General features: G+C 42.3%; 2 protein-coding genes, 2 long non-coding RNA genes and 1 pseudogene across 6 annotated transcripts; 4 read left to right on the forward strand and 1 right to left on the reverse strand.

Moving 5' to 3' along the window:
- The first annotated feature begins 10,269 nt into the window (after window positions 1–10,269).
- LOC311127786 (uncharacterized protein) lies at window positions 10,270–26,449 on the forward strand. The gene is made up of 5 exons (XM_084159666.1): window positions 10,270–10,573; window positions 13,340–13,502; window positions 18,726–18,950; window positions 22,443–22,631; window positions 23,437–26,449. The coding sequence occupies exons 1-3, from the start codon at window positions 10,382–10,384 to the stop codon at window positions 18,947–18,949; spliced, it is 579 nt and encodes a 192-aa protein (XP_084015792.1). The 5' UTR covers window positions 10,270–10,381; the 3' UTR covers window position 18,950; window positions 22,443–22,631; window positions 23,437–26,449.
- Window positions 26,450–33,934: 7,485 nt separating this feature from the next.
- On the forward strand, window positions 33,935–40,247 carry LOC311127098 (annotated as a pseudogene). Its single transcript, XR_014615297.1, has 4 exons — window positions 33,935–34,198; window positions 35,046–35,208; window positions 35,997–36,185; window positions 36,704–40,247. The product of XR_014615297.1 is annotated as an uncharacterized misc_RNA (transcript).
- A 3,353-nt stretch (window positions 40,248–43,600) lies between these two features.
- On the forward strand, window positions 43,601–48,939 carry LOC311127858 (intracellular hyaluronan-binding protein 4-like). 2 transcript variants are annotated; one of them, XM_084159751.1, is made up of 8 exons: window positions 43,601–44,068; window positions 44,581–44,701; window positions 46,191–46,331; window positions 46,460–46,531; window positions 47,249–47,326; window positions 47,569–47,749; window positions 47,872–48,069; window positions 48,622–48,939. In XM_084159751.1, exons 1-8 carry the CDS (start codon window positions 43,801–43,803, stop codon window positions 48,685–48,687), a joined length of 1,125 nt encoding a protein of 374 aa, XP_084015877.1. In that variant the 5' UTR covers window positions 43,601–43,800; the 3' UTR covers window positions 48,688–48,939. The 2 variants fall into 2 exon arrangements, with proteins under 2 accessions (XP_084015877.1, XP_084015876.1); XM_084159750.1 differs by having other exon boundaries at window positions 43,613–44,068; window positions 47,551–47,749.
- A 16,165-nt stretch (window positions 48,940–65,104) lies between these two features.
- Window positions 65,105–65,873, forward strand: LOC311127821. The gene is made up of 3 exons (XR_014613148.1): window positions 65,105–65,147; window positions 65,258–65,560; window positions 65,789–65,873. It is a non-coding gene; the product is annotated as an uncharacterized lncRNA (long non-coding RNA).
- On the reverse strand, window positions 65,662–66,712 carry LOC311127820. The gene is made up of 3 exons (XR_014613147.1): window positions 66,485–66,712; window positions 66,044–66,373; window positions 65,662–65,912 (listed from the first exon to the last, which is right to left on the reverse strand). It is a non-coding gene; the product is annotated as an uncharacterized lncRNA (long non-coding RNA).
- Between the last annotated feature and the right edge of the window lie 5,377 nt (window positions 66,713–72,089).

Consider the following 72,089-nt stretch of genomic DNA (forward strand, 5'->3'; position numbering starts at 1 on the left):
TCACCGGAATATTAGCTGCTGCCGATCTATGTTTCATGTTTCTATGTTCATCTGGTTGTTGTCTAGTGTTGCACACCTGTTTCCCATTATGGTATTATGTCCTTCCCTATTTAACCTGTTCGCTCCCACTGTGTGTTGTGCGTGTTTGTTACTTGTTTCGAGTGTCATTTGTGAGCGGGTTTGCTCCTCCCTGTGTTGGAGGTTTTGCTTGTTTCTTTACTATACAGTAAAGTAGATTTTCATTTCATTTTGTGTCCTGCGCTTGACTCTGGCCTACCGCATTCCACAGACATTCATGACAGGAAGAAAATAGAAAAATAATAGAAAAGTCAAACACGTAATAATACATACACAAAGAGTAACGATAACTTGGCTATATACAAGGGGTACCAGTACCAAGTCGATGTGCAGGGGTACGAGGTAATTGAGGTAGATATGTACATACAACTAGGAATAAAGTGACAGATAGTAAACAGTAGCAGCAGCGTATATGATGAGTAAAAAAAAGTTAGTGCAAAAAGGGACAATGCAGATAGTCTGGGTAGCTATTTGATTAACTATTTAACAAACTATTTAGCAGTCTTATGGCTTGGGGGTAGAAGCTGTTCAGGGTCCTGTTGGTTCCAGACTTGGTGCATCGGTACCGCTTGCTGTGCAGTAGCAGAGAGAACAGTTTATGACTTGGGTGGCTGGAGTCTTTTACCATTTTCAGGGCCTTCCTCTGACACAGCCTGGTATATAGGTCCTGGATGGCAGGGAGCTCAGCCCCAGTAATGTACTGGGCCGTCCACACTAGTAGCCTCTGTAGAACCTTGCGGTCGGATGCCAAGCAGTTGCCATACCAAGCGGTGATGCAGCCAGTCAAGATGCTCTCAATGGTGCAGCTGTAGAACTTTTTGAGGATCTGAGGGTTCATGCCAAATATTTTCAGCCTCCTGAGGGGGAGGAGGCGTTGTCGTGCCCTCTTCACGACTGTGTTGGTGTGTTTGAATCATGATAGCTCCTTAGTGATATGGACACTGAGGAACTTGAAGCTCTCAATCCGCTCCACTACAGCCCCGTCGATGTGAATGGGGGCGTGCTCGGCCATCCATTTCCTGTAGTCCACCATCAGCTCCTTTGTCTTGCTGACGTTGAGGGATGTGTGTGTATGTGTGACATTGTGTTCTGAGTTTTTTCTTTGACTAATCAACACTTTTATAACCTGCAGTTGATTGTCCTCACACCTGCTGTGAGATTACAGGGTCTTTGACATAAAACCACAGGCTAATCATTAACATCAGCTATTGGTAGCATATAATATTTTTATATTTCAGACCAAAACTTCCTCAGAGCTCTTGAGAGTTCCTGATATAAGCGTAGCAGTTAATGAGGGAAATACCTCAAGTTAAACCGAGCATGGAAGAGTGAAGGGAGGGAAGGGAAAAGGAATGTGAGAGAGGAAGGAGATAGAGAAGAAGAGGAAGGACAGAAGCGAAAGAGGAGGGTCTCAGATTTTTCTGATGCTAAAGCAGTGTGGGGTTCTCCTTTGTTGTGGCTGTGAGGGTCTCTGGCATGCTGATTTGTGACTGAAGATGAAAATCACATTGCCAGGGATTACCACAATGCCATGGCCTTGGCGTCTGTGACAGTAGCTGGAGGAGACTCATCTGACACAAGAAATGTCCAAGCTGTGTGCGTGTGTTTAGCTACTCTTTCTGGCCAGGTGCTGAGCTTAGTTGACTAGTGAACACGGAGTGTTTTCAATTTGTTCACAGTGGTTAAGTTCTTCACCTGAACAGAGACTGGGTAAAATATAACAGAATCTATTGTGAAATGTTTGTGACGTATCACATAGAATGTCAGATTGCTGGAGAAATAACATTTCTTCTTTGTAGGATTGAGCTAAATATGAGAACTGATGCTGAGTAAAAACAGGTCCGTTTTGAATGGGAGGAATGTTAATAATTGTCATTATAAAAACAAATACGTTATCATGGAGCAAATAATTAAACTAAGCAATCAACACTTGCTGCTAAGAGATGACAGATGTTGGAGAGTAATGATACAACATTTCTAAGTTGAATCTATGTCATGCAGTTTAACAGAGTATTGCATTGATGCTTTGTCCTTAACTTACCCTGTGCTGTGCATGGCCGGCTGTTTGACTTTGATTCCTCTTTCTAGTGTGATGTCCAGAAGTCCAGAACCTGGTCTCCTGTACCTTCTGAGCTGATAACAGTTCTACTAAAAAACTGGCTCAGTTCAGCAGGAACAGGTGTCTGGCCCACTGATCATAGGGTCCCTCGAAGGTCTAAGTTTAGCCTGCTACGCGATACTTACTTGCCTTATTTTATGTGTCTGAGTGTTTTGTATGTCTTCTGTAGGTTAGCCTACTTATAGCTTTAAGAGATGTTCTGGATATTCACAACCTTAAAGGAACTCTGTGGTGTATTCATTACATCTTCCCACAGAAACCGTTTAAGGCCAGGCACCACACCTTCAAAGGGTAAATTGTTTCCCTTAATCCTATCACAATCAACTTTTACCAGTTGAATGCAGACACAAATAAAATAAAAAGTGTATTGAAAAAAAAGTTAATATTTTATTAAAACATGCAAATTAGGCGATATCTAATTAAATATGCACATATTTGCATATCGCGCAAATCCATTTTTCTGGACACTGGATGAAGTCAGAATAAAAATGGTGGTTTCATTTTGTTAAGACACTCCAGGACCAGAGCAGATTGTGGATATATACTTTTCTTATCTTTCTATCTGTATAATACTTAATTAAGACGTACATAAAATGCATTTCTGGTGCATTTTTCCAAATAAAAATGTATCTAGATAAAAAAAATTACAACATATCAACAATTCCCTCTGGGCAAATCTGGAGAATATACTGTATCTAAGGATAACCACACCACATTTGGTGAATGCAGATGCTTCTGAAGCTGAGGAAAATGAGATGGCGTGTGGGAAGAGTCTGACTTTTGGGAAATGGCAGTTAAAGACAAGTACACTGAATTTAGACTACCAAACGCCAAACGCCTATTTAGACCCAATCACCATCTCTTCAAAGCAAGTTACTAATTACTGTCCAGTTTGTAACACTCTCTATGAAATGGGCTTTTAAATGATTTGTAATTGAATGAGTTTAGAAATTATTGATGTATGTCCATTTTAAAGTGGTAAAAATGTATTCAAATGTTGATGATGGTAGTATGATAAACTAAATAAATTTTTCATCAAGTTTGACATTTTGTTTTGTTTACTTTTTGAAAATACTAAAATTAATGGACCAAAATACCAACAAATCTCAGAAGTGGTAGGTAGATGCAAACATTTCATTTCGGCCTGTGGTGGCAGGCCTTAAGAACAAAACAGAAGCAAACCGAGCAAACGGCACGAAACTGGGAGGGACCTACCTGAATATGGCCAATAGAAACTAATTTTGTTGCAGAACATTTTTTGCTTGGAGTTTAATAAATACATCTAAAATTCTAGATGCCAGTCTGGGGTGGGTTTTTTTCATTGGTTCCATTTGATGGAAATGTCATTTTGAAAGTGTTTGTTGTTGAGGATCTATGACAACATTAATGCTACTAAATTGAGGAGGTAGGCCTAGCCCAAAGGCCGGCAGATAATGTATGCAGCCGGCTATACACTCGTCTTTGCAGGTTGAAAAGATGTCGATTTCCTTCTTAAATCTATTTAATGGCGAGAAGGCAGATTTTTTTTTTTAATAGGCATACTTTCTTTATTAACCACAATTTTCCACCACCATGCTAGGGTAGCTAATGCTAGTCCTGGATGTTGCGTATAGCGTTCAGCCAATCAGGTTGAAGCAGTCTGTTTTTTCACCCCAGGGGGGTGTAATCATTACAGAAACCATTTACCGTGTAGCTCAGTTGGTAGAGCATGGCGCTTGCAACGCCAGGTTTGTGGGTTCGATTCCCACGGGGGGCCAGTATGAAAAAAAGTATGCACTCACTAACTGTAAGTCGCTCTGGATAAGACCGTCTGCTAAATGACTAAAATGTAAATGTAAGAACCAAACGGAAGCAAACAGAGCAAAACAAGAGTTTCTATTGGACAAATTCAGGTAGGTCCCTCCCCGTTTCGTTCTACAGTGGGGAAAAATAATATTTAGTCAGCCACCAATTGTGCAAGTTCTCCCACTTAAAAAGATGAGAGAGGCCTGTAATTTTCATCATAGGTACACGTCAACTATGACAGACAATATGAGAAAAGAAAATCCAGAAAATCACATTGTAGGATTTTTTATGAATTTATTTGCAAATTATGGTGGAAAATAAGTATTTGGTCAATAACAAAAGTTTCTCAATGGTCAAACGTTTTCTGTAAGTCTTCACAAGGTTTTCACACACTGTTGCTGGTATTTTGGCCCATTCCTCCATGCAGATCTCCTCTAGAGCAGTGATGTTTTGGGGCTGTCGCTGGGCAACACGGACTTTCAACTCCCTCCAAAGATTTTCTATGGGGTTGAGATCTGGAGACTGGCTAGGCCACTCCAGGACCTTGAAATGCTTCTTACGAAGCCACTCCTTCGTTGCCCGGGCGGTGTGTTTGGGATCATTGTCATGCTGAAAGACCCAGCCACGTTTCATCTTCAATGCCCTTGCTGATGGAAGGAGGTTTTCACTCAAAATCTCACGATACATGGCCCCATTCATTCTTTCCTTTACACGGATCAGTCGTCCTGGTCCCTTTGCAGAAAAACAGCCCCAAAGCATGATGTTTCCACCCCCATGCTTCACAGTAGGTATGGTGTTCTTTGGATGCAACTCAGCATTCTTTGTCCTCCAAACACGACAAGTTGAGTTTTTACCAAAAAGTTATATTTTGGTTTCATCTGACAATATTACATTCTCCCAATCCTCTTCTGGATCATCCAAATGCACTCTAGCAAACTTCAGACGGGCCCGGACATGTACTGGCTTAAGCAGGGGGACACGTCTCGCACTGCAGGATTTGAGTCCCTGGCGGCGTAGTGTGTTACTGATGGTAGGCTTTGTTACTTTGGTCCCAGCTCTCTGCAGGTCATTCACTAGGTCCCCCCGTGTGGTTCTGGGATTTTTGCTCACCGTTCTTGTGATCATTTTAACCCCACGGGGTGAGATCTTGCGTGGAGCCCCAGAACGAGGGAGATTATCAGTGGTCTTGTATGTCTTCCATTTCCTAATAATTGCTCCCACAGTTGATTTCTTCAAACCAAGCTGCTTACCTAGTGCAGATTCAGTCTTCCCAGCCTGGTGCAGGTCTACAATGTTGTTTCTGGTGTCCTTTGACAGCTCTTTGGTCTTGGCCATAGTGGAGTTTGGAGTGTGACTGTTTGAGGTTGTGGACAGGTGTCTTTTATACTGATAACAAGTTCAAACAGGTGCCATTAATACAGGTAACGAGTGGAGGACAGAGGAGCCTCTTAAAGAAGAAGTTACAGGTCTGTGAGAGCCAGAAATCTTGCTTGTTTGTAGGTGACCAAATACTTATTTTCCACCATAATTTGCAAATAAATTCATTAAAAATCCTACAATGTGATTTTCTGGAGAAAAAAATTCTCAATTTGTCTGTCATAGTTGACGTGTACCTATGATGAAAATTACAGGCCTCTCTCATCTTTCTTAGTGGGAGAACTTGCACAATCGGTGGCTGACTAAATACTTTTTTCCCCCACTGTATTTGCTTCCATTTAGAAAAATGTTTTGCAGCAGAATTGGCGTAATGAATACGCTCTCTGGTCTGATAATTTCAAAATAAAAGACTACTAACCTGATTGGCTAAACGCAATACGCAACATCCAGGACTAGCATTAGCTACTCTAGCATGGTGGTGAAAAATTGTGTTTCATAAAGAAAATATGCATATTTAGTCCCGTGTAGCTCAGTTGGTAGAGCATGGCATTTGCAACGCCAGGGTTGTGGGTCCGATTCCCACGGGGGACCAGTATGAAAATGTATGCACTCACTACAAAACTGTAAATCGCTCTGGATAAGAGCGTCTGCTAAATGACTAAAATGTAATACATATCTGTCTGTTTTTTCCACCTTCTCGCTATTAAAATCGAGTAAAGGAGGAAATCGATGCCTTTGCAGTAGTACTGAGCGATTAGTCCTTTTTAGCTCGGTTTGGTTTCGGTTAGATTATAAAAAAATAATCACGGTTTACTATTTCGGTTTCTAGTGTTTTTGTAAACATTAAATGCATTATTAAATAATTACATTACATTTGTTTTATGGTAATTCAAAAGCCCAAAATAGTGAACATTGAATTGCCAAAACATTGAAAATATTATATTGTAACTGTCAGGTCCACATTGGGTAGAAAGTAAAGTAAAAATTCCTTCGCTTGCCTGCTATTCGGTGGAGAGGGTGGTGGTCCAAGTCTGGGTTTAAGGATTTAAAACATCTGTCTGAAATGGTAACATTCCCTCGCAACACCATGGGCCAGAAAAGGTTGAATACATTGGCCATGCTGTCAATCCAGCATGACTTCGTTCAAAACAACTGGAAACTTGGAACTGGGAAATCTCAGACTTGGCCATGCTGACAACTGGGAACGCTAGCTCCGACTGGGAAAATACGTTTGGGAATCCAACTCAGAATTCCAAACCGGGAACTCTGGCCTCTTTCTAGAGCTTACATTTACATTTACATTTTAGTCATTTAGCAGACGCTCTTAGCCAGAGCGACTTACAGGAGCAATTAGGGTTAAGTGCCTTGCTCAAGGGCACATTAACGTCATTTAGCAGACGCTCTTAGCCAGAGCGACTCACAAATTGGTGCGTTCACCCTATAGCCAGTGGGATAACCACTTTACAATTTGGGGGGGGGGGGGGGGGGGGGGGTTAGAAGGAAAGAGCTCCGACCTGAAGATCACTGAGGTCGAATAATTTTTTTTTGAGTTCCCAGTTGTCTTGAAAGCACCTTTGATGACAAAATTTGCCCACAAGAAGGACCACCGCGCCACCTTCCTGTTCAAGTGAGCACAGCACAACAACGGTGAGTCCAAAAATGTCTTGTATGCTGCTGCTAAATTAGCTGTGATGTGCTTTTCTTCACGAGGACGGGATACTATATACTGTTGTTGGGTCTGTAACCATGTTTGCCAGTGACAGTCTCTTCCCATTCAAATATTTGTTTTCAACTAAAAGTTCAGTAATAGACCCATGTAATTCTAGTTGATATTGCAAGGGTTGTTTTTTGTTTTGCTGTCACCGTTATAGTGAAATTAATGTATTGTTTAGTGTTGTGTAGTGGCTTTGCTGGCATGCATTTTTTTAAAAAGAGTTTGCCCCACCAAGATTTACATGCTAAAATAGCCACTGTGTGCATTCCTCTCTCATGCGGTCTATCTATGCGGTCTGTGTGTATCTAACGTAATGTAGCAGGCGTAAAAATGTATCCATCTCTGCCTGAGCCGGGAAAAAACAGGTGCAATGGATTATGGTCATTGTAGTTAATTACCACTTTCTGCACTGAACTAGGCTTAATATTTGCTTAATGAAAACTACAACTCCCTTCAGTCCAGCATCCCACATAGTTATTGAGTTGATTTCTCTTGTGAATTATTAGATTTCTCTGTAGAGAAACGGCGGGTTGTGCTCACAAAAAACCTAACTAAATGAAATTCAAGTAATTGACATAGTTCAATTAGTTGTTTAACACCCGGAAATGTCGGTTCATCGCGTAGCACTACTTTGCAGCCTGAATGGAGAATATTTTATATACGAACCGGTCCATGGGGATAACGAGTGTATAGCCGGCTGCATACGTTCCTTTTGGATAGTAAGATGAAACGACGCAATGTCGCCATCTGCCGGCCTTTGGGTTAGCCTAGGCCGGGACTAGGCCAGAGATACCTGGTATTGGGCAATGAATGGAGGACCGTATAACACTCCACCCAGCAGACTGTCGACCAATCGTGTATAGATTGTCATGCTGCGTCACGCGGTAGCTAAACTAATCGTCATGCAATCCCTTCTCAAAGTCAGGGTATGGGGTCCACACAAAACATGACATAATACAGAACATGAATAGACAAGAACAGCTCAAGGACAGAACTACATCAATTTTTAAATGTCACACGTAGCCTACATATCAATACATATACACAAAGTATCTAGGTCAAATAGGGGAGAGAAGTTGTGCCTTGAGGTGTTGCTTTATCTGTTGTTGTTTTTTAAACCAGGTTTGCTGTTCATTTGAGCAATATGAGATGGAAGGGAGTTCCATGCAATAATGGCTCTATATAATACTGTATGCTTTCTTGATTTTGTTTTGGATTTGGGGACTGTGAAAAGAGCATGTCTGGTGGGGTAAGTGTGTGTGTGTGTGTGTGTTGACTATGCAAACAATTTGGAATTTTCAACACATTCATGTTTCTTATAAAAAGAAGTGATGTAGCCAGTCTCTCCTCAACTCTTAGCCAAAAGAGACTGGCATGCATAGTATTTATATTAGCCCTCTGATTACAATGAAGAGCAAGACTCACTCTGTTCTGGGCCAGCTGCAGTTTAAGTAGGTATTTCCTGTTCCATCAGTGAAATTGCAGGAATACAGTCGCAGACATGCTGGGGGGTTAGGGTGCATGGAGGATTATTATTATTTTTTTTTTACAGCTTTACGGAAGATGGCGAAAGCGGATAATGAAGTGGAATCTGAATACAATGGCGGTAGAATCAATAAGAATTGGAGTATTGTTCAAAAGAATGGAAAACGGAGCAAAGTAGGGTACAGTGATGAGAATGACCCTTCATATCTAGTAGGAGTACAGTTTGTTAATAAGGAGCAGCTGAGCAGATGACCAATATTGAAGAAACTGGTGGAGAGAGTGATGGGTAAAGTGAAGGCTGTGAGGATCACGAGAGGCGGGCTTGTTTAGATTTTCTGTGATTCTGCGGAACAGAAGGAACATGCGTTGTGTCTTAACCGATTTGATAAGTTTGAAGTGTTCTGTGTGTCGCTTCGGAACAGGGCACCCCTTAAGGGGGTTATATCTGGCGTTTTTTTTGTTGTCATTTAGCAGACGCTCTTATCCAGAGCGACTTACAGTTAGTGAGTGCATACATTTTTCATACTGGCGTTTCGTGGGAAGTTGATCTGGAAGAGATCAAACATATTCCTGGAGTGATTGAAGCACGTCAGATGAATTGAGTGGTGAATGTGGGAAAAAGTGAAGAGTTTATCTGTTCTTTTGTTTTTTGAAATGGAGTCTCTCCCTAATGAAGTGCGGTTAGGGTATATTAACTACAGAGTTAGAGCATTTATCCCAAGAACAATGCAGTGTGAACATAGTCCCGTGTAGCTCAGTTGGTAGAGCATGGCGTTTGCAACGCCAGGGTTGTGGGTTCGATTCCCACGGTGGGCCAGTATAAAAACAAAATGTATGCAGTCACTAACTGTAAGTCGCTCTGGATAAGAGCGTCTACTAAATGACATTAAAAAAAAAAACATTGTAAAGCTGTTGGCCATGTAGAAAGTGTTTGCAGAAGGGAGAAGCCGAGATGTATAAGATGTGGAAAATATCATATTATGTGAAGACAATGTGACATGTTGTAATCTTCTGAATGCCCCACAAGCGTAAAAGAGAATGAGGTGGCCAAAGTCAGGGTTGAACAGAGCATTTCATATGCAGAAGCTGTGAAAAGGGTTGAGGGTTTGAATGTTGCGCCAGAAGAGTCAATGGTAGTGGATAGGCCTTCACTGCAGTCTGCAGGGGTTGTCTTACACCAAGAGGATCCTGACATTTTAAAGGTTAAAAAGGTGGCCTTTGTGGCCTTTATCGCAATGGTGATAAATGGCACTGCCATGGTGGAGAAAAGATCTAGGAAGATTGAAATCATTGTGATTGTAGCGGAGCGGTTCCTGGGGCTGAAATATTTCACAGCAAAGGAGTTACATGCCGTATCACCTTCTCAGGTCCTAGAGCCTGAGAAGGGAGATATGGAGAACTAAAAGGAGGAAGTGGGAGTTTTGTTTGTTTTGGCAATGTACTATTTTTATTAGGGTGGATTGTTAGAATCACTAAGTATGGATATATTTATTTTTTTGTTTCAAATCGTCCAGTTGGTGGCGGCAAATATAACTTTTGGATGTATTCTGCCATAAAACCCACAGAAGAAGAAGAAGTTTGGTTGGGTTGGGGAACTATTGCCTTGGAACAATTCATTTGGAACTATTGCCTTGGGACATCAGGCCAAAACATGAGGGGAAGCAAGTGTAACACCGAGGGACGTCATTTCCGAGATATTTTCAAAAACGATTTCCTCACATTGGTAGCTAGCTACTTGCCAGCAGTTAAGTTATAATTCTATTCAGTACTTTTTGATAAGCATGTTTCATAAATCTTGAATGAATAATTGTTAATTTGCAGGAATGTTGAGTAACGAGACTTTTCAGAGACAATTATCTACCATTGTCGAGGTATTAGTTGCAGCGGCAGTTGCGGAGGTGGGAAGACTCCTCGATGAGTGCTCTGCTGCTGTTATGCCTCTAAAGTTGGTCCAGCAGAATGAGGGAAGTAGTTTGCTGAAGAGTAGGCTTCAACGTGTGAACAAAACCAGTACAGTGAGTACAACATTTGGTCGGTTACTGTTGGGAAAACGAGTTTGCAGGCGACTGGCGACAAACTTGGCTAGCAAGCAAACTTTTACCAGGGGTGTACAGGATTCATTACGTTGTACAACGGAAACCGTTTTCAACCAAATGGAAGCAAACTGAACGACACTGGGAGTGCCCTAATTTATCCAATAGAAACTCTCGTTTTGTTGCAAAACGTTTCTGGAAAACGAACAAACACTTTGAGAAAATGAACTGCAATTTTTTAAGTTTACTTCAAACGGAAAACGTTTTACAACGAAAACGAGAGTTTATTTGAAAAATTATGGTAGGTCCCTCCCCGTTTCGTTCTATTTGCTTCCGTTTGTTTGTTAAACGGTTTCCGTTACAATACGTAATGCATATACCCCATCTAACGTTAGTTAGCTACCTACTAGCTCACAAACTATGCAGCATTCTGCCTTCTCCCTACAGTTTTCAGCCATTAGTTTCGCCCATGACTGCCTCATGTGAACTACAATCCCGACGCTGTGTTAAGGTTTAGAAACGTCAATAATCATTGCTTCCTGTACTGTTTTCGAAACATATGGCCCCTGGCCTTATCTTTCATCAGGTAGAAAGAATCCTTCAGTTTTTCACAGATCCATACAGCAATGGGTGCCTCTATCCGACGAAACAACACTTCCACTACACTTCCGAGTTACACTTATACACAGGTGGTCGGAACATGCTAGATAGGTAATTAGCACAGGTAGTCGCCTCTTGTCTTAAGTCTCTTTTCTGTAAACAAGCTCTGTAACAGATGGATACGGCCGTGTGCGAACACTAACCCTATCAAGGTGTGTATACATTTTAACCTTTGGTTTTTTGAAAATTATTTCCAGGTGATATGAAAGATAAGGTCCTTATGCTTCCAAAACCGTACCGCAAGCGATGCAAACTGAGCGTCTAGGATCTTAACAAAACTCCCCCTTACAGAAGACTGCTTCGTCCAATGACTTATGTGTAATGGAACTGAGTCATTGTCAAGGGCTAGCTACTTACAGTTGAAGTCGGAAGTTTACATACACTTAGGTTGGAGTCATTAAAACTCGTTTTTCAACCACTCCACAAATTTCTTGTTAACAAACTATAGTTTTGGCAAGTCGGTTAGGACATTTACTTTGTGCATGACACAAGTAATTTTAACAATTGTTTACAGACAGATTATTTAACTTATAATTCACTGTATCACAATTCCAGTGGGTCAGAAGTTGACTGTGCCTTTAAACAGCTTGGAAAATTCCAGAAAATGATGTCATGGCTTTAGAAGCTTCTGATAGGCTAATTGACATAATTTGAGTCAATTGGATGTGTACCTGTGGATGTATTTCAAGGCCTACCTTCAAACTCAGTGCCTCTTTGCTTGACATCATGGGAAAATCAAAATGAAATCAGGCAAGACCTCAGAAAAGTAGAAAAAAAGTAGACCTCCACAGGTCTGGTTCATCCTTGGGAGCAATTTCCAAATGCGTGAAGGTACCACGTTCATCTGTACAAACAATAGTACGCAAGTATAAACACCATCGGACCACACAGCCGTCATACCGCTCAGGAAGGAGACGCGTTCTGTCTCCTAGAGATGAATGTACTTTGGTGCGAAAAGTGCAAATCAATCCCAGAACAACAGCAAAGGACCTTGTGAAGATGCTGGAGGGAACAGGTACAAAAGTATCTATATCCATAGTAAAACGAGTCCTATATCGACATAACCTGAAAGGCTGCTCAGCAAGGAAGAAGCCACTGCTCCAAAACCGCCATAAAAAAGCCAGACTACGGTTTGCAACTGCACATGGGGACAAAGATCGTACTTTTTGGAGAAACGTCCTCTGGTCTGATGAAACACAAATAGAACTGTTTGGCCATAATGACCATCGTTATGTTTGGAGGAAAAAGGGGTTTGCTTGCAAGACGAAGAACACCATCCCAACCGTGAAGTATGGGGTGGCAGCATCATGCTGTGGGGGTGCTTTGCTGCAGGAGGGACTGGTGCACTTCACAAAATAGATGGCATCATAAGGAAGGAAAATTATGTGGATATATTGACGCAACATCTCAAGACATCAGTCAGGAAGTTAAAGCTTGGTCGCAAATGGGTCTTCCAAATGGACAATGACCCCAAGCATACTTCCAAAGTTATGGCTTAAGGACAACAAAGTCAAGGTATTGGAGTGGCCATCACAAAGCCCTGACCTCAATCCTATAGAAAATCTGTGGGCAGAACTGAAAAAGCATGTGTGAGCAAGGAGGCCTACAAACCTGACTCAGCTATGTCAGGAGGAATGGGCCAAATTTCACCCAACTTATTGTGGGAAGCTTGTGGAAGGCTACCCAAAACGTTTGACCCAAGTTAAATAATTTAAAGGCAATGCTACCAAATGCTAATTGAGTGTATGTAAACTTCTGACCCACTGGGAATGTGATTAAATAAATAAAAGCTGAAATAAATCATTCTCTACTATTATTCTGACATTTCACATTCTTAAAATAAAGTGGTGATCCTAACTGTCCTAAGACAGGGAATTTTTACTAGGATTAAATGTCAGGAATTGTGAAAAACTGAGTTTAAATGTATTTGGCTAAGGTGTATGTAAACTTCCGACTTCAACTGTACCTACTGAACCAAAGATACTTCCCCTTTCATCTGTGACTGAACTGTCGTTAGCCCACCTAGCTAGCTACCTGAACATCAGTTGGAACCTGCTAGGTCACTAACTTCATATTTTAATCTTTCAGAGACAATTTTCATCATTCATGGAGATGTTGGGTAAAACATCGTTGGAAAAAATGGCGATGTTAATGAACGTGATCATGGTCGAAAAGGAGAAGACTGCCACAGGCATGAGCGCACAACGGAGTGTCAGTCGGGCGAGGGGGACAGAGGAAGGAGCACCAAGAGGTACACACCCATAGGGAAGATGGCCTTTCTCCTTGTCTCCTTCTCAAAACCTATTGGAGTGGGAGGGACCTCTGCATGGCCTAAAATTAAAACCCGCCAAATGAGGGTGCCTATTTCACCAGCCACGTGTGTGGGTGCAAGCATTTCACCCGAATTTGCATATACAAAGATGTTCAAAGTCAAGTATTAGCACATTAATAGCAAAGTAAATGCTGCAGTAGTTGCAAATTACGAATCCTATAATATTCCACCCAATTGTGTGGAAATTTACTTAACTTTGTCCTTGTGTTTATTGGCTATTTACATTGTTTGGTTCACAAGCTAGGTTGTTTTTCAATGTTTGAGTTTGCTTCAAATGCTAGTGAAGACGTATCCACTACTAGTCAGATTCTCTATCTCACAGGCACATTGTCACTTAAAGGGGGTGGGGGGGGGTTTAATGATGAAAAACAAATATTTAGACTGGTTTAAAAAATCTGGGTGCTTGGTAGATAAAAAAATATGTTCAGGCCCTGGACCTCTGGCTTTCTCATCCAATGGGTTTTTAGAAGGAGACGAGGAGAGGGGATGCGAGGAGTATGGACAGTGCATTCGGAAACTATTTAGACCCCTTTACCTTTTCCACATTTTGTTACGTTACAGCCTTATTCTAAAACGGATTAAATGTTTTTTCCCTCATCAATCTACACACAATACCCCATAAGCAAAAACAGGTTTTTAGGAATGAATGCAATTTTATAAAAAATTAACTGAAATATCACATTTACATAAGTAATTTATTCAGATCCTTTACTCAGTACTTTGTTGAATCACCTTTGGCAGCGATTACAGCCTAGAGTCATCTTCGGGATGATCCTACAAGCTTGGCACACCTGTATTTCGGTAGTTTCTCCCATTCTTCCCTGCAAATCCTCTCAAGCTCTGTAAGGTTGGATGGGGAGCGTTGCTGCACAGCTATTTTCAGGTCTCTCCAGAGATGTTCGATCGGGTTCAAGTCCGTGCTCTGGCTGGGCCACTCAAGGACATTCAGAGACTTGTCCCGAAGCCCCTCCTGCATTGTCTTGGCTGTGTGCTTAGGGTCGTTGTCCTGTTGGAAGGTTAATCTTCTCCCCAGTTTGAGGTCCTGAGCGCTCTGGAGCAGGTTTTAATCGAGGATCTCTGCTTTCCCTCGATCCTGACTAGTCTCCCAATCCCTGCCTCTGAAAAACATCCCCACAGCAGAATACTGCCACCACCATGCTTCACCGTAGGGATGGTGCCAGGTTTCCTCCAGACGTGACGCTTGGCATTCAGGCCAAAGAGTTCAATCTTGGTTTCATCAGACCAGAGAATCTTGTTTCTCATGGTCTGAGAGTCCTTTAGGTGCCTTTTGGCAAACTCCAAGCAGGCTGTCGTGCCTTTTACTGATGAGTGGCTTCCCCCTGGCTACGGCCTGAATGGTGAGGGCTAGGGCCCCTCTACCATACGGCCTGATTGGTGGAGTGCTGCAGAGGTTATTGTACTTCTGGAAGGTTCTCCCAGCTCCACAGAGGAACTCTGAAGCTCTGTCAGAGTGAACATCGTATTCTTGGTCACCTCCCTGACCAAGGCCCTTCTCCCCCGATTGCTCAGTTTGGCTGGATGGCCAGCTCGAGGAAGAGTCTTGGTGATTCCAAACTTCTTCCATTTAAGAATGATGGAGGGCACTGTGTTCTTGGGGACCTTCAATGCTGCAGAAATGTTTTGGTACCCTTCCTCAGATCTGTGCCTTGACACAATCCTGTCTCAGAGCTTTACGGACAATTCCTTCGACCTCATGGCTTGGTTTTTGCTCTGACCATGCGCTGCCGACTGTGGGACCATTATATAGACAGGTGTGTGCCTTTCCAAATCATGTCCAATCAATTGAATTTACCACAGGTGGACTCCAATCAAGTTGTAGAAACATCTCAAGGATGATCAATTGAAACAGGATGCGCCTGAGCTCAATTTCGAGTCTCATAGCAAAGTGTCTGAATACTTATGTAAATAAGGTATTTCTGTTTTTTGTTTGTAATACATTTGCAAACATTTCTAAAAGCCTTCGCTTTGTCATTATGGGGTATTGTGTGTAGATTGAGGGGGGGGAAATAATTAAATACATTTTAGAATAAGGCTGTAACGTCACAAAATGTGGAAAAAGTCCAGGGGTCTGAATACTTTCCGAATGCACTGTATGCAATTGAGATCTTCCCATTGGCTATATCAGAAATATTTGAGAAACAAGCAAAGTATTTCTGGCTAGGGCTGGGCAATATAATGTATGTTTTTGCACGATATTCCAAATGCCTGTATCGCACTTTTTTCAAACATGAGCTCTTGTTGTCTTTTTGGTCTCGTCTGCGTCGCTCCTTCTGTGCTGTGAGCACCTTCCCATTTTATACCAGAGATCTGTATATAATGACGTAATGCTAATGTTTCCACCCTAAAAATGGGAGTTGTTATTCCCAAAGGCGGGAAGATGGGCGACAAGCTTAGGTCCAAAATAAGCCCATAGAAACGCATTGGGTGCGTCTTGGCAAGAGTGAAACGTCTCACTTCAGAGGGTTTGGGTTAAATGCGGAAGACCCATTTCAGTTGAATGCATTGTTGTACAACTGACTAGGTATCTTCCTTTCACTTTGCCTCTTCCTCTGTTTACACACACACACATACCAAGCCCCTGCCACTCACACAACAAAGAAATCACTTTGTCCTCTGACAAGCGGTTTCAACTCGCTTATTTGCATTTGAGGTTTGGTCCAACAGAATCGGTCATATGGACACCAACACATTGAGACATTATTTTACTGTAATAGAGGAGAAGTTAACCTTTCTAACAATACCCCTGTATTTCTATGGGCACAAGTACTGTTCATGACACAAATTGTTCACACCCCTCTTGTTGGTGGAGAGAATTTTGCAGGTTTAAAGCTTATTTCCTGTTGTCATGGGGTGCAAATAAGATTTTGCAGTTTTAAAGCAAATGTTCTTGCAATTCTATACAAGAAGAACTGATAATGCGCTATCCAATTTTGAAAATGCACCTTGGCCATTCTTAAACTCAGCAAATAACTTCACAGATCTTAATTGTAAAGGGTTTAAACACTGTTTCCCATGCTTGACCAATGAACCATAAACAATTAATGAACATGCACCTGTGGAACGGTCGTTAAGACACTAACAGCTTACAGACGGTAGGCAATTAAGGTCACAGTTATAAAAACTTAGGACACTAAAGAGGCCTTTCTACTGACTCCGAAAAACACCAAAAGAAAGATGCCCAGGGTCCGTGCTCATCTGCGTGAACGTACCTTAGGCATGCTGCAAGGAGGCATGAGGACTGCAGATGTGGCCAGGGCAATAAATTGCAATGTCCGTACTGTGAGACGCCTAAGACAACGCTACAGGAAGACGGGACGGACAGCTGATCGTCCTTGCAGTGGCAGACCACGTGTAACAACACCTGCACAAGATCGGTACATCCGAACATCACACCTGCGGGACATGTACAGGATTTTAACAACAACTGCCCGAGTTACACCAGGAACGCACAATCCCTCCATCAGTGCTCAGACTGTCCGCAATAGGCTGGACTGAGGCCTGTTGTAAGGCAGGTCCTCACCGGCAACAACCTCGCCTATGGGCACAAACCCACCGTCGCCGGACCAGACAGGACTGGCAAAAAAGTGCTCTTCACTGACGAGTCGCGGTTTTGTCTCACCAGGGGTGATGGTCGGATTCGCGTTTATCGTCGAAGAAATGAGCGTTACACCGAGGCCTGTACTCTGGAGCGGGGTCGATTTGGAGGTGGAGGGTCCGTCATGGTCTGGGGCGGTGTGTCACAGCATCATCGGACTGAGCTCGTTGTCATTGCAGGCAATCTCAACACTGTGCGTTACAGAGAAGACATCCTCCTCCCTCATGTGGTACCCTTCCTGCAGGCTCATCCTGACATGACCCTCCAGCATGACAATGCCACCAGCCATACTGCTCGTTCTGTGCGTGATTTCCTGCAAGACAGGAATGTCAGTGTTCTGCCATGGCCAGCGAAGAGCCCGGATCTCAATCCCATTGAGCACGTCCGGGACCTGTTGGATCGGAGGGTGAGGGCTAGGGCCATTCCCCCCAGAAATGTCTGGGAACTTGCAGGTGCCTTGGTGGAAGAGTGGGGTAACATCTCACAGCAAGGACTGGCAAATCTGGTGCAGTCCATGAGGAAGAGATGCACTGCGGTACTTAATGCAGCTGGTGGCCACACCAGATACTGACTGTTACTTTTGATTTTGACCCCCCCTTTGTTCAGGGACACATTATTCAATTTCTGTTAGTCACATGTCTCTGGAACTTGTTCAGTTTATGTCTCAGTTGTTGACTCTTATGTTCATACAAATATTTACACATGTTGCTGAAAATAAACGCAGTTGACAGCGAGAGGACCTTTTTTTTTGCTGAGTTAAATTATATTTTTTACCCCTTTTTCTCCCCACTTTCGTGATATCCAATTGGTAGTTAGTCTGGTAGTTGCAGTCTTATCCCATTGCTGCAACTCCCATACGGACTCGGGAGAGGTCGAGAGCCATGCGTCCTCCAAAACACAACCCTGCCAAGCCGCACTGCTTCTTGACACACTGCTCGCTTAACCCGGAAGCCAGCCGCACCAATGTGTCGGAGGAAACATTGTACAACTGGTGACCGTGTCAGTGTGCATGCCCCCGGCCCGCCACAGGAGTCGCTAGAGCGCGATGGGACAAGGACATCCCGGCCGGCCAAACCCAGCCTTAGACCGCTGTGTCACTCAGGAGCCCCCCACTTTGTGAGTTTTACTATTACAACTTTCAAGAGTAAGTTTAAAGCTGGACTGAGTTATTTTCTTTTGGGGGGACACCCACGCCCCCCTGCCGACCCCTCGCCCCATAGTTTGGGAACCACTGGTTCTAGCCTAGTACAATTTGTACTCCTAACTGACCCACTTAGCTAGCTACCTCACCAGATAATGGTAACAACAAACAGTGCACGTGTATTTGTATGATGTAAATATTAGGCTGATTTCTAGCCATATCTATGACTAGGAATACGTTTTACAATGGGAGTTCATTGTATCAAACACTGGAGTTAAATTCTTACCTATCTGATTTCAAATGTGGAATATTTTGAGTTTTACTGTTATTTATGCATGTAAAAAATAAAATAAAAATAAAACGTATACACATACTGTTTTTTTAGGAGACAGTCTTCATTTCCACAACTACTGCACTGACCCTCTCTCTGAGAGAGCTCATCAAGAGGAGGATGACTTTGACCCCCAGACCTCACCTGCCTCTGCCTCAGAGACACAAGACGACCAGAGAAACATGGAGCCAAACTCGGGCAGGAATGGAGAAGATGCCCAGTGTGGAGGGGAACCTACTGGAGGTATGGGCAGGACTACACTGAATAGGGGTGGATAAGGTAAAGTCAATCAGCCTTAATTTTATGAAACACAGTACTTGAATCAGTCACCTAATGACATTGTGGCACCACTACCATTTAACCAACTTTTGAGTGAGTGTTTGTTCTGAGTATCCTTAATCATAATCAGTCAACCCCATTTAATATGAGTGTTCCTAAGCATTTATTTGGAAAAATGCCTACAATTGAGCCAGACGGGATTAGTTTTACTGGGGGAGTTCGGGTAATGTAATGATGTGCACGAGCACAACACCACAGCTGTAATTTCTAGTCCCGTGCGTATCTGCCATGGCAGTAATTTTCGCATGGCAGGAGAGTAATATTTCCAGCCTGAATAACACTTTTTTTGTTTTTTTTGGGGGTCAAACTCCAAGGTCCTCTGATAAAACTATATCCTGTGTGAATCAACAACCCTGTGCTTTGAGGGGTTTTACAGCGTTAACATGTGCTGCCCGCATTTTGGGTAAGATCATGGGAACAAATTGATGCTCAAAACCAAGTGCTATCCACATAGCCTACTTCTGTTTACACACACACACCAAGCCCCTGCCACTCACACAACAAAGATTAGAAATCACTCCTTCCTCTCTGACAAGCGGTTTCAACTCGCTATTTGCATTTGAGGTGTGGTCATATGGACATCAAAACACATTGAGACATTATTTTACTGTAATAGAGAAGTTAACTTTTCTAACCATGCCCTTTTTATGTCTCAACTGCTGAAATTACACGCCGAGTAGACCCTACTAAAACGGGACTTTCAATAAACATTGATTCTGGAAAATTAATGCACAGTTTGTCGCACGGCATTGCAGTAGCGCTAGCAGCATTTTAGCCAAAGACTGTTACACTAGCTGTCTAGACTGTTTCTATAAATGTGCAATAAGCATAAAACACAATTATTTAGGAAATTGGCAACTCGTTCTCATTCTGAGAAATAAGGTAGGCCACTTGTTTTTAACATCTGAACAAAGTGGTCAGGCTAGCATGCTGGTCAAACAGTTGGAGAAGGACAGAAGGGTGTGCTCATAACAATTCAACTGTTCTGCCTTGTTAGCTAGCAAATAGATCCAAGTTGGCATAACTTGAAATATAAAGATACCGATAAAGATTGGCTGGCTACTCACTAGCACGTGGGCTTGAGAGATTGAGACCTGTGTTAATTTTCTATAATGCCTGCTACAAGAAGTTAGTCATTATTAGTGAATGTGCATTATGTATGGTTCTGCTTAAAGTTGTAACAAAAAGGGCACTTTCATTGACTTGAAAGCCAGATCAGTGATTATTGCAAAAAAGCATGTTAAATTATTTTGATAATAATGTAATTATGTTAGTGGAAGGCTTATATTTAGCCTATGTATAATTTCACAAGCCCTGAATTCATTAGATTATTGCTGATTGTTTGAAATGAAGTGTATTTGACCTTTAATTGTACAACAAAGCTTATTTAGAGAACATTCAAAAATCTAGAAAAATACTGTGAATCGCCCATAACTTTGGAAAACCTCTAGATGATTTTTAGGCCATATCGCCCAGCCCTATTTCTGGCTACATCAGAATAAAGGTTTCCACTTACAGTACCAGTCAGAAGTTTGGACACACCTACTAATTCCAGGGTTTTTCTTTATTTTTTACTGTTTTTTACATTGTAGAATAATAGTGAAGACATCAAAACTATGAAATAACACATATGGAATCATGTAGTAACCAAAGAGTGTTAAACAAATCAAAATATATTCTATATTTGAGATTCTTCAAATAGCCACCCTTTGCCTTGATGACAGCTTTGCACACTCTTGGCATTCTCTCAACCAGCTTCATGAGGTAGTCACCTGGAATGCATTTCAATTAACAGGTGTACCTTGTTAAAAGTTAATTTGTGGAATTTATTTCCTTCTTGATGCGTTTGAGCCAATCAGTTGTGTTGTGACAAGGTAGGGGTGGTATACAGAAGATAGCCCTATTTGGTAAAAGACCAAGTCCATATTATGGCAAGAACAGCTCAAAAAAGCAAAGAGAAAAAACAGTCCATCATTACTTTAAGACATGAAGGTCAGTCAATATGGAACATTTCAAGAACTTTTCAAGTTTCTTCAAGTGCAGTCGCAAAAACCATCAAGCGCTATGATGAAACTGGCTGTCATGAAGACCGCAACAGGAAAAGAAGACCCAGAGTTACCTCTGCTGCAGAGGATAAGTTCATTAGAGTTATCAGCCTCAGACTGCAGCCCAAATACATGCTTCACAGAGTTCAAGTAACAGACACATCTCAACATCAACTGTTCAGAAGAGACTGCGTGAATCAGGCCTTCATGGTTGAATTGCTGCAAAGAAACCACTACTAAAGGACACCAATAAGAAGACACTTGTTTGGGCCAAGAAACACGAGCAATGGACATTAGACCGGTGGAAATCTGTCCTTTTGGTCTGATGAATCCAAATTTGAAATATTTGGTTCCAACCGCCGTGTCTTTGTGAGACGCAGAGTAGGTGAACAGATGTTCTCCGCATTTGTGGTTCCCACCGTGAAGCATGGAGGAGAAGGTGTTATGGTGTGGGGGTGCTTTGCTGGTGACACTGTCTGTGATTTTATTTAGAATTCAAGGCACACTTAACCAGCATGGCTACCACAGCATTCTGCAGCGATATACTATCCCATCTGGTTTGCGCTTAGTGGGACTATCATTTGTTTTTCAACAGAACAATGACCCAAACACACCTCCAGGCTGTGTAAGGGCTATTTGACCAAGAAAGAGAGTGATGGAGTGCTGCATCAGATGACCTGGCCTCCACAATCCCCCGACCTCAACCCAATTGAGATGGTTTGGGATGAGTTGGACCGTAGAGTGAAGGAAAAGCAGCCAACAAGTGCTCAGCATATGTGGGAACTCCTTCAAGACTGTTGGAAAAGCATTCCTCATGTAGTTGGTTGAGAGAATGCCAAGAGTGTGCAAAGCTGTCATCAAGCCAAAGGGTGGCTACTTTTGAAGAATCTCAAATATATTTAGATTTGTTTAACAATTGGGTACTACATGATTCCATATGTGTTATTATTTTACAATGTAGAAAATAGTAAAAATAAAGAAAAACCCTGGAATGAGTAGGTGTGTCGACTTTTGACTGGTACTGTACATTTGATCATTTATTAATTGGTCATTCAAAGGTGTGTGAGCTTGAAGTATGCTAATTGTGTGGAAATGTATCCAAATTCAGCAAGTGTTCTAGCCTAGTGCAATTTGTACTCCTAATTGACCCACTACCTCACCAGATAATAGTAACAACAAACAGTGCATGTGTATTTGTATGATGTAAATACTGGGCTGATTTCTAGCCACATCTGACTAAAAAGGAATACGTTTTACAATGGGAGTTTATTGTATCAAACGTTTGAGTTAAATTCTTAGCTAGCTAATTTCGAATGTGGAATATTTTGATGTGGTGTTTTTGATGCATGTCTTTTTTTTTTTTTAAATACACATACTGTTGTTTTAGGAGACAGTCTTCATTTCCACAACGGCTGCACTGATCCTTTCTCTGAGAGTGCTCATAAAGAGGAGGATGACTTTAACCCCCAGACCTCACTTGCCTCTGCCTCAGAGACACAAGACGACCAGAGAAACACGGAGCCAAACTCAGGCAGGAATGGAGAAGATGCCCAGTTTGGAAGGGAAGCTACTGGAGGTATGACCACTGAATAGGGGTGGATATGGTAAAGTCAATCAGCCATAATGTTTGCTGCAATTTTATGAAACATAGTACGAATCAGTCAGCTAGTGGCATTGTGGCACCACTACCATTTAGCCAACATTTGAGTGTTTATGCTTAAGAATACTCCGGATAATCAGTCAAACCCACGTTTAAAATGAGTGTTCCTATGCATTTATTGGGAAAAATGGCACGAATTACGCCCTATTCGGACGGGATTCGTTTTACTGGGGGAGGTCTCTAATGTAACCTTTACAAAACACCATAGCCGTAATTTTAGTCCCGTGCGAATCTGCCACGTAAGTAATTTTCACATGGCTGGAGAGTAATAATTTCAGCCTGAATAAACTACAGTTATTTTGATGAACTCCAAGGTCTTCTGATAATACTATATCCCGTGCGAATCGACATCCCTGTGCTGTGAGGGGTATTACAGCGTTTAACATGTGCTGCCTGCAGTTTGGGTAAGATCATGGGAACAAATTGATGCTTAAAACAAAGTGCAATGCACGTAGCCTACAGGTGAATGATCTGTTTTGTCATATAAAAAACACGCTGGGGTAATAACTACATAACCAACGTTCTAAAGTAATACAAGTGCCATTGAATAGGGCTTTTAGACTGTTGAGGAATACTTTTCTTTAGGGTGGGTATATTGTTTGCTGTTTAAATGTATTTCTGAGGCATGGTAGTTAATATCCACCATCTCATTCATACATGCAATGCAGTAGTTTGTTTTACATTTACGGCTCAACAACCACAATTACCCTCTCTGTTGCAGATGTGGTATTGCTCTCTGAATTTGATCATCAAGAGGAAGTTCACCTTAATCCCCAGCTCTCACCTGCATCAGACCCAGAGAAACAAGACGGCCAGCCCTCAAACATGGAGCCAAACCCAGGCAGGATTGGAGAAGATTTCCAGGATGGTGATTCTTCAAATACAGCCCAAAGTTCAGATACAAGCGCTGCCACCGGAGCAGTGAAGATGCCGTTCATTTGCGACGTTTGTGGAAAGGGTTTCATTTGGAGATGCACTTTTAAAGCCCACCGTAATCATCACACCAAACCCTTTAGCTGCCCGCAGTGTGGGAAAGGTTTTGGTACGAAGACTGGGTGTAATAATCATCTCTTAGCGGTGCACTCTAAAGAGAAGCCCTTCAAATGTACAGATTGTGGGAAGGTGTTTGCATTGAGGAATAGTTTGGTCAAACACAGGGATCTCAACCCAACTCTGCACACCTGCACAACATGTGAAAAATCATTCTGTGGGGAACGTGCACTAAAACGGCACAACTTCAGTGATCACCCGGAAAAGGCATACATCTGCTCTTTGTGTCCAAAAACCTTTCGGTCATGGCCAACATGGAAACGTCATAAGGCAGAGCACTCGGAGGAGAAGTATTGCTGTGAAACCTGTGGCAAGCTTTTCTGTTCATCTTCATCCTTAGCCAGTCATCAGAGAACAACTCATAAAGCAAAGGCTTATAGCTGTGATGTATGTAATAAAGGTTTCAGGGATGTAACCAATTTCCAAAAACATATGACCTCCCATATTAGAAAAGGCCATGTTAGTCTAGAAAAAGCTTTTGCCTGTAGTGTATGTGAGAAATGTTTCTCCTGTGCACGCACTCTCAGAGATCATACGACCATTCATACCGGTGTAAAACGTTTTGGTTGTAGCATATGTCACAAACGTTTTCGTCTTTCAACCAGTCTCAAAGATCATATGACTTTACATACTGGAGAGAAACCTTTTGTGTGTGGTTTATGCGGCAAGAGTTACTGTCGGGCAAGCCAGCTCAAAGCACATGCGCTTGTCCATACCGGAGAGAAACATATGGCCATCACCCATACCAGAAGAAAAGACTACAGTTACGTCTGTGACGTATGTGGCAAACATCTCCCTGATGTATTCAGGCTCAAATGCCATATGTTCGTACATACTGGTGAACAACCTTTTGCCTGTGATCTATGTGGCAAAAAGTTCAATCACCCAAGCAATCTCAAAAGACACAAGCTGTCTCACACAGGGCAGAAACTGTATGTTTGTACTACTTGTGGTAAAGGTTTCACCCGTTCAACAACCCTTAAGATACATCAGCGCAGTCACACTGGTGAAAAGCCTTACTTGTGCAATATCTGTGGGCAAGGCTTCACCTCACATGCCTACGTTAAGAAACACAAGATGATTCACCTGCCACCTCAACTTCGTTCAAGACCGCAGAACACTGGGCCAAAGTCACATGTCTGCAGCTACTGTGGTAAAGGCTTCTGTTACAGATCTGTGTTGGATCAGCACATGCGCACTCACACAGGAGAAAAACCATTCAACTGTCTCATTTGTGGGAAATGTTGCATGTTTAAGGCTACTCTTGAAATCCACATGCGCAGTCACACAGGGGAGAGACCATTCAAATGTCGCAATTGTGGGAAAGGGTTCATGTGTAAGAATACTCTTGTAAATCACATGCGCACTCACACAGGGGAGAGACCATATGCTTGTGATGAATGTGGCAAGAGTTTCTCCCAGAGCAGTCATTTAGTATCTCACCAGCGTGTGCACACTGGTGTCAAAGCATTTGTGTGCAACAAATGTGGGAATGCCTATGCCTGTAGCCGAAATCTGAAAGTTCATAAGTGCAAGTTCAACCAGAAAACAGTCCATGGAAAGAATGTACAGGATCACTCTGTAGAAAACCTCTCACATGATCACACTGGACCCCAGTATCCCAAAAGCATCGTAAGGCTAAGTTCATCGTTAGAACCTTCGTAGGAGTATCGTTAAATCTCCAAGCTGTTAACCAAAACCATTGTTACACTTGAAAACACTTGTTATTTACCAACTGCCTCAGACCTCATAAAACAGCTAAGTTGAGTCTTTAGATGTCCCCCCCGCATCACTTAATACAGAGAAGATCTCAACTAAACACAAGCAAGTTGTTTAGGCTCTCTGTGACCACCAATAACTTCAGAACTAAGTTGACTACAAATACAAAGTTGCCAATGTCTTTGCAATTGTTACAAACCGAGGATAAAAAGATGCTTCAACTGAAAACCAAGATTACTGCATTAAAAGATAAATAGGCCTACAGTGTAGGCTACATGCCTATATTTCAATCATATTGAAATCAATTTCATGTGAATTCAATTGGGTTCTATTTAGCTAATTGTAGGCAACTGTATGTATTTTTTGCCTCAATATATTTCATGTGTAACAACGTGCGCAATGATGTGCCAAATCTCGATTTAGTGCATTATATAGGGTAATGCTTATAAGCCGCCTCAATATTTGCAGCCCTAGGTGATATCTCTAAAAGCTGATCCGTTGTGTATTGTGGAATAATTATGATGTTATGGTAAGATTTGAATGGAGAAAGCTGATCCGAGAGCAGCGCTGCTTTTCTTAAGATCAGTAGCGACACGTGGTGATTTGGAAACGCATGTTACATCGCAGTTTATAGAAACGATGCATTGTTAACACTCGTATGCCTAAATTCCATCGCTATCAGGAAACTGGCCCTGGATAAGAGGATGGGCATACTTCATAGATGTTCACAGTTTCATATGAGAGAGACTATAATTTGAATTCTAAATTAATAGTGGGAAGAGTTTCGCCCAGATAATTCAGTTGTATTGTTTTTATTTAATGGAAATACATTTGAAAGTATTTGGTGTTCAGGCTTTTTCTGTAAATAAACCAACCACCTTAATTAGTGTGGTCATTGTTAAGAAAAAGGGACTCGTTTTTTTTATATATACTTAAAGGCTTTTCCAGAAAGTTCTCTGAGTACTAATAGTATGTTATTTTCTGATTCTTTGGGGGCGTGATTGTATCTTTTTTTGCAGACACTGTTTGTAAAACATAAGATATCACAACACCTGGTTAAATCAAGGGATATACAGTGCCTACAGAAAGTATTAATACCCCTTTTATTTATTGCACATTTTGTGTTAGCCTGAATTTGGAAAATTGATTTAAATTTATTTTTCTCACATCTACACACAATACTCCATAAGGACAGACATTTTTGCAGATTTATTGAAAATGAAATACAGAACTACAGTGGCGCCACAAGTATTGGGACAGTGACACATTTTTTGTTTGTTTTGGGTCTGTACTACAGCACTTTGGATTTGAAATGATACAATGAGTATGAGGTTAAAGTGCAGATTGTCAGCTTTAATTTGATGGTATTTTCATCCAAATCGGGTAAATGTTTAGAAATTACAGCATCTTTTTGTACATAGTCCCCCCCCATTTTAGGGGACCAAAATTAATGGGACAAATTCACTTACAGTGCCTTGCAAAAGTATTCATCCCCTTTCGCGTTTTCCCTGTTTTGTTGCATTACAACCTGTAATTTAAATTGATTTTTATTTGGATTTCATGTAATGGACATACACAAAATAGTCCAAATTGGTGAAGTGAAATGAAAAAATTACTTATTCTAAAAAAAAACATAACGGAAAAGTGGTGCGTGCATATGTATTCACCCCCTTTGCTATGAAGCCCCTAAATAAGATCTGGTGCAACCAATTACATTCAGAAGTCACATAATTAGTTAATAAATAAAGTCCAACTGTGTGCAATCTAAGTGTCACATGATCTCAGTATATATACACCTGTTCTGAAAGGCCCCAGAGTCTGCAACACCACTAAGCAAGGGGCACCACCAAGCAAGCGGCACCATGAAGACCAAGGAGCTCTCCACACAGGTCAGGGACAAAGTTGTGGAGAAGTACAGATCAGGGTTGGGTTATAAAAAATATCCAAAACTTTGAACATCCCATGGAGCACCATTAAATCCATTATTAAAAAATTGAAAGAATATGGCACCACAACAAACCTGCCAAGAGAGGGCCACCCACCAAAACTCACGGACCAGGCAAGGAGGGCATTAATCAGAGAGGCAACAAAGAGACCAAAGATAACCCCGAAGGAGCTGCAAAGCTCCACAGCAGAGATTGGAGTATCTGTTCATAGGACCACTTTAAGCCGTACACTCCACAGAGCTGGGCTTTACGGAAGAGTGGCCAGAAAAAAGCCATTGCTTCAAGAAAAAAATAAGGCATGTGGGAGACTCCCCAAACATATGGAAGAAGGTACTCTGGTCAGATTAGACAAAAATTGAGCTTTATGGCTATCAAGGAAAACGCTATGACTGGCGCAAACCCAACACCTCTCATCACCCCGAGAACACCATCCCCACAGTGAAGCATGGTGGTAGGAGCATCATGCTGTGGAGATGTTTTTCCATCGGCAGGGACTGGGAAACTGGTCAGAATTGAAGGAATGATGGATGGCGCTAAATACAGGGAAATTCTTGAGGGAAACCTGTTTGTCTTCCAGAGATTTGAGACTGGGACGAAGGTTTACATTCCAGCAGGACAATGACTCTAAGCATACTGCTAAGGCAACACTTGAGTGGTGTAAGGGGAAACATTTAAATGTCTTGGAATGGCCTAGTCAAAGCCCAGACCTCAATCCAATTGAGAATCTGTTGTATGACTTAAAGATTGCTGTACACCAGCAGAAGCCATCCAACTTGAAGGAGCTGGAGCAGTTTTGCCTTGAAGAATGGGCAAAAATCCCAGTGGCTAGATGTGCCAAGCTTATGGAGACATACCTCAAGAGACTTGCAACTGTAATTACTGCAAAAGGTGGCTCTACAAAGTATTGACTTTGGGGGGGTGAATAGTTATGCACGCTCAAGTTTTCTGTTTTTTTGTCTTATTTCTTGTTTGTTTCACAATAAAAAATATTTTGCATCTTCAAAGTGGTAGGCATGTTGTGTAAATCAAATGATACAAACCCCCAAAAAATCAATTTTAATTCCAGGTTGTAAGGCAACAAAATAGGAAAAATGCCAAGGGGGGTGAATAATTTTGGCAAGCGACTGTATGTAAGTCACTATTGGCCTCATGGTGAAATCCCTGAGTGGTTTCCTTCCTCTCCGGCAACTGAGTTAGGAAGGACGCCTGTATCTTTGTAGTGACTGAGTGTATTGATACACCATCCAAAATGTAATTAATAACTTAACCATGCTCAAAGGGATATTCAGTGTCTGTCTGTTTTTTGTTTTTGTTTTTGTTTTACCCATCTACCAATAGGTGCCCTTCTTTGCGAGGCATTGGAAAACCTCCCTGGTCTTTGTGGTTGAATCTGTGTTTGAAATTCACTGCTCGACTGAGGGACCTTACAGATAATTGTATATGTGGGTACATGTTAAACACTATTATTGCACACAATGAGTCCATGCAACTTATTATGTGACTTGTTAAGCACATTTTTACTCCTGAACTGATTTAGGCTTGCCATAACCAAGGGGTTGAATTCTTCGACTCATGATATTTCAGCTAAACTTTTAAAAACATAGTTCCACTTTGACACAATTCAGGCTGTAACACATCAAAATGTGGAAAAAGTCGAGGGTTGTGAATACTTTCTGAAGGCACTGTATTTCATTATTTGAATTTAATATTGAAATTACCAAATAAATATTTTAGAGAAATTGATAGTCGACCAAAATTAATTTTTCACAAACTGTATGCACTGGAACTGTATGCATGGTGCTGGAGATACTGAATATGATTTGAAAAAGTGGTCAAATGACGAATAATATTGTACAATTAATTTGAGTTCATCTTACTGAAGGAGAGTGATCTTCTGCGTGCCTTTCAGTTGTACTGTAAAAGACTATGCCCTATGAATTCACTCTTATATGGTGGATGTAAAAGTGATTTTACAGTTCCGTCTACAATGGATATACATTTATTTCACATACAGTATTTGTGTAGTGTTCCATAAGTTAAATTGTAGGTGTCTAGTGGGGCCTTCATGTGCTTGTGGGAAACTGCAAAGTGATAAGTCATAGGTTGATGAGTTAGTTAGCTTCATCAGCTAGCTTACTTTGCTAATAATAAAGTTAGCTAGCTTGCTTAACATTGACAATATGGTCAAGCTAGCTACATTATCCACATCGATAAGTTTGTAATTGGCAAAAACCGATTTTGTCATCTGGATGAAAAAGTTCAGTGCTGAACGTCACAACTCGGCACCTCGGGTAACAAAATGTTCTCAAAGTTTCCCACTGTAAATTACGAGTTGGAGGGTAATTCAAATGAAACTTCCCAGTCGGAACTCCGAACTTCCGATAACATGTGAATGCCCCCATAGGCCTACAGTCACAGCTAGACATGTTGAAGCAAATGCTGCGTTCATAACCAAGTGGTGAGGTGGTAATTACCAGCAGGCCTGGCCCACCCTACTGTACTTCCCTTATCCGTCCAAATAAAATATTGAAATATTGATAATTTATTTGACCGAGATGCGCGCTGACAGAAAGACATCAATCTCAGATAAAGCATCTGAGCGAGCGAAACAGCGCCCCTCTGTCTCTGTACGTGTTGCCCATGTATCTGATGCTGTTGCCCATGTATCTGATGCTGTCTGGCCAGAAATAGTATGGCATGTCATACTCTTTTTGGACAGACAGTATCAGATACATGGGCTACATATAGTACGACAGAGGGGCGCTGTTTTGCTCGCTCGGATGCTTTCTCCGGTGGAATAGTTAGTGCACTGTTCGGGTTAGGGGTGTGCCTAGTAATCGGACAAAATGAGTATTTTAAAGGATATGGGCAATTGCCCCGTATAGCTCAGTTGGTAGAGCATGGCGCTTGCAAATCCAGGGTTGTGGGTTCATTTCCCACGGGGGGCCAGTATGAAAAAATGTATGCACACACTAACTGTAAATCGCTCTTGATAAGAGCGTCTGCTAAATGACTAAAATGTAAATACCATTATGATCCAAGTATTTTTTGTTATTGTCCGTGATGTAAACGTTTGTAATTTTAGGACGCCGGACCCGGAGTGCATCTTTCAATGAAATGCAAGGTGCTACAAGGTCTATATAACTCACCTGGCTAGTTTGCCTGTCTGTAAATGGAAGGGTGGGCTCTACGTTTGTCCTGCTGCACTGATTGAATAGAGCGACGCTGTATTTCTATGTCCACTCACTTCATAATTTCACCGGACCACTTCTTGCATGTTTCGGTGTGATAATTTATTTGATGCTGCCTTCTGTTTGCCTGCTACTATGTTAAATCAATGGGTAGGACATTTGCTCAAGCTATCAATGTGCATAGTATCTAACAAGCGGGGTGAGGGTAGGGAGAAAATATGAAACGTTTATGCGCATTCTGAGTGACAAACTGCCCGCTGCAAATTGAGGACACCGACCCCTCCGCGCGCTCCTCCTAACCTGCAGTTTATTTTGCAAGGAGATTGGAATTTTGCCAACGTCTATTTAGACTTATTAAAACACGTCTGTGTTTTTAAGATCATGAGTATCATCCGACTATCAACTGATAGGAGTATGGTCAGGTCGGCACAGCCCTAGTTTGGATGCTGGAATTGTTTTGGAAGAACGTACAAAGGTAACCTACTTTTTGAAGTGATTTTTTTGACAATCAGATGAAAACATCATGACTGGTTGTGTTCATGCCACCAAAGGTACAATTTTTACAGTTCAATTACATTTCTTTACTATAAAACCCATAAAAAAAATTACACGGGAGGTCCTGTGAAAAAAATCATGCCCCCCTATTGAAATCAAATGCCTGTCCAACTGATTCGTTCTGGCGCCGGCCCTGATGACCAAATCCAATCAAAGTTAATTGATCACGTACACAGTTTAGCATATGTTATAGAGGGTGCAGCGAAATGCCTATGTTCCTAACAATTTAGTAAAATGTGAAGTGGTAAATTCCAGTAGGGTGCTTTGAACTAATTGATAAAACACTGATTGGCTAATGGCCAACAAGCTGCGTCAACCATAAACTAAAAGTACAGCTATCATGCTTGTAAACAAATTAGTGTTCAAAAACCATATTAATAGATTGCTTTTGACACTTTTGTATAAATGCTGTTATCGAGGTTATTTCCTTAGTAGGTGACGTGACAGAGGTCAGCATGTGGGAGAAGTTGGAGTCTTACAAGTTTCCCACTAGTAATGGCAAACGTGCATTAAGATGGCAGAGTACAGATGTGACGTCATTGTTTTAGCAGTATCCAGAGTTTAAATTTATGGGGCGCAACATAATTCAATGCACCAATAAATCAGCATAATCTACTTTCTCGGTTTTTCAAATTGCTGGCGTTTTGGGATCTAGAATTGGATCATGTATACTGTGCTAATGCTGACACAAAAAAAAGAGTAACGTAGAGCGATCTATAACATGGCAAATTTAGCAAACGAAGCATTTGTGATAAGTGCATGAAGGCAGCCATATTTATGCACGTCTGTCATTACAAGTTGGAGGGTCGTTCAAGTGGATTTTCCCAGTCATATGTGGTAAATACCACCTTCCCACTTGTTTATGAATGCAGCAAAAAACTCCTATCTATCTATCTATCTATCATATATCTCTATCTACAGTATCTAATCTATGCAGTGCTTAAATTAGAAAAATAGCAAACTGGCCATCAATTGGAACCATTGACTTGGGATAGGCCAAAACATGAGGGGAATGTTTGAAGGATCGAAGAAGAAGAAGAAGAAGAGGCCGGGTTGTGACAGGTAAATGGCGTCCCTTGAGAAAGCAAGAACAAGATGTATGTCAGGAGAAGTGCAGTATTATCATAAGGAAACGTATACTTGTAATACGGAGGAGGAATGGAGGGAAAAAGAGAGGCAGATGAGGTCTAAGAGAGAGAGGGAGGAAGATTGTGAGCTTGAGTCGGTTAAAAATGGCGGGAAAAAGGGAGAAGGTTTGTTAAAGAAGAATGGTAGAAAATGTAAGCAGAGTGAGCTGAAGACAGGAGGAGAAATGGAAGTGAATGAGGGTGAAGTATGAGGTGGTAGGTGTGGTGAAGTACTCATAGCCCGAGGCTTGCACCGAGGGTCAGGATAAAGATGAGTCTGTGACAGTAGGAGTGAAGTTTTTGGAAGAAGTGGACCCTTGCCTTTTGGCTGATCCATTTGTGGTTTCAGGGTGATTTAAAAAATTTTTGGGGTATAGTTGAATCCGTGAGGGTAACCAGAAGTGGTCTAGTGATAATTGTTTGTGTTTCTGTTGGTCAGAGGGAGAAGGCGCTCGGAGTTAAACAAATGGGGGCCAGAAATGTGAATTGTTTCTCTCTCAAGAAAAGGGCGCTTGAAAGGAGTGATTACTGGGGTAGCAGTAAATGTAAAAGTTTACCAACTGAAGGGGAAGATTCCTGGTGTTTGTGATGCTCGTCGTTTGGTGCGACGCAAACAGGGTGGCGAGAGTGGGGAAACAGAAGAGTCATTGTCTGTTCTTTTGAGTTTTGAAGTTGAGTCTTTGCCTGACAAAGTTAAGTTAGGATATATAAGTTATCCTGTACGAGCTTATGTGCCGAATAAATTACGTTGTTACAGGTGTCAAACTTATGGGCATGTGGCAGCAGTGTGTAGGAGGGAGGTTCCAAGGCATGCAGAAGGGCATGAGACAAAGGAATATGTAGCATTGGGAATAGTAGTGGTATGTGCAAATTGTATGGGTGCCCATGGGGCTGGGGATCATAAATGTCCTGTGCGAGAGAGGCAGGTTGAGATTTCCAGGGTAAGAGTAGTGCAGAAGTTGTCATATGCTGAGGCAGTGAAGAAAGTAGAGGAAGATGGGTCAAGGGGGAGGAGTGGTGAGAGTAGTAGATCTGTACCAGGACAGAGGGATAGGCCAACAAGTGATATGTTTCAGTAAGATTGGATTTTTAGCTTTTATAGCAATGGTTATCAATTGTACTGTAGGGTTGGAGGTTGTGGTGGCAGCTGCAGAGAGGTATTTGGGTGTGCGAGACTTGACATCAGAAGAGTTACAGGGTGTGTTAAGTGGTGATGTCCCATCCTTTCAGGTTGAGGGCATGAGGTAGGAATGAATAGATTTAAATAGTGGAGTAGGGTGGTGTTAATTTGATTTTATTATTATTTGAATTTGTGAGTCTAGTGTTAGATGGTAGGGTATTTCTTTATTTTATTTTCAAGCAAAATATAAGGAAGTTGTACTCCAGTCTAGTAGGTGGCGGTAATGCAACATATTGGATGCCAACCGCCGTTAAACCTCATCGAAGAAAAAGGAACGTTTTAAGTGTAACACGCCGTAATGGGATTTAGTTTTTTTCCAGCGCCATCCAGTTGGTGGCGGCAATACAACATAAATTGTGGTACGCCATAAAATCTCAACGAAGAAGAAGTAGCGTAACTGCGAGTGACTTCATTTCCGCAAACAATTCAATTTCCTCACATTGCCGTTGGTATTAGCAGTCGAAATCACTTAGGTATAATAAGAACGGTCGAAATGATAATTAAGAACTGTTAGCTTGCAGCAATGTTGAGTGATGAGACTTTTCAGAGACAATTATCTACCATTGTCGAGGTATTAGTTGCAGCGGCAGTTGCGGAGATGGGAAGACTCCTCGATGAGTGCTCTGCTGCTGTTATGCCTCTAAAGTTGGTCCAGCAGAATGAGGGAAGTAGTTTGCTGAAGAGTAAACTTCAACGTGTGAACAAAACCAAGACAGTGAGTACACATTTGGTCGGTTGTTGGGAAAACGAATTTGCTGGCGAATGGCGACAAACTAGACTAGCTAGCAAACTACATAAACTGTTACTAGTAGCTAGCAAACTGTTGAGGACAAACTTTTACCAGGAGTGTATTCGTTAGTCAGATTCCGTTGCCAAACGTTTTTCAACGGAAACCGTTTAACCGTTTACTCAAGGAACCAAACGGAAACAAACAGAACGAAACGGGGAGGGACCTACCATAATTTGGCCAATACAAACTCGTTTTCGTTTAACGTTTTTCGTTTGGAGTAAAAGGTTTCTGTTGCAAAACGTTTTGCAACGGAATTTTTTAAAACATTTTTAAAGTAATTTAGCAGACGCTCTTATCCAGAGCGACTTACAGGAGCAATTAGGTTTAAGTGCCTTGCTCAAGGGCACATCGACAGATTTTTCACCTAGTCTCGGGGATTAGAACCAGCGACCTTTCGGTTACTGGCACAACGCTCTTAACCACGAAATCACCCCAGGGGTCGTCTGTTGCAAAACGTCATGAAACAGAAACCGTATACTCCAAACGAAAACGAGTTGGACTATTGTTTAAATTCAGGTAGGTCCATCCCTGTTTTGTTCCGTTTGCTGTTTGCTTCCGTTTTGGTTCTTAAATGGTTAAGTTTCTGTTGAAGACGTAATGAATACACCCCAGCTAAGCTTAGATGTCTCACTAACATTAGATGGGCACGGAACCAAAGATACTTACTTCTCCTTTAATCTGTGACTGAATTGTCGTTAGCCAACCTAGCTAGCTACCTGAACATCAATTGTAACCTGCTAGTTCACTCTAACTTCATATTTTAATCTTTCAGAGACAATTTTCATCATTCATGGAGATGTTGGGTAAAACATCATTGGAAAAAATGGCGACGTTAATGAAGGTGATCATGGTCGAAAGGGAGAGGACTGCCACAGGCATGAGTGCCCAGAGGCCTGTCAGTCGGGCAAGGGGGACAGAGGAAGGAGCACCGAGAGGTACACACCCATAGACTATCTCAGAAATACTTGAGAAATTAGTAATTTCTTGAAGTATTTCTGACTATATCAGAGAAATACTTACATTGATCATTTAATCATTGGTCATTCAAAGGTGTGAGCTGAAGTATGCTAATTGTATGCAAATGTCCAGATGAACTAGCCCATGTCAGCTAATGTTTTTTTATTTCGTTTTTTTAACCCATATTGTTGTAATTTTTTAGTCACTCAAATATGACATGAATACACATTAGACATGGCGAAATGTATGGAATTGCAGAACATTTGCTTTAAAACTGAAAAATCTTCTTTGCACCCAATGACAAAATGTGTAGAATTGCATGAAATAAGCTGTAAACCTGCAAAATTCTCTCCACCAACAAGAGGGGTGTGAACAGTTTGTGTCATGAACAGTACTTGTGCCCATATAAAAATAGATGTGGCGTGTGCACGCAGGGGGGGCGTGGGATGTTCCCCAATGCTGGAAGGGGGGCCCCCGAGTGGAAAAAGTTTGGGAACCCCTGTTCTAGACTACTAAAATGTATACTCCTAATTGACCCATTTGGCTAGCTACCTTTCCAGATAATGTTAACAAACAATGCACATGTGTATTTGTATGATGAATACTAGGCAGATTTTTAGCCATATCTAACTAAAAAGACAAGACCTTTTACAATCGGAGTTCATTATATCAAACATTGAAGTAAAATTCTTAGCTGATTTTGAATGTGAAATATTTTTATGGTGTTTTATGGTGCATGTCTTTTTTAATACACACTGTTTTTTAGGAGACAGTCTTCATTTCCACAACTACTGCACTGACCCTCTCTCTGAGAGAGCTAATCAAGTGGAGGATTACTTTTACCCCCAGACCTCACCTGCCTCTGCCTCAGAGACACAAGATGACCAGAGAAACACGGAGCCAAACTCAGGCAGGAATGGAGAAGATGCCCAGTTTGGAAGGGAAGCTACTGGAGGTACATTGTACTTGAATCAGTCAGCTAATGGCATTGTGGCACCACTAGCATTAAGCCAACTTTTGAGTGAGTGTTTATGATGTAAGGATACTCTGGACAATCAGTCAAAACCATTTAAAGTTAGTGCATTTATAGGGGGAAATGCCACCAATTAGACTATGGAATTATTTTCTCTATTCTCGTTAGTATCGTGGCAAGGAAACAAAACACGAAGCGGGTTTAACTTTAGGAAAACAGACCTAATGTTGGAAACATTGTCATCCAGAGTCACATTTATTTATTTCCCAAGCTATACCGCACAATATTTTACATACAGCAGGTTTTTAAAGAACCATAGAGTTTGGTCTGCTTCGTGTTTTACTCTTAGCCATGGAAAGAATATTGTGATGCTGGTATCGTCCCGGCCCTAGTGTTTGCTGTTTAAATTATTTCATATCCACCATCTCATTCATACATGCAATGCAGTAGTTTGTTTTACATTTACGCCTCAACAACCACAATTACCCTCTCTGTTGCAGATGTGGTATTGCTCTCTGAATTTGATCATCAAGAGGAAGTTCACCTTAATCCCCAGCTCTCACCTGCATCAGACCGAGAGAAACAAGACGGCCAGCCCTCAAACATGGAGCCAAACCCAGGCAGGATTGGAGATGATGTCCAGCATGGTGATTCTTCAAATACAGCCCAAAGTTCAGATACAAGCGCTGCCACCGGAGCAGTGAAGATGCCATTCATTTGCGACGTTTGTGGAAAGGGTTTCGATTGGAGATGCACACTTAAAGCCCACCGTAATCATCACACCAAACCCTTTAGCTGCCCGCAGTGTGGGAAAGGTTTTGGTACGAAGACTGGGTGTAATAATCATCTCTTAGCGGTGCACTCTAAAGAGAAGCCCTTCAAATGTACAGATTGTGGGAAGATGTTTGCTTTGAGAAAAGGTTTCGACAAACATAGGGATTTCAACCCAACTCTGCACACCTGCACAACATGTGAAAAATCATTCTGTGGGGAACGTGCACTAAAACGGCACAACTTCAGTGATCACCCGGAAAAGGCATACATCTGCTCTTTGTGTCCAAAAACCTTTCGGTCATGGCCAACATGGAAACGTCATAAGGCAGAGCACTTGGAGAAGAACAAGTATTGCTGTGAAACCTGTGGCAAGCTTTTCTGTTCATCTTCATCCTTATCTTGTCATCAGAGAACAATTCATAGATGTCATAAGGCAGACCACTCAGGGGAGAAGGGGGAGAAGTATTGCTGTGACACCTGTGGCAAGCTTTTCTGTTCATCTTCATCCTTAGCCAGTCATCAGAGAACAACTCATAAAGCAAAGGCTTATAGCTGTGATGTATGTGGCAAAGGTTTTATGGGTATAACCTATTTCCAAAAACATATGACCTCCCATATTAGAAAAGGCCATGTTAGTCTAGAAAAAGCTTTTGCCTGTAGTGTATGTGAGAAATGTTTCTTATGTGCACGCACTCTCAGAGATCATATGACCATTCATACCGGTGTAAAACATTTTGGTTGTAGCATATGTCACAAACGTTTTCGTCTTTCAACCAGTCTCAAAGATCATATGACTTTACATACTGGAGAGAAACCTTTTGTGTGTGGTTTATGCGGCAAGAGTTACTGTCGGGCAAGCCAGCTCAAAGCACATGCGCTTGTCCATACTGGAGAGAAACCTTTCACCTGTGATGTATGCGGCAAGCGTTTCCATCTCCCACGCTCTTTTGAAAGACACAAAACCATCCACACTGGACAAAAACCTGTCTGTAATTCATGTGGCAAATGCTTCAGGGGTGCAAGTGCTCTCAAACGACATATGGCCATCATCCATACCAGGCAAAGAGACCACCGGTACGTCTGTGACGTTTGTGGCAAACATCTTCCTGATGCAGCTGGGCTCAAATGGCATATGTTCGTACATACTGGTGAACAACCTTTTGCCTGTGATCTATGTGGCAAAAAGTTCAGTAACCCAGGCAATCTCAAAAGACACAAGCTGTCTCACACAGGGCAGAAATTGTATGTTTGTACTACTTGTGGTAAAGGTTTCACCCGTTCAACAACCCTTAAGATACATCAGCGCAGTCACACTGGTGAAAAGCCTTACTTGTGTGATATATGTGGGCAAGGCTTCACCTCACATGCCTACGTTAAGAAACACAAGATGATTCACCTGCCACCTCAACTTCGTTCAAGACCGCAGAACACTGGGCCAAAGTCACATGTCTGCAGCTACTGTGGTAAAGGCTTCTGTTACAGATCTGTGTTGGATCAGCACATGCGCACTCACACAGGAGAAAAACCATTCAACTGTCTCATTTGTGGGAAATGTTGCATGTTTAAGGCTACTCTTGAAATCCACATGCGCAGTCACACAGGGGAGAGACCATTCAAATGTCGCAATTGTGGGAAAGGGTTCATATCGAAGAATACTCTTGTAATACACATGCGCACTCACACAGGAGAGAGACCATATGCTTGTGATGAATGTGGCAAGAGTTTCTCCCAGAGCAGTCATTTAGTATCTCACCAGCGTGTGCACACTGGTGTCAAAGCATTTGTGTGCAATAAATGTGGGAATGCCTATGCCTGTAGCCGAAATCTGAAAGTTCATAAGTGCAAGTTCAACCAGAAAACAGTCCATGGAAAGAATGTACAGGATCACTCTGAAGAAAACATCTCACATGATCACTCTGCATAATAGGATTGGCTTACTTCATAGATGTTCAGTTTCATATGATGGAGGAAAGACTTTGGTATACGTTTAAAACCTCTTAGATGTTCTGATAACGGTTCCGACCGACATGATCGCTTATAAATCGATCTGTGGATACTGTAGATCATAATGGCTTGCATTGAGCGAGAGCCCTGGTTACCACGGACGCAGTAGTATTTTTTTCTGAGACTGTGACGTAGGATGTGAAATCTGAAACGACTTAAAGCTGGGAAGTCCCTCCTACCATTTTCATTTGCTCTTCTAACTGTCCAACTCCTGACTGAGCCCTACATCGCAGCCACTGACACATGCCTGCAATTGTTACATTGTAACGCAGCAGGAGAGAATGTTTTTATCACGGAAGCAGAGATCAATTTATAGCCATTCATCTAAAATAATTCATAGTTTTTAAACAAACACTTTCTGTCATAGACAGACAAGATTAATATGAGATGAAAGGCGAGTTCTTAACGAGTTCAGGAAGACAAGCTAGAGCTCTGTGAGACGGTCACAGCGATGGGGGCAGACGTTTTGATCAAGATACCTTTAGAAAATATGCACATTTTCTGTAACTAAACATACAAATATGTATTTTAGTTATAAGTAAGGTGAAATCTTATAGTTTTATTTGATTATGCTATATTTAGAAAGTATGCAAGTAATTTCAGGACTTATTCATACAGTTTTGTTGAATAGGAAATGCATAAAATATTTCATTTGTACTGTGTACTTGAGCTTGTGTCCTCAAAAGTGACTACACCTCAGCAATTTATAACTATTTTTACCAGAAAGGTGAGATTTTAACTGCATTACTAGTTATTGTTTATGGACCTCTCATGATAAATAATTACTTTGGGGGATTACGTAGATTACATTTTCGATTACATTTAGTTACATTTAACTGGTTTTAATGATGAATGGATAGTGGTAATATTTTTACCCAGAGAATTCAGATTTCAGTTGTGTTGTTTCATTTGATGGAAATACATTTTGAAAGTGTTTGGTGCTCAGGACCTGTATATAAACAAACCACCTTAGGGTGGTCATCTTTAAGAAAAAGTGAGCCAGGTTTTTTTATACTTCAAGACAGGCCTTTCGACAAGGCTCTCTTGAGTCCTACTGGTATATTATTTTCTGTTGTTTTGGGGGTATGATGAAAACATTTTTTGCAGCAGCACTGTGCAAAATATATTATCAACCTGGTTAAATCAAAGGATATATTTCATTTTTTGAAATTACTACACTGAAGAAAATTATAAACATGTTGGTATTTGTAAAGTGTTGGTCCCATGTTTCATGAGCAGAAATAAAAGATCCTAGAAATGTTCCATATGCACAAAAAGCTTATTTCTCTCAGTTTGTCCACAAATTTGTTTACATCTCTGTTAGTGAGCATTTCTCCTTTGCAAGATAATCCATCCACCTGACTAAAGAGACTGATCATTACACAGGTGCACCTTATGCTGGGAACAAGAAAAGGCTACTAAAATGTGCAGTTTTGTCACGCAACACAATGCCACAGATGTCTCATGTTTTGGCATGCTGACTGCAGGAATGTCCACCAGAGCTGTTACTAGAGAATTGAATGTTCATTTCCCTACCATAAGCTGCCTCCCAACCTCGTTTTAGAGAATTTTGCAGCCTGGGAGACAGGGCTGACTGTCAGGCATCGTTCAGGGCTTAAATACCCCACGAGGGCTTAGTTGCCCCACGAACACTTCGCTGAAGTTATGGGACATTTAGCTTGCTAACGTTCTAATTTATAAACTGACAATGAGCTCCAAACACAAATGAAAGCATGATAACATGAAATGTACCATCCCTTAGTGTAGCAATCAATAAAAACGTATGTGCTGATCCACCGTGGGCTGTCGCCTCAGCCATATCAATACGTCCAGTCTTATTGAAATAGTTTATCTTGTGATCTCGACAAAACAACTTTTGTTATGTAGAGATCATGAGATAAATAAGTAACGATCTCAACATAACTAGGGAATCTTTTTTTTAAATTAATATGTTCTCTCTGAACTTCTGTACTGTAGCCTATTTCACTTCCTCAAAACCCTCAGAATGAATCTAAGATAACTCAATAAATCTGTAATGAATTTTGACGTTTTTGCCGAGGATGTTTTAGTTGCCCAATTTTACATCTAAGGTGTTTGGTGCAGTATTTCTTAAGTAAAAAAATGTGCAACATGTAATATGTAAACAAAGTCGGAGCTGCTGGGCAGGTCTGTCTCACTGTCTATGCTATTGGATAGAGACCAATCACAGCAGCTGTACACACCATGTTAGTAGGCAAATGGACATCGTCAAAATCAAAACCCAACCTTCATTTACCCGTTGTGACGCACGGATGTTCCAAACTCTGTTTTATACAAGACTGACTTTATGACCAAAATTATCCTAGTTACACTTTGTAGTACATTTGACACTAGAATAATTGTTTCTGACTCATATGGATGCCACAGAGGCCGTTTTCAAAGGGAATTGTTGCTATTTTTTATTAATTGTTTTACAAACAATGGAATGGTTTATTTGCGCTAATAGAAGTTTCGTAGTGCTTATGTTGTTATTATGAGTATACTGATATAAGTAGGACACGTGACATCCCAGCAACTTTGTGAAAAATCACTTTATTATCAGAGTTGTGCCTGTTGTTTACGTGCTTATCTGCTCTCTCATTGGCTAGAATGGTCCCACCTGATCTTGCCTCCTCCCATATGCCTTCCATTTTTGAAGACATTTATTTTCATTATTAGAGCTGCCACTAGAGTATCTGTGAGTTGGACAATTTTTATCCCCATAATAATTAATAGGCTTTATATAGTGCTTTTCCACCAACTACTCAAAGTGTACTCATTGTAGGGGGAAACTCACCTCCTGGGTGATGCACAGTGTAACAGTGTTGCTTCCGTCCCTCTCCTCGCCCCTACCTGGGCTTGAACCAGGGACCCTCCGCACACATCGACAACAGTCACCCTCGAAGCACCGTTACCCATCGCTCCACAAAAGCCGCGAAACAACTACTTCAAGGTCTCAGAGCGAGTGACGTCACCGATTGAAACGCTACTAGTGCGCACCGCTAACTACATTTTAGTCATTTAGCAGACGCTCTTATCCAGAGCGATTTACAGTTAGTGAATGCATACATGTTTTTGTTTTTTTGTTTTTTTCATACTGGCCCCCCGTGGGAAACGAACCCACATCCCTGCCGGCCAAACCCTCCCCTACCTTGGACGACGCTTGACCAATTGTGCGCCGCCCATGGCTCTCCCGGTCGCGGCCGGCTGCGACAGAGCCTGGACTCGAACCTGGATCTCTAGTGGCACAGCGCCACTCGGTGGTCTAAGGTCTATTATTTTGTAAAGTGGTTTCTTGCATCATACAACACAATACAATTTACAGTCACCTATTTGGTCCATGGTGTTACAAACCAAGTAAAAAAAATCAAGAATTCATGTCAAGCCCTTCATAATGTAAAAACGTATTTTAAAGTATCATGCAATATAGGCCTGCATTGAACACCACATATAGGCTATTGTAGGCTATATCATATAAATAAAAAGCTATCTAAAACTGTAAGGGTACATCCTCTGTGTTCACTGTAAACGTGCGCGGGAAGTTGCGCAAAAGTCTCACAGCGTTCAAGTTTCCGCTCACAATACCTACAATTTGCTCAGTTTCCCCAAAAACTATTTTATAGGGGGAAAAATCCTGTTTCACTTTGGAAAGAAGAAGGAAGATTGTTCAAGCATCGCTTCTCCCAGTGCTTGATTATGGTGATGTAATCTACAGGCATACGGCAGCCTCTGTTTTAAAACCTTTAGCACTGTGTTTTATCACTGGGGTACATTTTCATATAAAAGTTACATTAAAAAATGCAATATAAATACAAAATATGCATTTTGAACATGGCACCCAAATATACATTTTTGACTAGAAACATTTTAACTGAGCCAATTTCTCTTCTATATTATTTATCTAGTCAAAACATGTCACTACACAACTAGCTAGCCATTTCACACCGGTTACACTAGCAACAATTTTTGTGCCAGAACACATCAGCTGGAGAGTGATATATGCTAATTAGGAATGAGGGGGAGATTAGGTGGCCATTATGGAATGGGGCCAGGTCGGGAATTTAGCCATGACACCAGGGTTAACACCCCTACTCTTACAATAAGTGCCATGGGATTTTTTATGACCACATAGAGCCAGCACAACCTTTTAACATCCCATCCAACAGAAGGCACACTACACAGGGCAATGTCGCCTTCACTGCCCTGGGATCTCCTTAGACCAGAGGGAAGAGTGCTTCCTACTGGCCCTCCAACACCACTTCCAGCAGCATCTGGTCTCCCATCCAGGGATTGACCCTGTTTAGCTTCAAAGGTAAACCAGCAGTGGGATGCAGGGTGGTATGCTGCAACACACTTTGAAAGGCGGGGACCAACCTGTTGACAAAAGTGATCGAATGCGCCCATTGATTGATTGATTGGAGACAGCTTGTGTCAATTAAATAACATCTACCTGCAGAAAACCTAATGGATCATGCTGGAAATAAGTGCCAAAAAAAACTACCAGAAAGCATGGCCCTACGCTATGACGACGTTAAAAAGTGGTGTGTTTCTTTAACACCTCATGAATAATGTAATATTGGGGCGGGGTTGGATATTAACTAGCCGCCATTTTGGACACACCGCATGCTCAAATGCTGTAGCCTGCCAGGTTCCAACTTAAACCAGGGGGAATGGTCATAATTTAATCACAGGGCAATATGTTTGTTCTTGAATCCTTCGGCTCGTAAAAAACGTAATTAGCTTTAGTAGTGTATGTAACCCAGGTTTTCTTCCAGTTGATTTTGAAAAACACATTCTCAATATGAAGGGTATAATTGAAGATCCCACACACACCGAAAGTGCTGGTTTTGGGTGCGCCGTGACAAACCGTTTTGGTCAGCTTTTAGACGACGAGGCCGACCCTTTCGACATTATTCGCCAAGCGCAGGTGGAAAAGCAGAAGAAAAAAAAGGATGAGCTGAAAAGAACTGATACCACAGCCAAACCTGTCAAGAAGGAGTCTCAAAAGGACAAGAGAACTCCATTGAATGCTGGGGAAGGCGACCATGCACAGGCTAAAACTGTACAGGGTAAGTCAATGCAATGCTGGGGGAAGGCCTAGTTAACGTAGATGTGAAGATGGACAGTATTGACAGCACGTGTCCGGTGTAGTTATCTAAAACAATTCCGGCGTGTCAAACTTGCATAATTGACACGGTAATTATAAGGATGGACTCTTCCTGTCCTTCGCATGTCCATCCATGTGTTATGGAACTCCGCGGGATTATGCACATGTTGTTCGCTGTCTGCTTCTGGCTAGCGTAGTAGCTGACTTAGCTAGTTAGCCAACAAGGTAGTTAACGTTAGATGGCTAACTAGGCAACTTTAGTGCAACATGGGGGTTGTGCTAGGTAGTTAAATTTATATTTTCAGTGAAACTTTTCGCGGAATTGCTAATACTGTATAGGTTGTAGGCTAGTGTTAGCTAAATCAATCACGTGCTAGCTAGTTAGGTTTAGCTAGCTACCTACAGTAGATGGAGGCCTTTTGAAGTGGCTTGTTTGGGGTGGTTGCATAATTTGTCATCTTCATTTATGTGCAGGTCAGAAATATCCTCCTCGAGGTGCACCTGGCCAGGTGACAGAGAGGGGGGAGCAACGAATTGCCTTCCGGGATCGGAGGCAGAACGACAGTGAGGCTCCCCTAGGATACTCAATTGAAAGGTAGTTATACACTAGAGGTGGGAATTTCTGCGTTGGCCGATTGAACATGACATTGGCTGCGTTTACACAGTCAGCCCAATTCTGATGTTTTTTCACAAATTGGTCTTTTGACCAATCAGATCACCTCTGAAAAAGACAGGGTGTTAAAAGGACTCATGTGATTGGTATAAGACCAATGGAAATAGTGTACAATTATCAGAATTGTGCTGCCTGTGTGAACACAGCCATAGGCTATTCAAGTATTAACATGCAGTTTCCTTTTTATACTGACCCCACTTTGCAGATCTGAGAGAACTGGGTAGTTGCATCCATGTTAACTCCATCTGGCCAACCAGTGCCCTTGGTGGCGCCATCATGCTCCTTACTAGGGGTGTGCCGAACTCGTTGTAATTGTATCCGTTTCACACTTGATAGGCTACTCGTAATTGGCTTTACTTGTGCTCGGAAAACCCAGAAGTGCAGTAAAGCCTATACTAAAGTGAAGCGCAATCACTCAGCACCTCTGTTCCTTCACTCATTCACATATTGCTCACGATCCCGACATCTGAAATGCACATGACTTACTTTCATAGTCATAATTATCAACAAAATTGGTTAATAAATAATGCATAGCTGGCTACTGCCGCCTGCATTTATTCCAGATGTTATTGCCCTAATAGCCTAGGCTACATTGTTTCACTTTCGAGAGGAGAAAAATGTCTCTCCCAATGTGTAGCCTATGCCACATTTGTACTATCAAAATGAAATATTTAAATGTGTAATTTTATCTTCTAATGATCTGTCGCTCAGAAAACATGTCTGGGAGAAATAATAATAGTAAGGGAACCTTGCGTGAGTCTGGGGAATTTTAGTTGAAGTCACGAGCACTGCTTGTCGGCTCCTGCATAGCAACCTAGCTGTGCCAAAAGCCCTGGTCTGCCCTAAAAAGCCTATGTAAATTACGGTCCCCAGAATGGCCAAACAAAAACATTTAGATGGCAGTTTTGGTCTCTAAAATTCAGCAATATGTTGCGCTTCAATCTCAAATACTTACGGCTTCATGCGCCATCTGGAGTTTTCCATAGGAATACATGGATGACGTTGGCGCTATCATGATCTACTGGTTTTAGTGTCTATGGTTTGACGCTGGTGCACAAAACCGAAAGTAAGATGCAAAAACAAAACTTAAGAACGGGAAGCCTAGAAATGGACCACATAGAACAGATCTACCGCTGCTTAGACTTGGTTTCAATGAGATCTAGAACTCGTATTTCTGTGAATTTGGTCGGGTCGTCCAAGAAGTGTATTTATATATAGCAGCATTAACCTGTAAACAATTCATGGTAACCTTTTAAACAATCCATTTTAGACCTGCCGTTTATTTGAAATCGGTATTTATTTGCTGAAATGTGTGCCTTTGCCCGGCTATGAAAAGGGACAGGCAGCTATGCGACTACGTTTAATTGAACTTTTTATGGTAACTAACCACTACCCCCCCCCCCCCCAACAGGCCTGTGGATCAGGGTGAGCGTGCCGGAAGGGGCCGAGGTGGAGGCCGTGGAAGAGGAATGCGTGGCAACTTCAGATCCACAGATGGCTTTGACCAGAGAGGCAAAAGGGAGTTTGAGCGCCACAGTGGCAGTGATAGAACGTATGACACAATACTAATCACATTGCTCTTAAATCAAGTTTGTCGGTTTCACAATGCATGTGAGTGTTCTACTTGGATTATGATCAAATAGTTGAGGTTGGTGACATTTGAACTTTTGCCTGTTGCAGTGGTGTCCGGCCAGAGGAGAAGCGAGGGGGCAGTGGTCCACGTAACTGGGGATCCATGAGGGACCACATGAGGTGAGTATGCACATTAGGACCGTACATGTGAGTCATTTGACAGTGCCTCAGTGTTTGCGTAGCTATAGGAGTACTCTGCTGTCCTAGTTTGGACTATAAGTAGGAGTAGCCACAAACCCAGGCTTCTCACATTCTGTTTATAAGCCTGGGGAAGTTTTCCTCAGGAAGTCTATAAAAAGGGGTTTAGTACAGTAGTCTAGGTGAAAACCAAATATTTTGCATGGGTCCAAACAGGTTGTTTCAGAATTTCTGACTTGCAACAAGCTAGCTAGTTTAAGTAGCGCCACATAGGCTTCTAAAACATTGTCCAACACTGTCGGAAAAGACTGGGACAAAACAAGGAAACAAAGCTCAAACAAGAAAATGCCCCTCCTGATGGGACAATATCATTTATAGTCGGACCCAATCAAATGCGAGCGTTGAAAGCCAGTGCTCTCATTCAAACGTACAATCCCATACTGAAGTTGATCAGACTTCCAATAGTTGTCAAGATGAGATTTGGAAGGATGGAATGAGCCAAGTTGTGGCTTGTATCTTGAAAAAAAATATTAAAATGAGAGCCAATATTCCTTTTGATCTGAATTAGAAGTCCCTCATTGAGTTGTCCTTCAACCAATGTGGCTTGGCACGTCTTCATCAGCACTTTCATATGTGTTCGTCATCGAAGAATTGTCTTGAATGATTCTTACCGTAGTTATACTGTTTATGCTATTTTAGTGCTGCGGCTGATGGGGCTCCCACTGAGGGAGGGGATGGAGATGAGGTGGCGGATTCCGCAGAGGCTGGAGCAAATCGGTGAGTGAGCCAAATGACTGACCAGCACAACGCTGTTAATCAGACCACACAGTGAGACCGTGCAAATAGTATACATGTATAGCGTACCTCTTTGTGCAAATCCTCTACAATACTCACTAGATATTCTAGTCTATACATACCCTGAACTCAGACATTTTAAATGCTCACGTTTACTCTAGTTATAGAATAAGTTTTGGGGTGTATTAGATTTTCCATCCCCATAGTAATCGGATTCTCTGCAGCGCCCCGGAGACTGAAGGCGAGGGGGAAGCAGTAGTTGAGGTTTCCGTGGAAATGTCTCTGGACGAGTGGAAAGCCCTGCAGGAACAGAACCGGCCCAAGAAGGAGTTCAACCTGCGCAAGGCTGATACCATTGTGCCCTCTGACTCTGTGGTCATCCACAAGTCTAAGAAACAGGTTGAGGTGAGGAATCTTGCACAAATGCTGCAAAAACAGGCTGCTTAATATCACTGCTTGTTTCTGTTGGACAGGATTTCTATGGTCTGCTGATGGTGCTCATGCGTCTTGTTTCTCTTGATCAACAGGAGCACGTTGAGGAGGTTGAGGAGGAGGATGACACTGCATCCCTCCGTCGCCCTGCCAATGACATCACGGCCAAACTGAAGATTGACTTTGGCAGCCTGGGACGACCCTCACGGGGAACCAGAGGAGGAGGAAGAGGTGGACGAGGTGGCCCAGCCACACGGCCTGAGACCATTTCTCCCCAGAAGCCTCCTGAGAAGGTATGTCTGGACTGCATGGGTCCTGTTAGATATACGTCTAAGGCACTGCATCGCAGTGCTAGCTGTGCCACTAGAGATCCTGGTTCGAATCCAGGCTCTGTCGTAGCCGGCCGCGACCGGGAGACCCATGGGGCAGCGCAAAATTGGCCCAGCGTCGTCCAGGGTAGGGGAGGGAATGGCCAGCAGGGATGTAGCTCAGTTGGTAGAGCATGGCGTTTGCAACGCCAGGGTTGTGGGTTAGATTCCCACGGGGGGCCAGTATGAAAAAATGTTTCAAAAAATAAAATAAAAATGTATGCACTCACTAACTGTAAGTCGCTCTGGATAAGAGCGTCTGCTAAATGACTAAAATGTGAATGGGTTTCAAACCATTGCCAAGGGCAGCAAGGATGGTGGGCAGGTTCATTTCACCCTGGTGCCTTTTTTTTCTGCCTATGCCTCATTCAGTTGTGAATCGCACTGCAATTGGCCTTTGGGTAGCATGTTCCTTACCCATGTGCTGATACACAGGTATCCCAGGGTATCAAGTTGACTGTGATTGATTCTCCCTAGGCCCGATTCCAGCAGGGACAGGCCCCAAACCCTGATGACCCAGAAGACTTTCCTGCCCTTGCCTAAGGGAAGAGGACCAGCACTGGACCAGAGCCCAGTCCACAGGTGGCCCTTTACCTGTACTGTGCCTTAGTGGATTTGGCTGCACTTCCCAAGAGGAGCAAGAAATATACTGGTTTTGCTCGTATACATCCCAAAGGACTGTATATATCAGAGTTCCTATCTGCTCTCTGTATAGTTCAGATGAATAGCCTTTCATTCTAATGGGAAATATGAATACTTGACCTGTTTATAAAAAATAAATACTGTTGACATTAACACATGACTTGGGATACTATTTGTACAACCACAAGCGTAAACCAACAGTGATAGACCCCTTATTGTTTCTCCAGTGATGTCATATCATTGAAGCACATGGATTGCTTTAGTTGAATGGCCATTTGTGCCAGTGCCTAGACAGGTGTGCCTTTGTCAGCCACAAGGGGGAGCATCAATATTGTTGTTTGAGTCACTGCAAGCCATCTCAAATCTGCCTCACTTTCCTCACAACAAACAACCCATCTAAATAAGAAAAAAATGTTTAAACTGCATGCAATACTTACTCCTTCACAGTAAATGATTAGTTTGGTGTTCATCTTTATTGTAGGATATCTATTTGACAGGTTTTAAAAATACTTTCTCTGGACATGTAACCTGCATGAGTAGTCCATAACAGAGCGCCTCTACCCTGCTGTTGACTAGTAGTAATGAACTAGAATGCATGAGCGCTTCCTGACAAAGGCCTTTTATACCGGCGGTGCCGCAGCCAGCTCTACCACTTCCCCTGTGGCACAATCCCATGTTTGCTAAACTGGTCGGTCACTTGATGCCATTTTATTGAATTTTGTCTAACCTGTAGTGTTAATGTGCAAAATAATTTGTTTTCATGCATGTTAGGGTAACCCTGTCCCCTAGTGAGGAGATTCGGTTGTAAGTTCAACATTTTCTTTGCCCTTACTGTGCTTCTGAAAATGTTTGAATTTGTTGGTCAGGGAACAACTCAGTGGTCTGCTCATCAGTTGAGCTATTCATTGAATCTGACCTGTCTGATTTTCTTGGAAGGAAAGCGACAGGTAGGCTACATGAGGTCTGCTTCTTGGTGGTCACCGTGAGGCCTAACGAAGTCCCCTGGGCGTCTGAGATGCTGATGGATGGCCAGGGCCTCTGTTAGAGGATTTGAGATACAAATCAATGTTCTATCAGTTGTCCACACTGACTGGTGTCTGACCTTGGCTACAGACCCCATTAATTAGAGTACTGTATAATAGTCTCACATGTGGACTCATCAATCAACTTAGGTTTATGAGAAATGGTTTTAATCGCAAGTTAAAGTAAATTAACAGGATATCAGCGTCATGAACGGCACAACTAAAGTTGATTTGCATGTAGGCCTACTGGAACTAGTGAATCATTTGAGAAAATGTTACTGGTTTTGAGAATGCAAGACTCCAATGTCTATTTTTCTTCCTGGAGGGCTCATTGTATTGATTAGCAGGTAAAGGTCAGGGTGGGGGGATGGCTGCCATCCTGGGGGTTTTAGAAGGGTTGATATTTCATCTAAAGAAATCAAAACAAGCCTCTTAAATAGACCCTATGGGGAGTGGCACCCTGTTAAGGATGTGAGGGAAGTGTTTTCTTTTTCTCACAGGACAGGAGAGGGCGCTTGAGTCTCGTTCATCTGCCAATGACGCAGTCTGGTTATTTACAAGGAATTTCTAAATGCCCAAGTTAACATAAGTCAAAAGGCACTTAAAATGTAGTTAATTTGTTCATGTTAAGGTAGCAATTCAATTAATCATAACGGATAGCGCTCAGAGATGTACATGTCACAAAGGGAGGGGGTGGAGAATGAGCATGAATAAATGACATGCTTTTCTGACCCACTCTAGGCTGGTTACAGTGCACAAAGACCACCACAGAAAGGTTATTTTTCTTGGCTCTATGCTAGTACTCTGATTATATCAGCTTTTTCAGGGAATGGTAAGTGTGTGTGTGGAGAAAGTATTCTACTCTAATGGAGAGCATGTTACTGCCCTGCCAAGCTAGGACCTTGGGCCAGAAGATGAAGAGCAACATTTTTCTCTCTGAAAAATGTCTAATAAGATCTGCAAAGTGCTCAGATGGTAAAATCAATAGGCCCACTAAATGTAAATGTTGCCATAGCCACATAGCTGGTATACAGAGGATATGAATAGCAAACCTAGGCCTTTTAGGAATATTGAGATTGAGCTCACATGGATGTTTCTTTTCAGTAACAAAGATGAAACAATGATTAGGTCTACAAACTGTAACATTGCCAATGGTTTTACCCAATACAAGATAAGCAGTAACACTTATTTTGAAATCAAATTGACTTCAAAAGGAGCAGGGCCTCAGTTAAAATGTAAGGTTGCTGTTGGTTTTGTTCCCTGCTAAATCTAAAAGCCTTACGCTTGATAGTCACCTGATACCCCCTTTGAGTCTTTGAAGGGGTTATTTTTATTTTGCTCTTGTTTGAATAACATTAGCCAAATAATCCCTGTGATTGTTTAGCACAGTGCATGTTTAATTTAAGAGCCCTCATCTCACTGGCTAGTTTTATATGGACAGGCAGAAGTACACCTAAAAACTACCAACATAACTAAACCAGACTTGTGTAGGTTAACAGTTTTGAATTGGTGTATGTAAAGAGACAGTACAGTGCTATAGACACAATTCACAGTTTGGCCTCAGCAGAGAACCCAGTACCAACAGAGGATCCCAGCCTAGAGGGTAATTTCCTGGCTGGCCTGTCAGGTGTTCTGTTAGTGAGGTAAACGTGGAGCCGTGATCCGTGAGCACACTGCCAGTCTCTGCCTGTCTCTGAGGAAACAATTAGGACTCTCTCTTCATGGAGTGGCATACCACCCTTACCTTCAGCAGAGAAAAAAATATCTCACACATTCACAATGTCAGGGAGTATTTAGCCTGGTTGGTCTTGTGTAAGTGCACTTGTGAACATTTCTTTTGTTTTCTGTTTCGCACACGCAGAGGCTACCAGTTGTGTGTGTTTTCTTGTGCCTCTGGGTTAGACAATTCTCCTCTGGTTCATCAGTATCTCAAATCAAATAAATCAAATGTATTGGTCACATACACATGGTTAGCAGATGTTATAGCGAGTGTAGCGAAATGCTTGTGCTTCTAGTTCTGACAGTACAGAAATATCTAGCAAGTAATATCTAACAGTTCCACAACAAATACCTAATACACACAAATCTAAGTAATGGAATAAGAATATATAAATATATGGATGAGCAATGTCATTGTCAGAGCGGCATAGGCTAAGATGCAATAGATAGTATAGAATACAGTATATACATATGAGATGGGTAATGCAAGATATGTAAACATTATTAAAGTGACTAGTGTTCCATTTATTAAAGTGGCCAGTGATTTTCAAGTCTGTATGTAGGCAGCAGCCTCTCTGTGCTAGTGATGGCTGTTTAACAATCTGATGGCCTTGAGATAGAAGCTGTTTTTCAGTATCTCGGTCCCAGCTTTGATGCACCTGTACTGTCCTCGCCTTCTGGATGATAGCGGGGTGAACAGGCAGTGGCTCGGGTGGTAGTTTTCCTTGATTATCTTTTTTGCCTTCCTGTGACATTGGGTGCTGTAGGTTTCCTGGAGGGCAGGTAGTTTGCGCCCGGTGATGCGTTGTGCAGACCGCACCACCCTCTGGAGAGCCCTGCGGTTGTGGGCGGTGCAGTTGCCGTACCAGGCGGTGATACAGCCCGACAGGATGCTCTCAATTGTATCTGTTGGTTTCTTCACGGCCAGAATCTACCAGCTGTTTTTAAAAGAGGCCTTTGTTGCCTGGAGAGAAGTCTCTCTTTGTCTCTCTCTCTCTCGTTCTCTATTTTTCTCTCTCCCTCCTTCCCTCCCTAATTTCTCCCTCTCTCCATTGTGGGATGTCTCTCAAGGTTACCCTTCACTGCAGGTGTATGTGAGCCTCAAAAAGAACCTGTTGTATTGATTTAGACTGGAGGGCTGATGCTGACAGCAGCCTTGAATCCCGAGGAACAGACAGCGGAAAGGAGAGACCCACAGGCAAAGGAAATGGATTCTTGAATTAAACCATATTTCTACTGTGGGTTATTTAACTGGCATTATATACAGTATTTTGGTTTGAGGGAATTATAGAGGTCTTGAGTCATAGATTTATGATGAATGAATATGGATATCTAAGTTTAAACCATACCTCATATACAGTAACTGCTGCTTGTATGCACCTGTGCATTAGAGTGTCTAATTGCAGAGTCCTCCGTAATGAACAGATGCCTTCAAGAAAGATATTAACACCACTAACAGGTGTCAGAGATGTAGAGATCTTCATTTGGGCTGATGGGAACCTGGCATAACACCACAGACACTGTAAACATATTAAGCTTTGCTTCAATGGCACAGTGACATATTTAACAGTTTATTACAATTATCAGAGGAGAGGATACAGCACTACTGAACAACAACATTCCAGCCTTGTTCATTGTAAGTATTTTCAGAACACATACAGTCCAGTCTTTCAATTGGAAACTAAACTGGACAGTGGGGCATTGCCAAACTAAATTATTTGATCTGAGAGGCTGCTCTGTGTAGAGAGACACCCAGATAATGCAGTTTTTATCATTGGTTATGCGGTCCATCAGGGCGGGTCGTGCCGATCTATAGATCACAGTGGGACACAATGGCGCTCAGCACCAGGAGGAGTGGGAAAGGCTTCCTCCTGGTGTTCCTGAAATGAGAGATGCAAAGTGCTCTCGTCACGAAATGAAAGCCAAACCGGAGGTCTCTAAGCAGGATCTAGATAAACCTGTTGACCCAGGGAGAATGGGATGGGAATCCCAAATAGGACGGCAAGTCAAAACAATAGTGTCTATGTATTCCAGATGGAAATTATATGGGTAACAATAGGGCAGGTGTAGGCAAATAGATTCAGCTGTGGGACGATTTTCGTCAGAGTGATGGTCGGGGGCCAGAACATCATTATAATAATTTGTACGCCGCAGATTGACCACCACTAAGCCCAGTAAGAGATTGTATTTGAAAATAGCAATCATTTCATACTTGATTGTATATACAGTGAGGGAAAAAAGTACTTCATCCCCTGCTGATGTTGTACGTTTGCCCACTGACAAAGAAATTATCAGTCTATAATTTTAATGGTAGGTTTATTTGAACAGTGAGAGACAGAATAACAACAACAAAATCCAGAAAAACGCATGTCAAAAATGTTATAAATTGATTTGCATTTTAATGAGGGAAATAAGTATTTGACCCCCTCTCAATCAGAAAGATTTCTGGCTCCCAGGTGTCTTTTATACAGGTAACGAGCTGAGATTAGGAGCACACTCTTAAAGGGAGTGCTCCTAATCTCAGTATGTTACCTGTATAAAAGACACCTGTCCACAGAAGCAATCAATCAATCAGATTCCAAACTCTCCACCATGGCCAAGACCAAAGAGCTCTCCAAGGATGTCAGGGACAAGATTGAACCCCTACACAAGGCTGGAATGGGCTACAAGACCATCGCCAAGTAGCTTGGTGAGAAGGTGACAACAGTTGGTGCCATTATTCGCAAATGGAAGAAACACAAAAGAACTGTCAATCTCCCTCGGCCTGGGGCTCCATGCAAGATCTCACCTCGTGGATTTTCAATGATCATGAGAACGGTGAGGAATCCGCCCAGAACTACACGGGAGGATCTTGTCAATGATCACAAGGCAGCTGGGACCATAGTCACCAAGAAAACAATTGGTAACACACTACGCTGTGAAGGACTGAAATCCTGCAGCGCCCGCAAGGTCCCCCTGCTCAAGAAAGCACATATACAGGTCCGTCTGAAGTTTGCCAATGAACATCTTAATGATTCAGAGGAGAACTGGGTGAAAGTGTTGTGGTCAGATGAGACCAAAATCGAGCTCTTTGGCATCAACTCAACTCGCCGTGTTTGGAGGAGGAGGAATGCTGCCTATGACCCCAAGAACACCATCCCCACCGTCAAACATGGAGGTGGAAACATTATGCTTTGGGGGTGTTTTTCTGCTAAGGGGACAGGACAACTTCACCGCATCAAAGGGACGATGGACGGGACCATGTACCATCAAATCTTGGGTGTGAACCTCCTTCCCTCAGCCAGGGCATTGAAAATGGGTCGTGGATGGGTATTCCAGCATGACAATGACCCAAAACACACGGCCAAGGCAACAAAGGTGTGGCTCAAGAAGAAGCACATTAAGGTCCTGGAGTGGCCTAGCCAGTCTCCAGACCTTAATCCCATAGAAAATCTGTGGAGGGAGCTGAAGGTTCGAGTTTCCAAACGTCAGCCTCAAAACCTTAATGACTTGGAGAAGATCTGAAAAGAGGAGTGGGACAAAATCCCTCCTGAGATGTGTGCAAACCTGGTGGCCAACTACAAGAAACGTCTGACCTCTGTGATTGCCAACAAGGGTTTTGCCACCAAGTACTAAGTCATGTTTTGCAGAGGGGTCAAATACTTATTTCCCTCATTAAAATGCAAATCAATTTATAACATTTTTGACATGTGTTTTTCTGGATTGTTTTGTTGTTATTCTGTCTCTCACTGTTCAAATAAACCTACCATTAAAATTATAGACTGATCATGTCTTTGTCAGTGGGCAAACTTACAAAATCAGCAGGGGATCAAATACTTTTTTCCCCCCACTGTCTCTTTTTGTATTTGTGGGAATACTTCTGAACAATTTCCTAAATTATAGATTTTTTGGCTGAATTCCTGGTGATTTTACTGTATTTCTTTTAACCTAAAAACCCCCAACGATTATTATTATTTTTTACTAAAAACTTTGGGGGCCCAAAGAAATCACTTGCAGGACGGTTTTGGCATGCAAGCCGCCTGTTGCCGACCTCTGCAATAAAGCGAAGGCCTAATGTTGATACACGAAAGTGTCATAACTGAAAGAAGTTTCAGGGCATGGCTAAGGCACATGTGATGTGTGTGTGAGAGTGAAGATGGTGTGACAGACTTGCAGAGAGAAGGCAGGCCTGCAGTTAATAATCAGTAATTAATTGTAATTATGAAGCAGACAGCAGATGGAGAAGTCTGGCTGCATGGAGCATGATCCACTCCAGTGACTTGTCTGACTCCTTCAGCTCTCCTCCTCCTCCCACTGGTTAACCTGGGAGGTCACGAGGTCAGGTGCGGTTCCATTCCTCAGCCTGAGCCTCGACACAGTGACAGGATGAAACACAAGACGCTGCTGCTCATCTCAGCTCAGCTCTCATACTACTGATTTTAAGATGTAATCAACCGCTGACAGCCCTCTGCTTAAAGATAAACAGGAGGTTCTTAAATCTTCATTAGTCAGTGGCAAATTAGGTTTGCACACAGACACACACACACACACACACACACACACACACCCCAGGCATATCCATCACATCTTAACTGAAAACCATGGTAATGGTGTCTATTGATTTTTTTCTTCCCTGGACCAGTCAAGCATGTAGAGTTTGGGTGCGAGGGAATGAAATTACCTTCACTCTCGAGGTTGTCAGGAAAATGTTACACAGGAAAAGGCAATTTATTGTGTATGTGGCAAATACATTAATTTACATTCAACAACATTCTTGCCTATTAGCAGCTTTCATCAAGTCAGCAATTTCTCAGTGACATTTTTCTCTCATTAAAACCACTTGATAATAGGTCTTTACAACCTCCTCAAAACTGTAAGTCAGTCTCAGCCAAAGAGATACAGTACAGTTGGTCAGCTCAGCTCTCCTCTCCTCCCAGACTACGACAGACACACAGCTGTACTGTAGTGGTGAATAAAATCCAACCCAGGGCAGATTGGGTTGGTCCCTGCCTGCTGTGTGCATCTACATCCCCCCTCTGCTCTGGTCCCACTGAGCCGGCAGCTCTGAATCAGTAAACACAATGCCGCCTTTAATTAGCCCTCCGTTTCTAATTGATTAAAATTCCCTGCGGCGCAATTATGCTGCCATCGCATAGACATGCTTCTCTCTCTCTCTCTCTCTCTCTCTCTCTCTCTCTCTCTCTCTCTCTCTCTCTCTCTCTCTCTCTCTCTCTCTCTCTCTCTCTCTCTCTCTCTCTCTCTCTCTCTCTCTCTCTCTCTCTCTCTCTCTCTCTCTCTCTCTCTCTCTCTCTCTCTCGCGCGCTCTCTCTCTCTCTCTATTTCAGTGAGTCGTAATGAGACAGGGTGGTGTGTCAGAGTATTGAACCACTGCCAGCTAACTAGCACACAGGCACAAGATACTTTACCACATGGGTTGGCAGGGTGAAAGGAAACGGGCATAGCTTGGCTAATCTGCCCACCTTCTGCTGTGCTGTGCTTGCCTGAGCGCTGTGAAATCATGGGTGTTAAATGGCCACCTCATCATAATTCTGTGTGGGATGCGTCTCACAGCAGTGGTACAGCAGCTATGAGGTCCGTATTATTGGGAGAGAACAGGCCCATGATGAGAAGCCATTCCACCCCATTGAAATAACACTCAGGCAAATTACTCCAGGAACACGACTACAGGCTACACCCTCATCACATAGTCATTTCTCCCTGAGTGGCAATAAAGCATCCTCATGCACACAGACACCTCATGAATTTCAATGAGGTCACAATCATATCCGACTTTTAAACAATGGCTGAGGAGGACTTTTGATGAATGGGAGTTTCTTGTTCTGTGTGCTGCTTTTACTGTTTGGTTGATGATGACATTTCTGACCACAGTTGGACTGTGGAGGTTAGAACCCAGAGATGCACTTGAACAAAATCAGTATCACGTATACAATGTCCCAACTCAAAAACACCCTGTTCACTTATTCATTGACTTGTTTCATTGAGTTGTGCGTTTCAGCTCATCTAGCAGATCTAGCTGCTTTTCATCTCCTGTGTATTGAGGCACCAAGGCCATATTTGGATACATGTATTGAGAGGCAATATGTCCATTGTATTAGCATGCTGCAGCATTGAAGATTTCATGTTTGAATTATTATGCATGTTTGAGTTACTATGGCATAGAGTTTATTTTATTTTTTATTTTGTTGAGTACAAATATTCTTGATGTGTAAGAAGAATGATTCCATGCACCTGGTTACCAGGTTTGAATGACTAGGACCCCATTAATGACAACAATAGTTGTAGGCTGCAGTTACTGTGTGTCATATACAGATAGAGAGCATTTATTTGACCTGTATGACCTTTGTTTGAGGTCAGGACCAGGAGGACTATAATCTCTTTATCAATCTCCAGTCAGAGACGCAGTTGTGCTGCATCTATCCCAGCATGCTTCACTCTGGCTATCATGCCAAAACCAACTGATTCTGCATGTACTCAAGGAATAACTCAGACACAGTTTGACATTTGGCATATAGAGAAAAGATATTGGATTTATAATTGAATTAGTGTGTAGAGAACTCTTTCAGGGACTTGTTTCAGTGAAACAGAACAACAGCGTGTTTTTCCGCCTTCCATTTTTACTGAAAATACACTACTGCCTAAACCTTGGCTGTGGCAAGTGACACACGCATGGATTCCATTTACTATGACTGAAATCAGTATTTATCCAAATGAACAGTGTTGCATTTTATTACAGCTAGCCAGAGAGTTAACTTAGCCAATAACAAAAAGGCTGAGGCATATTTTCTTCTGTACATACATTTTCACTTCATTGAGGGTAAATTCACAGAAAGAATATTTGCCGATATTAATGTTAATCTTTTGTTGAATGATATAATGATAATTACAGCATTTCCTTGACTATTATTTCATACCTCAGATTTCAGATGAGTCCTGAGGGAAAACACAGGATCCTGAATTACCTGGAGCATTTCTAAACGGCTCCATTTATTTCCACACATGATGACTGGATGGTTGTCTTAACCTGGCTCAGTTCTATGTGCTGGGAGGCACCAGTGCTAGCCTTAGTATTCCCCTCTTGCTTTTACTGTGTAATTTGATCAGGTTATTCATAACATTCAGCGGACGCCTCTCCCCAGAGTTAGCGTGACATTGCTATTTGCAGAGGATAAATGCATTAGCTGGCCCACTGCTAGGAAATTGAGCATTTAATATTTGCACTTGATGTGATGTACAGGTAACTGCCAAAATAAAGGAAACACCAACATAAAGTGTCTTAATAGGGCGTTGGGCCACCACAAGCCAGAACAGCTTCAATACACCTTGGCATAGATTCTACAAGTGTCTGGAACTCTATTGGAGAGATGTGACACCATTCTTCCACATGAAGTTCCATCATTTGGTGTTTTGTTTATGGTGGTGAAAAATGCTGTCTCTGGCGCTGCTCCAGGATCTCCTATAAAAGTGTTCAATTGTGTTGAGATCTGGTGACTGAGACGTCCATGGCATATGGTTTACATCGTTTTCATGCTCATCAAACCGTTCAGTGACCACTCGTGCCCTGTGGATGGGGGCATTGTCATCCTATGGGAGCATAGCCATGGTAGCCAAAATAATAGACTACCCAGCATTTCTAGACATGACCCTAAGCATGATGGGATGTTAATTGCTTAGGAATTGCTCAGGAACACCACCTGTGGAAGCACCTGCTTTCAATATACTTTGTATCCTTCATTTACCTAAGTGTTTCCTTTATTTTGTCAGTTACCTGTGTATTAACAGACAGATTCTAAGGCACTTGGGTCCTCTATTGACAACCGAAGGGCATTTGGCATTTGGATGTAAGGGCAAAGCAGAGAGAGGGAGATATAATAATAACAACAACAATTCATATTTGTGTTTTTGTCTGTTGGAAAGGAAGCCTACTGGTTGCTGGCTCTAGCTTTACAGAGGTGAGGCAGTAGACAGCTATCAGCAGGAGCCCAGTGGCACAGCGTCCGCATGACCAGCTAATTTCACTCACAAGTCACGCAGATTCAGTCAGTGAGGAAACGCTGAAGAAAATGGTACAGAAGAACAACATAGGGACAATCCCACAGACTTTAGCTGGCACCGGATAAATCAATACACTGGCTATTTCTCCACACCAAAAATGGATGATTTTTTGAAGTTGTACTTTTAATGCCCAATCACTCTGAGCATCTGTTCACATACAGAATAAAGGCAAACATCACCTTCCCTGCACATAATAACTTACCTGCAGGCCAGTGGCGGCTCCTGAAAAAATTCTCAGGAGGGGCAATTTTTCTGATGATTTAGGTGACCTACACACATTTTAAAAAAGATATGTCCAGCAACAACATGAAGACAGGGGCAGCATATAAGTCAATACCAGAAGCATTTATTGACTGATCTGGGGAGATGGATTCCAGTTTCTGTGACAGATTATAAATAATCTCTGATGCCTTTGTTATATTAGCTTTTGGTTGAATGTACTGTCGTAGTAAATATATAATGTTATAGCTTGGTCTGACTAAAATCTTGTGCATGACCCATTTTGTGTTGGGCGTTTGTTTTCAATCAATGCTGTTCCTATCCTATAACAATGGACAAAAGAGTCCTATCTTGTCAGCCTTGTCAGCAGGTGGCCAAGGACAACACCCACGCCATAGGTCTCTCAGTTCTTCCAACTCACGAGTTCTTGCTCTGAGGACACACACACACACACACACACACACACACACATCATCACTGATAACACACACACACACACACATCATCACTGTTAAACACACACACACACACACACAAAAATCCCCTCTCTTTAGGCTGAACATTTGAAGACAGAGAACCCGACTCAGAGCCAATGCAACAGTGGAGGGTACCTCGCCCAACTCATCAGGACCAATCAGAAGATCAGAACTACTAGATTCAACCTACATCATTTATTGTATAAAATGTCTGCACACAATGTTTTCGGGGCTCTCTTCTCCCTAAGAGTTTGACGAACGAGTCCGTGCACGCGATTCCAGATATCTTTACCTCTGAATAAACTGCCTTTATTATACCATATCCACCCTGTCCAAAGTCTCTACTTGGTCTCAGTTCTCCAGTAAACTTGTGATTATCAACAGTACACAACGGTAACAAACAATTGGGGGAACTCACGGGGCAGATAGTAAGGTCGCAATGACACAGAAAGCAGTTCAATGTCGGGGTACAGAGTCGCTCTCTTACCAGGATCGCGGTCCGCTCTGACCAGGGTGAAGCCGGCCGGCTCCACTTCTCTGTCCGGGACTCTGTCATCCAGCCAAGTCTCCCAGCTGTATTGGGATTCCGCTGCCAGCAGCGTTTTCATTATTTAGTCCGTTCGTAGCGGGTATGTACACGATCAACAAGATCAGTCCAAAACCAACCACTGGAAATCCATGGTTGGCAGAATGTTTGTAAACTAAGTCTACAAATTAAAAACATAAAATAACGCCACACTGCAGGTCGCAACAGAGACGCTGCTAGCCGCTATTGTCTTAGTTACGTTCATGGTTACGTCACGTATGACGAAAGCGCGTAAGTGCAAGCCCACAGACACCCATAGAGAATGTATTGAAAGCTTTGAAATTTGAAAAAAATAGATTTTACATGACAGGCTATGAGAGACTTCTGGGCGATTTTCAACTTGACTGAAATCGCCCCAAAAACGGGTGGGGCCATTTGAAGCACGACTTTAGCCTGATTTGACATTTAGTGGCTGGCAGATCAGACGTGAACACTGATAACTACTGTTGCCGTGATATAATTGATTAGAAAAAAAATCCCTTCCTTTTCCCGTTTGGCAGTGCGTCGCCCATATCGCCCTATTGAACAGGCCGTCCCTGCTGCAGGCGTTATCTCAGCCCTGTTTCTTGTTCCCTTAGAATGAATGAAACTCTTTACCAAGGTATGTGCTGGTGGTGGTGGTAGTGGGATGAACAACTTAAAAGGCAGAGCCTAGGCACTACTGGTGCTAGGCTTGCTACATTCCCACTGGTATGGGATGTTTAACTTAATTGACACTGACTGGGTCACATTCAATATTGTCTGTGTAGGTGTTGTTTCAGTAACTCTGTACAGTGTGAGGTGTTGAGAGATGAGGAAGCCCCATATGCACAGAGCATCATGAGAAACCACTCTGACCCATGCTCTGCCCCCCTACCTCCCTGTACCACACTGAGTGACTGGTGGGTAGAGAAGGTCTCATATCCTGCCCAGTGGTCCCCACTGACTGTGCTGACATTCTTCCCAGGTTCATATGACTTCCCTGCTGGCGGCCATCTCAAGACCACCCTCCTTTGTTTCTGTATTGAGGAGTTCTGCCTCAATACACAGCAGTGTCTCACCATTCGCTAATGATTGTAATGTGTATTCTGCCTCCATGCATCCATTATCTGATGGGGAAATGGTTACAGGGTGTCCAAGGAGGGACAGAGCGTGGGGCGAGAGAACATTAGGAGAATGTAACAAAATACAGTGCAGGCAGAGATATGGAGGGAAGGAGAGGTTGAGGGGTGGATGGAAGGAAGAGTAGGCAGAGGAGGAGGTCATTAGACGGTGATTCATCCCCCTCTCTCTCTCTGTGGGATGGGTTTGTTAATCAGGCTTTGATAAGAGGACAGTATTCAGACTTGTGAATGGCTGATGGGGAACACGGCTCTAATGCGGCTGCCTGCGCCCACTCTCCTTCTCCTCTCCCTCTCCTCTCCCCAGCTTTGAGACACACAGGCGTGACATGCAGTAGCATGAGGACGGCGCTGCCTGGTGAACGACACCCTGGCACTGCTGGAGCCTTTACCTGTGATGATCACACTGTGTTCCCTGCGTGGTCAGGCCCGCTGACAGCCCTGCTCTAATGAACGCCCATCAGCAGGAGAAACCCGTCACTACAGGGTCACACAGGCTGGCACGCAGGAATGGAGTGAGAGATGGAGGGATGGAATAAGTCAAGCAAGGGGCATCATTTGGAGGAGGGCATGGAAGAAAGCGGGCAGGTGGCATTATTAGCCCTTTTCACGGAATTGTGTGAACCCACTGCACTTCCATGCCCCTTATCAATGCCCAATTCCCACTCTCATCTTGGTCAATAAATAATTAAGGCAGGGAAATTGGAATACAAAGACGTCAGGCCAAATGAATAACATAGACATTGATTGTGGTATAATAACAGGTTGCTTGTCATACTTTGCAAATGGGCTAATCTGTTGTCAAAAAGTCCTCCCAATAGAAATCCTGCATGTCCTGATTGCCTCCGTAGGATGTTGGATTACCTGCTCCCATCACAGCTGCAGGCCCTTGAGTAATTGGCACATAACTGCTTTCAACAAGCCTGTCTCTTATAGAATTAAGTGCTAATGTTGCATTACATTGCTCGAACCATTAGCCCAGTGAACCTGTATTGCTGTTCCCCATCAACCTTAATGCTATTGTTCCTCATCACATTGAGTGATCTGCTCATAAATGCTACCTGAGGTCTGAGCTGGGGCCCGCTGGTCGCACTGCCTGCTCTCATTATGCCTTGGGCTGTTAAAGGCCTAATGAGGTGGATTGAAGTGCTGTTATCCCCCATCAGGGCCCAGGCACATCTCAAACAGACCCTTTACAGTCCCGCTCAGCTCCTCACGGTACGTTGTTGTTCTGTTTAATTACAGCAAACGAGCAGCATAAGCTGGAGAGACAAGAGTAATGTCAGGGGTGGTTGGAGGGAGTTGTGGTTGTGCTGTGGATCCTTTCCCTCAGTTTATATAGGGTCAAACAGGCCTTGAGGCTGGTATTTCTATGAACAGTATATTGCTTATCATATTGAAGTTCATATATTGTCTACCCTATGCCTGCCGTTGTGGATCTAAGGGTGGAAGAGGAAGAAGACTGCAGGCAACAGTATGTCATAGTCAGTGTGTTGAGTGAGACGTAGAATATTAACAACTGTTTTGACTGTTGTGCAATAAGTCCTTGCCTAGTCATGTCGAGTCTTGTGAATCTACAGTATGTATGTCTAAATGTTTAATTAATTGTGGGAAAACGAAATACAATCTTACAAAAAAAGAATATCAACAACATATGAAAGCTGAGATTATATTGTTTATTTGGCTTTTCATTGACTTATGCCTGAGAGCTCTCCTTTCTTGTCTCCAGTACCTGATAACAATCCCATCATGTTCAGATTATAGACTATCTGATCTCAGTCCAGCCTCTGAAGGTGCAATATACAGTATCACTAGCCAATACAGCACACCGACTGATTCTAGGCCAGGACCATAAAGACAACCATATGCCATTTTCAACACACACTGATCTGAGAGCAGGCCTTGAAGAGATCCATCTGCCCAGCGGAATGGAATATAACAGGGCAATTTAGGAGCTGAGAGTCCCAATTGGCACATTATCAATGTTAACTAATTCAATTGCCCTCTCTGCATCTCCACTTGGCCATCTGTGTACTACTAAACATCTCTGTCTCAACCATATGTTGCCTTGGTATTGATCTGGGGTAGGCATAACAGCATTACACTCCCGCTCTGATGGAGAGCCATGTTTGAATACAAAGAGAAACCTGATGGTTAGAGGAGAGGGGAGGTAATTAAACACACAGCAAGTCAGTGTGCTGTCCTGGGGCCGTATCCACAAAGCGTCTCCGAGTAGAAAACTGGGCCCGTATCTCTAAAGAATTTTTGTGCAAAAAGTGGCTCCTAGCGGCCAAATTCTCAGAGGCATGACGTTTTCTTAGAATTTCCCCTAAAAGTGACACGAAAATCCCAGTTAATATAAAAGCTATTCCTCAAGAGTCCTAGCGCTTAAAAGGGCTCCTAAGGCGAGATCTGCTAAGAGCAGGGAAGAGGACTTTTAGTGGCTTAGGAGTTACCCTAAGCAGCTGCACAAAATGGCCAACAGAGGAGGCAGGAGAGATGTCCTGCAAACACTGGATGACAGGGAATTATTGAGACGCTACAGATTGGATCGTGCAGGAATCATGTTTGTGGTGGATCTCCTTAGAGATGCAATTACTTCACCAACTCGACGCCACAACGCTATTACACCGGAGAAGAAAGTAATCACAACCCTGAGGTATTTGGCAACAGGGAAAATGCAACAATGCAGCAGTGATGACTTGGGTCTGTCCCAATCCTCCGTCAGCAGAGTCATCACCCAAACACTGACAGCTTTGTCACAACCTAATATTGTGACACAATTTGTTTCATTCCCGCTGGATGCCCGCACTTTACACACACATAAAAGGGCATTTATGGACATTGCAGGATTCCCTGGCGTTGTGGGTGTAATTGATGGAACACATGTGAGAATAATTGCGCCATCAGAGGACGAGGCTGTCTTTGTTAACAGGAAGAATTTCCACAGCATCAATGTGCAAATAGTGTTCAATGCGGCCTGGAAGATTTTGGACATTGTGGCTAAATGGCCAGGCTCCACACATGATGCGAGAATGGTCTCCGAGAGTGGCATCAGACAGCTTTTTGAGAGACGCTATGTGCCAGCTAATTGCCACTTGTTAGGGGACAGTGGCTACCCATGCAAACCATGGCTCCTTACACCTTACCTCCAGCCACGCCAAGGGCCCCAACTAAACTATAACAGGTAAGCCAAACAATACAAAAATCATGGAAATGAAATGCAAGCAATATGTTAGAGCATCCAAGTAGTGCAATATTTCCATCAAATAATTAAAGGTCTGTATTCTATTGTAGGGCCCACAAGACAACAAGAGCGGTGGTGGAGCGTGGCATAGGCCAGCTTAAGAGGCGCTTTCATGTTCTCCACGGAGAGGTGCGGCTGAGGCCTGAAAAAGTCAGCAAAGTCATCATAGCCTGTGCAATATTACACAATATTTGCAAGGTTAGACAGATTGCAGAACCTCTGGAGGATGGCGATGAGGATGAGGATGGAGACAACGATGAGGATGGTGGTGAAGAAGATATTCACATTCCACAGGGGAACCGAGCCCAGAGTGGACTGCCTTACAGGGCAAACTTCACAAATTTACATTTCAGGCAAGCTGTAGCCCCATGTCATTTGAGAACTTGTGATGGTATTAAGAACTACCACAGTTTTACTGCACATCACCTGCAACTGTTAAATGCAAGACACAGAACACAATCTCTAAATGGTTTATTTTTTAGGTGTTCAATTTTAAGGCGGTAGTACTCCTCCTGAAGGGAAAGGACTTTTTTTTGTTGTTCAAACACATCAATTGTGAGTTGCAATCTTCTCTCCTGCAGGGATGCTGACGGAGCAGGTGCTGCGGATGGGAATGGTGTTTGATCCGCCGGGCTATCCTGAGTAGCAGCTGCAGATGGTTCAGGCGGCAAACTTGATGGGCCCGGTTCTTGTGATGGCTCCATGCTACAGAAATACATAGGCCTAGTTTAATTATTGTTTTGATTAAATTAATTTAATACAATGAGCATGGATAACACATGAAATGGCTTCTGCAATGAATAAACACTGTTGATATGAATAACCCTGTGTCCTACCTTTGCTGCATTTCAAGGGCCTGCATCATTGACGTGTCAATGCCTGTTGGCAGCCCGGTGACACTGACCTCAGAGTGTCCCAGGACTTGAAAGACAGTGTCGGCCACCTGGGACAGCCGCTTTGCAGGTGGTCCACCCCCTAGAAAGAAACAGTCAATGAACACAGTACTTAGGCATGTAAATTAACTTTGCCAGCAGGAGCAAATTGCCAGATTATGTGGTAGGCCATAGTATTTTGCTCACCTGTGAGTGAGGATTCCCGCTTGTGTGCTGCAATCTCATCTTTTGCCTTGGACTGCAGCACATACCACCTTTTCTCACAATCGTCGCCTGTCCGCACCACCAGTGGAAAATAGGCATTGATTGTTTGGGATATTGTGTCCCAGGCACGCCTCTTGCCTTGGCTAGTGACAGTTGGGCCAAATTTTCCTCGTAACATACCTTTATGTTCGTTCACCAACTGGGCCAGCAACAAACCTTGCTCCTCAGTCCAGTTCGGCTTGCGATTCCTTTTTTTCTCCATTTTCTGTGTTTGTAGGATATTTGTTAACAAGCCTTCATAAATAGACCAGCCAGCAATCACAGACATTGTTAAAAGCTGAGCTGTGTTACCCTCGTTAAGTTCACACTGAGTTGTAACGTTGCAATTTCTACTTCATTAAGGACAGCCCCTTGAGATAGGCCATCTTGTTTTCAATGGGGTCCATATGGAAGTGAAAGTACAAAATATGCCAGCTAGGATATTAATATGAGCAAATGAGACACAAATCATTATTTGAACAGGGTGTAATGAGCTTAAGTTTTCACATATTTTAGATTCTAATGTTAGGCTATAACCCCTACAGCTTACTATTCATTTTCCAGATATTTTCTTGAATGTGAAATATTATTTACAATTATAGTCTGCATAAGATTAGAGTGTATAATTATGTTTATTGATTTGAGGGTACATCCTTTGCTCATTATCACCAAAAGTTCATTTTCATCAAACTTGTAGGATCAACCAATCACGGCTTTTGAAATGATGACTCATACCTAGCAACGGGGTCAACCACACCTCCTCACTAAGATAGGATTTTTCATCCATTCCTGGCTCAGAGTTCACTGAAAATGTTCTGGAATCACTTCTAAGCTAAAACTCCTGGCAAGGAATTTTTAGGTTAAGTTAGGAGCTCTCTGAGAGGATTCTCAGAATCTTTAAGGATACGGGCCCTGGTCGTAATGGCTGGGAATAGAGACATTTTACTCCTACTCTAATGGGTAAAAATAAAAGCTGTGCAGAAGCCTCTTTAGTTATAAGAGTCCTACCTAGTCGACAGATATTTAGGAGACCTCATGAGCTGTCCTAACCAGTTAGGAGTTACCAGCAGGTGTCTTGATAATAGAAAAAGATAGCGAGTCAGCGGTTCCTGCGCAAATAGACAGGCAATTGCTTGGGAGTTATTGAAAAAATGTTTGGATAAATCAACCCATAAGTAATCTTGAACTACATGCAACAGCATCTCTTGTGCTTTTGACAATGATTTCACATGGGGCCTAAGTCACATGATATTCCTAAATACTTATAACCACTAGGCTAATAAATAATAATAGATTTTGATTTTGATTATTTCATTAACATGAATCATATTATTTCAAGTTATCCCTTTGGAGCACAATATCACGTGTTTAAAAAATGTACCTAAATTGGGCATGCCTTTAAGTTGGGCATATGTTAAAGGGGCAGTGCAGTTAAAAACGTGATTTCCTTGTTTAAAAAATAGTATATTTCCACACTATGAGGTCGAAACAACACTCTGAAATTGTGAAAATGATGATAATGATTTTTATGTAATTTATGTTTTATTTTTTATGCCTGGATGTTCAGGTGGGATGGAACTTTTGGCCCACATCATGACGTCACAATGATCTGATTATGATAGACCAATGACTGTTCATCTGGGTAAGGGGCTGGGCTCTAGACCATCCTATCAGTCAACCAGGGCTGTGTATGTAAATATCTTCCAATTTGTTTCCTAATGGCCACATGATCAGACAGCATTTCAAGGTCCAAAGGAGGCTCAGGGAAATAGATTATCAAACATATATTTTTTGAGTTATTTTCATTAAATAAACACACACACTGATTTATTAGACATACAGTGATGATTTCAAAATTACATTACAAAGACTGCATGGGGGCTTTGATTGTGGTTGGTGAAAATAATAGACCTTTCAAACGTGTTATGCAACATTATCAGCAATTGACTTAGAGTTTGAGATTTAGAGTTGTTGAACGGGAGACGGGAGTGAGTGTGTTGATATAACGGTATATTATAAAAATTCAGCTTCTAACAACCATCAAACTGTATGATTCAGTGCAATATGCCTATCACATTAATCAAAATATCAGAATGTGTTAAATTATGCATGGCAACATATTAGGCAAGAATTAAGAGTAGGCAAAGTGGTCATGTCAGGCGAAAATTATATCAAACGTGTTACCATTACAACATTTGATGTACATTCACATTCACCTTGGTTGTATGAAGTGTGCTATAGACTCTATTAGGGTTGCAAAATTCCAGTAACCATCCCCAAATTCCTGGTTGGAAGATTCCTGGAATAACGAGGAAATAAACAGGAAATCTGGGAATCCTACACCCAGGATTTTAGGAAAACCAGGGAATTTGGGGAAAGTTACCGGAATTTTGCAACCCTACACTCTATAGAGTTCACAACTGGCGATACCTCATCACGATTGGTTATTCCCCGTCATCGCGATTGGTTATTCCCCATCATTTGCAACAATGTCAATGAGCGTCATCACCATCTTTCCTTTGTGGTACCTCAAACTGCCGTGATTACCAGGCGAGAAAAACTTTTATGAGTTGATTTTACTCCTGGCTCAGACTTTGTCTGGGCAGTGTCTTAACATCATCCTAAAACCTACTCTGAGCTGGGAGTTCTTTTTGTGTTAAAACAGGTTTTAACATGATTCCTAGGACCTTTTCTGAGAAGCTTTGTGGATACGGGCCCTGTCCTCAGATCAACCAGCTGAAACTGGATTGTGGCCCGCTATCCTTCTACAGACTGTTATGACAATCTCCATAAAGCATTGCCGGGGCTGAGTGATGTGATGTTTTGGTTTTAGAACACATCTTTATGGTATAGTGAATGTGAGTAATGTGATGTTTTCCCTGCTCGCTGGCTGACTCCTGTTCTCCCGTAGTGATGGGCTGCTTGAGATTTGTTGGCTGCGCGAGGCTAGGACACTGAAGTGCTGTGGAATACAGGACTCCGTAGCCCCTCTCTGTGATTCTCCCTCCAGGGAATAGATTGCCCTGCTCCGTATTTTGATAGTGTTTTCATAGCAATAGGAAAACGATTGGATTTGACAGATACTGTACGTCCTGCTGTTTGAGTGAATCAACCCAATGTTTCTCCATTTCATATTGATTCACGCTTCTGATAATGAGGAAAATAGTCAAAATATAGCGTTTAGAATTTCTTACTTAATATTTTTATCTACTTACCCCTGTAAGGTTATATAAAGATTTCAGAACCACTTGGCTGTGATTATGCAGATGCTTTGCTCATGTTGTTGCTCTGAATGTAGATGGACTCAATAAACCATTGTCCAAATTGAATGAGCAAATGACCAAGTTGCTAGTCCAATGACCCGTAACAGGGATGCTTAAAGAGTGGGATAGAGAGGCGCACACACAGGTGCCTGTACTCCTATTGTAGGTGTGACAGCATTAGAGCATTAGCCAGAATGGACTGAATTACTCTGTTCTGTCTCTGCAGTATTCTGTTCCCTAAAATAAACTTTTCCCCTCCAATTTTGGCATCATATTTGAAAAGAGCTTTTGTCTTCAGCCCCCAAATAGAAATAACTTGCTATAAACGCTCTAGGTTAAAAGTTTTTAAGATTTTGTCACCAGTTTAATTCTAATGAATTACAATTATACACTATTTGGCTCAAATATAAATAAGAGGTAATTGATTGATAAGTGTATTAAGGATATACAAATTAACCAAGCAACATAGACAGCCCTATTATATTTATTGGAAGTTTGTTTCTTATCTTTCATGTGCATTCGCATTTTCACATGGTTGGATTAACCTGCATGTATTCTAAATGTGCCACACTGTGCTCTGCTTTGTACTTGACTAATTTGATGCCCTTGGGGATCTTTGAATGCACACCAGAGCTTGAACTGCTTGATTTGACTTGAATAGCCTACTTGTGAAATAGGTCACTTTTTTTGTGTGTGCTGAGTAAGACAGCTGAATTTGATTCGAAATAAATTGAAAATGGATTTTTGTACAATCTGACATCCGTTTGTTTATAGCTGCCCTTATTAGGACTATATACACTGAGTGTACAAAACATTAGGAACACCTTCATAATATTTCGTTTCACCCCCTTTTGTCCTCAGAACAGCCTCAATTCGTCGGGGCATGGACTGGTCGAAAGCGTTCCACAGGGAGGCTGGCCCATGTTGACTCCAATGCTTCCCATGGTTGTGTCAAGTTAGCTGGTAGTGGATCTCTACTCCGAATAGCTCGTTCCATCTCATCCCACAGATGTTCAATTGGATTGAGATCTGGTGACTGGGCAGGCCACTGCAGTAAGCTGAATTCATTGTCATGTTTGTGGAACCATTCCTGGCCAATCCTAGCCTTGTGCCATGGGGCATGATCCTGCTGAAAAAAATTATTCGCAGATGGATACACTGCTGCCATGAAGGGATGCACCTGATTGGCAATGATGTTCATTTATCAAGTGGCGCAATGTGTGCCATGAAAACACACCCCACACCATCACACTACCACCACCAGCCTGCAATGTTGCTACACGGCATGATGGATGCATGTACTCATGTTTTTTTCCCCATACCCTAGTCCTCCCTCCCATCAGCGTGAAACAGCAGGAACCGGGATTCATCAGACCAGGCAAAGTTTTTCAAATTTTCCAGTGTCCAGTCTTTTCGTTCCTTAATGTATTTTCGTTCCTTTCCTTCCTGGATGGCCTTTGGGTGGTGGACCATTCTTGATACTGTAGTGTCGAGTTAACGTTGCTAATTATGCTGTGAAACCAAGGAGTCCGCTTATACTGTACTTTGATTATATGTTTTATTTATATCTCAAGCTTTCAGCATACAGTGGGGGAAAAAAGTATTTAGTCAGCCACCAATTGTGCAAGTTCTACCACTTAAAAAGATGAGAGAGGCCTGTAATTTTCATCATAGGTACACGTCAACCATGACAGACAAAATGAGAATTTATTTCCAGAAAATCACATTGTAGGATTTTTTTATGAATTTATTTGCAAATTATGGTGGAAAATAAGTATTTGGTCAACAACAAAAGTTTCTCAATACTTTGTTATATACCCTTTGTTGGCAATGACACAGGTCAAACGTTTTCTGTAAGTATTCACAAGGTTTCACACACTGTTGCTGGTATTTTGGCCCATTCCTCCATGCAGATCTCCTCTAGAGCAGTGATGTTTTGGGGCTGTCGCTGGGCAACACGGACATTCAACTCCCTCCAAAGATTTTCTATGGGGTTGAGATCTGGAGACTGGCTAGGCCACTCCAGGACCTTGAAATGCTTCTTACGAAGCCACTCCTTCGTTGCCCGGGCGGTGTGTTTGGGATCATTGTCATGCTGAAAGACCCAGCCACGTTTCATCTTCAATGCCCTTGCTGATGGAAGGAGGTTTTCACTCAAAATCTCACGATACATGGCCCCATTCATTCTTTCCTTTACACGGATCAGTCGTCCTGGTCCCTTTGCAGAAAAACAGCCCCAAAGCATGATGTTTCCACCCCCATGCTTCACAGTAGGTATGGTGTTCTTTGGATGCAACTCAACATTCTTTGTCCTCCAAACACGACGAGTTGAGTTTTTACCAAAAAGTTATATTTTGGTTTCATCTGACCATATGACATTCTCCCAATCCTCTTCTGGATCATCCAAATGCACTCTAGCAAACTTCAGACGGGCCTAGACATATACTGGCTTAAGCAGGGGGACACGTCTTGCACTGCAGGAT

Source organism: Coregonus lavaretus (genome assembly GCF_964263955.1).
Source record: "Coregonus lavaretus genome assembly, chromosome: 4".
In the NCBI taxonomy this organism is placed as follows: domain Eukaryota; kingdom Metazoa; phylum Chordata; class Actinopteri; order Salmoniformes; family Salmonidae; genus Coregonus; species Coregonus lavaretus.

Excerpts from the sequence above, each read along its gene's own strand:
- LOC311127786 (XM_084159666.1), top strand. The coding sequence starts at position 10,382 with ATGTTGAGTAACGAGACTTTTCAGAGACAATTATCTACCATTGTCGAG. Across the intron at positions 10,574-13,339 it reads GTGTGAACAAAACCAGTACA|AGACAATTTTCATCATTCAT; the intron begins GTGAGTACAACA and ends TTAATCTTTCAG. Across the intron at positions 13,503-18,725 it reads AGAGGAAGGAGCACCAAGAG|GAGACAGTCTTCATTTCCAC; the intron begins GTACACACCCAT and ends CTGTTTTTTTAG.
- LOC311127858 (XM_084159750.1), top strand. The coding sequence starts at position 43,801 with ATGAAGGGTATAATTGAAGATCCCACACACACCGAAAGTGCTGGTTTT. Across the intron at positions 44,702-46,190 it reads CTAGGATACTCAATTGAAAG|GCCTGTGGATCAGGGTGAGC; the intron begins GTAGTTATACAC and ends CCCCCCCAACAG. Across the intron at positions 47,750-47,871 it reads AGTCTAAGAAACAGGTTGAG|GAGCACGTTGAGGAGGTTGA; the intron begins GTGAGGAATCTT and ends CTTGATCAACAG.